Source organism: Eleutherodactylus coqui, chromosome 4 (genome assembly GCF_035609145.1).
Source record: "Eleutherodactylus coqui strain aEleCoq1 chromosome 4, aEleCoq1.hap1, whole genome shotgun sequence".
NCBI lineage: Eukaryota > Metazoa > Chordata > Amphibia > Anura > Eleutherodactylidae > Eleutherodactylus > Eleutherodactylus coqui.
The window spans coordinates 134,428,569-134,500,657 of NC_089840.1; the positions used below are offsets into that span (position 1 = coordinate 134,428,569).

At 45.0% G+C, this 72,089-nt stretch overlaps 2 protein-coding genes across 16 annotated transcripts in view; both read right to left on the reverse strand.

Moving 5' to 3' along the window:
- Positions 1 to 9,879: 9,879 nt before the first annotated feature.
- On the reverse strand, positions 9,880 to 34,917 carry GOLT1A (golgi transport 1A). Its single transcript, XM_066598670.1, has 5 exons — positions 34,893 to 34,917; positions 32,398 to 32,489; positions 32,132 to 32,310; positions 13,423 to 13,486; positions 9,880 to 9,921 (listed from the first exon to the last, which is right to left on the reverse strand). Exons 1-5 carry the CDS (start codon positions 34,915 to 34,917, stop codon positions 9,880 to 9,882), a joined length of 402 nt encoding a protein of 133 aa, XP_066454767.1.
- Positions 34,918 to 61,496: 26,579 nt separating this feature from the next.
- The window catches only part of PLEKHA6 (pleckstrin homology domain containing A6), a 164,185-nt gene continuing 153,592 nt past the window's right edge, over positions 61,497 to 72,089 (reverse strand). For all 15 annotated transcript variants that reach the window (XM_066600132.1, XM_066600133.1, XM_066600134.1 and 12 more), the window contains 4 exons: positions 72,042 to 72,089; positions 70,622 to 70,764; positions 67,530 to 67,686; positions 61,497 to 66,262 (listed from right to left, as the gene is read on the reverse strand). The exon at positions 72,042 to 72,089 is cut by the window's right edge and continues 86 nt beyond it. In XM_066600132.1, coding sequence (XP_066456229.1) covers positions 67,538 to 67,686; positions 70,622 to 70,764; positions 72,042 to 72,089 — 340 coding nt within the window. In that variant the 3' untranslated portion in view covers positions 61,497 to 66,262; positions 67,530 to 67,537. The remainder of the gene's footprint in view (positions 66,263 to 67,529; positions 67,687 to 70,621; positions 70,765 to 72,041) is intronic.

The following is a 72,089-nucleotide window of genomic DNA, read 5'->3' on the forward strand; positions in this document are numbered from 1 at the left end:
TTTAAAGAAGGGCAACTAAACTAATACATGGAATGACGGGACTGGAATACCCAGAGAGGCTATCCAAATTGGGACTATTTACTCTTGAAAAAAGAAGGTTAAGAGGCGACCAAATAACCATGTATAAGTACATGAGGGGACAACACATGGATCTCTCCCGCGATCTGTTTACACCAAGGACCACGACGGTAACAAGAGGACACCCGCTATGATTGGAGGAAAGTAGGTTTCATCACCAACATAGAAGGGGATTCTTTACTGTAAGAGCAGTTAGACTGTGGAACTCTCTACCGGAAGAAGTGGTGATGGCAAAATCCATAGAGGAGTTTAAAAGGGGACTTGATGTCTTTCTGGAGAAGAAGGATATTACAGGATATAAATATTAGGTTAAGTGTCAATCCTGGTATATAGGCAGGTAGGAACTATTAGGGGTTGATCCAGGGAACAGTCTGATTGCCATTAGGGAGTCAGGAAGGAATTTTTTCCCCAAAAGGGCTAATTGGTTTCTGGCCTTGGGGTTTTTTGCCTTCCTCTGGATCAACACAGGAGGATAGACAGGCTGGACTAGATGGACATTGTCTTCATTCAGCCTTACATACTATGTTACTATGTTACTATGCTCCTCAGAATGTGTCATTGTAATGGAGTGAGGAGGCTGGGAGGAAGGAGGAGCAGCAGCCAGAGGATTCAGAGTTGTAGCAGTGGACGGCGCAGAATTCTGGGTGGTCGATAGATTGCTGGATGCACTTTCTGCCATCCATGACAGGACCTGCTCACACTGCTCATTTTCTAATAAAGGTCTACCGCATGGACCCATTAATTGTGAGATGAATGTGGGGACGCCAGAAACGTGCCTCTCTCCTAATCCCGCACCTGGATCAGGAGTTCGGCCTGTGCCCACACCCTGACGTGGGCCTCCGCGTCCTCGGCCGCGTCCACGTCCTCTAGGCCTACCGCTAGCCCTCAGCATGCTGTATTACCAGTAGTGCAGAAACAGAACGCTGTAATTAAATGTCCCGCTTATTGGCCTGTGGTTGGAGGCTGACTTCCCTTACGGAACGCACAGCAGAGTCAGGAAACAATTTTGCGCACGCCTCTAGTGAGACATAGGTGCGTATGACTGAGCTAGTGGAATTCACAGCGCAGAAGCAGTCAAGTGGCCAAAGGCCAGTAGTAGGCCTTAAGTATTTTGCTTCTATTTTTTTAAAATGCTGAGCTGATACAGCAGACAGATACTGTAGGCAGCGTATAATATTATATAGACTCTTTCCCTCTGGCGGGATGACGGCGATCATGTAACAGAGACAGCAGATCCAGGAAACAATTTTGCGCAAGCCTGCTGTAACGCTTAGCTGCGTATTAATTAGGACTACTACCCCCAGCAGATAGATACTGTAGGCAGCGTATAATATTATGTATACTGTTTCTCTCTGGCGGGATGACGGCGCTGATGTAACAGAGACAGCAGATCCAGGAAACAATTTTGCGCAAGCCTGCTGTAACGCTTAGCTGCGTATTAATTAGGACTACTACCCCCAGCAGACACACAGTAAACTGAAGACGGTCACAGGCAGCCCAAATATAGTATTTTTCCCCAATTTTTTGGAAAAAGCCCACTGCCTATGTAGCCTGAATATCTCTTTCCCTGCCTCACCAGTACTGGCCCTATACTCTGTACAATGACTGCAGACTGCGGACGCAATGCTCTGCACGCCCGATATACAAAAAAAAAAATTGTGCAACACTGCTAAAAGCAGCCTCAACAGTACTGCACACGGTCAGATGTGGCCCTAAGAAGGACCGTTGGGGTTCTTGAAGCCTAAAATAACTCCTAACGCTCTTCCTATAGCAGCTCCGGCACCAGCAGCACTTTCCCTGATCTCTGTCAGCATGCATCTGTGGCGAGCCGCGGGAGGGGCCGATTTATATACTCGGGTGACACCTGATCTCGCCAGCCACTCACTGCAGGGGGGTGGTATAGGGCTTGAACGTCGCAGGGGGAAGTTGTATTGCCTTCCCTGTCTTTCTATTGCCCAGAAAAGCGCGCTAACGTCTCAGAGATGAAAGTGAAAGTAACTCGAATATCGCGTGGTGCTCGTCTCGAGTAACGAGCATCTCGAACACGCTAATACTCGAACGAGTATCAAGCTCGGACGAGTACGTTCGCTCATCTCTAGTAAACACCCAACGCCCATTGTGCATATACACAGCACAAATGCATAAGCCCAATTTTAGATCTCACTCACACAAGCAGATTGTGGCTGCGTATTACGTGCGCACTATGCAGTGCTAAAACCGTATTGATTTAAATTGGGCCATTTAGACCAGTGTCTTTCACACACGTGTATTACGAGTGTGAAAAAAACGCAGCATTTCCTATTTTGGTGCATAATACTCATGTAATACGGAACCTTAGGGCTTCTTCAGGTGGGCAAATGGGTAAATACTAGAGATGAGCGAGCGTACTCGGAAAAGCACTACTCGCTCAAGTAATTTGCTTTATCCGAGTATCGCTGTGCTCGGGTCTGAAGATTCGGGTGCCGGCACGGAGCGGGGAGCTGCAGGGGAGAGCGGGGAGGAACGGAGGTAAGATCTCTCTCTCCCTCTCTCCCGCCCGCTCTCCCCTGCTCCCCGCTGCGACTCACCTGTCAGCCGCAGCGGCACCTGAATCTTCAGACCCGAGCACAGCGATACTCGTATAAAGCACATTACTCGAGCGAGTAGTGCTTTTCCGAGTATGCTCGCTCATCTCTAGTAAATACACCACGTAGCATATTTGCTCATGAACCTGTCAAAAGTCTTTTTTTTAACATTCAAACTTCGAGCTATTGCGCACGAAAAAAAAAAAATCTGAAAGATAAGGCAGGACCTATCTTTTCCCGAACGTATAAAAAACTACGTGCAGGAAAGATAGGGCAAGTACTGTTTAACTCCTTAGTGACGAAGCCTGTTTGCGCCTTAGTGATGGAGCCACATTTTGAAAATCTGACGTGTCACTTAACATAGCATAATTCCGTAAAGGCTTTACATATCCAAGTGATTCTGAGATTGTTTTTTCGCCACATGTTGTACTTCATATAGATGGTGAAAATAGACTAATAGAATTTATGAATATTTATTAAAAGTGCCAATATTGGGAAAATTTTGAAAAAATTTTCATTTTTTGACATTTTCAACTGTAATTACGCAAATATGTGCAAACATACTGTACAAATTTTTGCTAAGGTATATATTTCCATCAGTTTACTTTATTCTGGATGCACATTTGAAAAACTTTCGTGTTTTTTTAACCATTTAGGAGATGTACAAATTTAACATTAATTTTCAGCATTTTGAGGAACACTTTGTTTTCCTGCACCAAGTCCAGATTGCAAAGGCCCATAGGTGTCAGAATGATAGATACCCCCCAAATGCCCCCATTTTAAAAACTACACTCCTTAATGTATTCACTGAGGGGGGCAGGAGTATTTTGACTGCACAGTTTTTTTCAGGAGTTAATCCAATTTAGAAGAGAAAAAAAAAATTCACATTTTTGCAAATATGTCATTTTAAAGACATATTTTTTTTCTATAGTGCACATGAGAATAAGGAGTGACACCCCAAAATGGATACCCCTGTTTGTCCTGTTTTCAGAAACATACCCATTGTGGCCCTAATCTTATGTTTGTATGCACAATGGGGCCCAAAATGAAAGGAGTAGTCGGTGGCTTTCAGAGCAGAAATTTTCCTTGAAGGCCTTTTAGGCCCCATTGCTCACTTGTAGAGCTCTTGAGCGGCCAAAACCATAGGGGACCCCTACAAATGACCCCATTTTGAAAACTAGACCCCTTAACAAATTTATCTAGGGGTGTACTGACCATTTTGACCACACAGTTTTTGAATAAATTCAAGCAAAGCAGAAGGAAAAAATTGTGATTTTTGTTTTTTCAGCAATTCTGTAATTTTAAAAATAGCTTTTTTTCTTAAGCACACACATGAATGAAGACTTGCACCCCAAGATAGATACCCCTGTTTCTCCCATGTTCAGAAACATACCCATTGTGGCCCTAATTTTATGTCTCGATACACAACGTGCAGAAATTTTCCTTGAAGGCCTTATAGACCCCATAGCACACTTGTAGAGCTCTTGAGCAGCCAAAACCATTGAGGACTCCCACAAATGACCCCATTGTGAAAACTAGACCCCTTAACAAATTCATGTAGGGGTGTCCTGCATATTTTGAGCCCATGGTTTTTAAATGAATTCAAGCAAAGCACAAGGAAAAAAAATCACTTTCTTTGGCAATTGTGTCCTTGTAATAAAAGGTTTTTTTGGACAGCACACATATGAATGAAGACTTGCACCCCAAAATGGATACCCCTGTTTGTCCCGTGTTCAGAAACATACCCATTGTAGCCCCAATCTGCTTACTGGACACATGGTGAAGCTTGTAATGGAGAGAACACCCATTGGATTTCAGGGCACAACTGAATAAATTCCAGGCCTCATTGCTCACTTGTAGAATCATTAAACTGCCAAAAGCAAAGAGAACCTCCACAAATGACCCCATTTTGAAAACTAGACCCCTTAACGAATTCATCTAGGGGTGTACTGTGTATTTTGACTCCACAATTTTTGAATGAATTTGAGTAAAGCAGAAGGAACAAAATCAGAATTTTCATTTTTTAGCTAATTGTGTTATTTTAATAGAAAGGTTTTTTGTACAGCACACACATGAATGACGACTTGCACCCCAAAATGGATACCCCCGTTTGTTCCGTGTTCAGAAACATAGCCTAAGTGCCCCTAGTCTTATCTCTGGATACACAACGGGGACCAAAATGAAAGGAGTAGTCGGTGGCTTTCAGAACATAACTTTTGCTTGAAGGCTTTTTGGCCCCATAGCACACTGGTAGAGCCCTTGAGCGGCCAAAACCATAGAGGAACCCCATAAATGGCCCCATTTTGAAAACTAAACCCCTTAACGAATTCATCTAGGGGTATACTGAGTTTTCTGACTTCACTTTTTTTGCATAAATTATTATAATGCAAGTGAAAAATAAATAAAATTTTTATTTTTTGTCATAAATTTGTCATTTTCATGACAGTTTTCTTTGTTTTAAGCAGGGAAAACTGGAGAGACGTCACCCAAATTTTATAGCACTAGTTCTTCTGTGTTCAGCAATACCCCCATTATAGCCCCAATCTGCATACAGGACACATTGCTAGGCCTATAATGGAGGGACCACCTATTGGATTTCTGGGCGCAGCAAAAATAAAAATGACTCCCTAAGAAGAATACTTCCCCCCACCCCCTTCCTTTTGACATTTCTGGACAATATGTTCTAGGACGGCATCAGTGATAAATAAATTAAAAAAATAAAATTAATAATTTAAAACGGTATGGTATGTTTCGAAGCAGGGGTCATTATAAAGGCCTGGGTGGGATGGGCACATGGGGTAATAAAATTGTGTATCACGACACTTTTGTTTAGGGTATTTTTTACTGGCAGTTTCAGGCATGGGATGCAAAAAATGGCGCATCCTGAGGTGCGGTGGTCTCAAATAACAGGTGTTCAATAAGCTGCTCCCAGAACTGGAGGAAGCTCAGCTTGCCCCCGAATGATTTATAAATAACGTGCGCGTTATACGTAGCGATCTGTATCAGGTAGATCGCTACTTTCTTATACCAGGCTCTCGTCTTGTGCTTGACGAGATATGGCTGTAGAGCCTGGTCGGATAACTCGACGCCCCCCCATAAATTTATTATAGTCTGTGACACAGACGGGTTTTATTTTCTGCGTTGCAGCCCCCCTCTCCCTTACTGCAACGCAGGCGTCTGTGTGCACGGTTGACAACATGTACACTTCTTTTTTGTCATGCCATTTTACGGCAAGCAAGGGGTCGTTTGCCAGCGCGTAAGACGCTCCTTTGTCTACACGTCTGGACACCAGGGATTGTGGGAATCCCACCTTATTTTTGCGCACCGTTCCGCAGGCACCTGTGTCTGCGTCATGTAATGCCTTATAAAGGGGGATACTGGTGTAGTAATTATCCGTATAAATGCGGTACCCTTTGTTTAAAAATGGACCCACAAGCTCCCACACGATTTTTCCACTTATGCCGATATTTTCGGGACAGTTGGGGGGATTTAGATGCCGGTCTCTGCCCTCGTAAATAAAAAATTGGATGTATATCCTGTCGCGCTTTCACAAATTTTATAAAGCTTGACGCCATATCTAGCGCGTTTGGAGGGAATAAATTGGTGAAAGGATAGACGGCCCTTAAACTCATGAGCGACTCGTCCACGGCCAAATTTTTGTCTGGGGTATAAATGTTTTTAAAGGAATATTCTAATAAAATAATAAGGGGCCTCAACTTGCACAATCGGTCGTACTCGGGGTCATTTCTGGGGAGAATTTGTGCGTTATCGGCGAGGTGAAAAAATCGCATGGTATTTTCAAATTGCTGGCAGGGCATTACAGACGCAAACACAGGTGTCACGTAAACGGCGCTAGCGGACCAGTAAAACCGTATGGACGATTTTTTAACAAGTCCCATTAAAATGAAAATTCCCAGGAATTTTTTTTAATCCTGAGATATTTATGGGGATCCACGTCCTAGAATACAACGACGTGGGGTGCGCGGTAATGTACTGTCCGGTGTAGGTGTTCGTCTGCTGGACAATAAGTTCAGTTGTAGTACCACTACCAGAATTGGAAGCGAAGAGCAGCGCGTACGCTTGCTCAGCGCTGTAGCACCTACGCTCCATTTTAGAATTTTTTTTTAATGGTGGTAGACAAAATGAAAAAAACGGACGTGGGTATACTGGGGTAATTAGGGTATGAGGGGCGGTGATGACGGGGTGATGAGGTAGACAAAATGAAACAAAAATGTAATTTCCCTCCACAAAATATTTTAAAAAAGGGTGTGCGTATAGCTGGGTAATTAGGGTACGAGGGGCGGTGATGATGGGATGACAATAGGGTTTTTTCTGTTTTTTCACTGTATATATCAGACACGTTTTTTTGCTGCTATCTCTCTCCTGTCACAAATCTCTCTCAGTGACAGGAGTGAGATACTCTGGACTAACTGTGTCCGATATTTATTAAACAAATGACATGGATGGCTGTGATAGGTGTATACTTTGGTCCCTGCAAGTTACTATGCCAAAGGCAACTTTGGCATTAGATTCTACTGCGCATGCGCCGCCATTTTGGCAGCGCATGCGCAGTTTGGCCGTTATTATCGGCACTTTTGGGGGCTTTGGGGACTTTTGGGGACTATTTTCATCTCCCCTCATGGATCTGATCTGTGAGAGGAGATGAAACTTTACTGTGCATCTTTTTTACATACTTTTTCCCATGGATAGCGGCGATCACGGAAGCAGGGACCGCTCCCTGCAGGTTGCCGGGAGACGGGAAATTTAAACTTCCCGGGCGATGATGGCATCTGCGCATGCGCCGCCATTTTTCTCCTGGCGCGCATGGGCAGAATACGGCAGAGGGTCCGTAACATCGCCGGGGACAGCTGGGGACCTAGGTGAGTAGTTTCAGCGCCCCTCATGGTTGCGATCCATGAGTGGAGCTGAAACTCCATCTTTTTTTAACTTTTTATTTACTTTATTGCGATCGGCGCTATTCATTGGATAGCGCCGATCGCATTGCCGGGGGGACTGCCCGCAGCCCAGGATGACAGCTCCATGCTGTCGGCTACCTGCGGGCACCGACAGCATGGAGTTGTCACATCCAGAGCCTGAGGGGCTTTAATCCAAAGAGGATGCATGTTTCTACGCCCTCTAGGATTAAAGCCCACTTAGGCAGGACGTAAAAAGGCAATGGGTCCGTCACTAAGGGGTTAAGCCCTTATAGTCTATGGGTGCATAAAATGCGCAGCCAAAATACGCTTGTGTGAGTGAGCTTTACGGCTTAGGCACGTGGGCGTGATTTGGTCTGTTATGCAGCTATGATAATCACGGCCACTGATTTTGATGGTTTTGTTTTCGCTAGCGGTATTCTTGTCCGGTAATAGTATGAGCGGGAAAAGATCGCACTTGCCCTACATATAGTAGTAACTACGTGCAGGAACGATTGGGCAGGACCCTTCTTCTCGCAGTTTTCTTCAAACTCCTGCGCTATGGCACAGAGTTTGAACAGCCCGAGAAGAAAAAAAAAACATGCATGCGCAACTATGCTCCGTAGCAGTAAGCGTAATTGCACATACGGACGTCTGTTTTTTCCCTTATTGTTACTTTTCAAATTTGATGAATAAAAAGTTGCAAAAAACACTTTAAATGGGTTGTCCCGCGCCGAAACATTTTTTTTTTTTTTCAATAGGCCCCCCGTTCGGCGCGAGACAAACCCAATGCATGTGTTAAAAAAAAAAAGTTTAGTACTTACCCGAATCTCCGCGCTGCGGCGACTTCTTCCTTACCTTAGCAAGATGGCCGCCGGGATCTTCACCCACGATGCACCGCGGGTCTTCTCCCATGGTGCACCGTGGGCTCTGTGCGGTCCATTGCCGATTCCAGCCTCCTGATTGGCTGGAATCGGCACACGTGACGGGGCGGAGCTACGAGGACCAGCTCTCCGGCACGAGCGGCCCCATTCACCAGGGAGAAGACCGGACTGCGCAAACGCATCTAATCGGGCGATTAGACGCTGAAATTAGAGGGCACCATGGAGACGAGGACGCTAGCAATGGAACAGGTAAGTGAATAACTTCTGTATGGCTCATAATTAATGCACGATGTATATTACAAAGTGCATTAATATGGCCATACAGAAGTGTATAACCCCACTTTCTTTCGCGGGACAACCCCTTTAAGTACGGCTTCTGACGAGCGTATGCACAAATACACACGTTTAAGTGCAACGTACTTGGGTAGTGAACAAGGTGGATTTGTGCACATATTGACGCATTGTACTGTAGTCTTTATGCACACAGGGCCTGTTTACACGTGCGTGCAACACATCCTTGCAAATATATCTGTCTAAGAGCGACTTCAGATGATCATATGCGCAACACGGATTTTGATACTTACGGGTGCATAGTGCTGTATTTTTGCGCAGACAGGGACTGTTCACATGCATGCAAAATACCCCCACCCTGATTCAAAAGGCTATTTAGCCTAATAAGGTGTGTTCTGTTTTTTTGGAATTGCGCAGCGTATTTCGCTTTTGCGCACCACCCATAAACTTCTATGCGGGCCTTTGCTGTGCAATACACAGAAAGAGAGAACAGGTCCTTTTTTTAACACGCGAGGAATGCGCATGCGAAAAAACACATCAATGAGAAGAAACTAATTGACATCAATGGGTTCTATTCTTGCGCATTGCACGCGTAAAATATATGCACGCAAAAACTTGCACAAATACGGTCGTCTGAAGTTGCCCTGAAGGAGCCCTTAGGCAAAAACTGATTTTCAGCCAAAGTCATCCGAATCGGTTAGATGTTTGATTGGAATATCACGTTGTCGGTGTCGTCACTGCCAGCAGGTTGACTGTTCACATGGAGGTGTTGTCACTGTCATTCGGTGGTTCTGTAAAGCCTACCAGTAAGGCCTGAACAAAAGATGACAGGTAATGGCACAATAAGCAGAAGTTAACTGCAATGAGAAGTATTGTCTTTACCCCATGGGCAAAAAGTTTAGGAATAATTGAGGCAGATGGCTCTCTCCAGGGAGATACGGAGAATGCCTTTTCGGCACAGAGAAGGGATGTGCAGAATCATTTCACAATGATAGAAGTTTAAAGTTTTATTTTCATATTAAATACTACATTGTAAACCAGAGTTCTTGACATACGGCTGAGATACGGACAGCATAGAAACTGCAGTTAGAAAACAGCAATTTGGAAGCTTGAAGTTGTGTGCTTTGATTTGCGTTCGTCTTATGACAGTTATACCATCGCTGTATCACCGCCTGACAGGCTCTGAAAAAGCTGAAAAATACATAAATGAGTTATAATGTAACTCAAACTAAGAACATCTTCTAAGTTGGTTTTATCTAAAACAATTACAAGGGGTTGCCTTAAATATTGAAACACTGTATGAAATGCATGAGATTTTAATCATTAGCACTAACATGATTTATTACCCCTGCTTGTCTGAGAGCAGGGGTAAATTTGTTTTTACTTCACCTCTTGCCCTGCTCTGGGTGGTTTTAGGAGCCGGCTGGTCACAGCAGCTGAGTGGCTCAAACCCCTGATCAATAGAACCTCATTGCTCGGGCAGATGTTCAATTCTACCCGGCTGCATCTGCGTCATACTACCTCCACTTAAGCAATGCCGGATTATAAATTATATTTCAATAAGACATGTAGAGACCGATTTTAAGGCATGCATTTTGTACGGTGTTTCCATATCTTCACCCACCCCCTGTATATATACATTGTAATAAACATGACATTAGATCTGTTGCAATCTGTTAGCAGCTGATGAGCTGATGAAGTATGATATAGTGTTGTTGGCCAATACTGAACTGTTTTCTAATACACTGCAGGGAAATACATAATTATCAGTAAGTTACCTAGTACTTGAGTCAATTAAAAAAAAATGTTTTTGATATTTATCTTTTTTCATGCTACTATCTATATAAAGAAAAACTTGAAACAGTGTAATTTTCCCAGTGGCCACTTAACAATAGGCTAACAAGTTCTTTTACTTTTCGACTTGTGCTGAACACATTGGGGGCGATAGTCAGCAGTCACCTCATTATCATAAAAGGGCAGAATTACAATGATAGGTAATACCATATATACTCGAGTATTAGCCGACGTGAGTATAAGCCGAGTCAATAAGTTTTACCACAAAAAAATGGTAAAACGTATTGACTCAAGTATAAGCCTAGCTATACTCAAATATATACTAGGTAAAAAAAAATGCAATACTCACCTCCCAGACGGCGTCTGTGTCCCCGGCGCGATGATCTCCCCCATGGTGAGGCAAACTGCTTCAGACTTCTCCCCGGCTCGGTTTTGAATCGGTATGAGGAAGCGCTGTGATTGGATAGAGCGCCAGCCAATCATAGCCGGCGCTCGATAAACTGATCACAGCCATTCAGTGATGTCATTCACTAAAGGGCTGTAAATGATCAAGAAATCTGAAGCAGATTGCCACACCGCCAGGGAGAGCATTGTGCCGGGGACACAGACACTCGCTGGCAGGTGAGTATTGCGGGGTTTTCTTGTTTACCTCACTCGAGTATAAGCCGAGGGGGGCTTTTTCAGCACAAAAGAATGTGTATATATTTGAGTATATACGGTACCACTATTGCAGATGAAACAGAATCACATAGTTTTGCTACACCCTCTGCGCAGTGACAGAGCACGCCCCGAATATTCTCCCATATAAAGGCATTTGTACATGGGCTGATAAATTGTTTTCATTCCTGCAGCCAGCGGGAATCTGAACAATTCATTCAGTGTAAATGCTGCCCCAATGGAAGAGCGAAGAAGAATTCGTTTGCTTCTTGTTCATTGTTCAGTTTATGAATGCAGAAAATGGAACGATAGATCAGTCCGTGTAAACAGGCAGTATCACTTAAGAATCACTGCCTATTTTCTGTGAACGGAGGCTAGCAGTCTAGAATGATCCCCGGCCACTCTACCTCTGTGAACTCAGCAAAGCTCTTTCCTTTGTGAAAGCAGAGCAAGATTATCGCTGAAACAACCTGTCATGCATCTGTACCCAACAGGTCTTCCCGTGTAGAAGGGCCCTAAGTCAATGAGTTGGTTTCTGACAGAAGTTTCCAGGTCCCTGATGTAAAACAAATCTTTATACAACATTAGTGTTGGGGAAAATTGCCTGTCCAGCAACAGTGCATCCACAACCAGACTTGGCGCTGGCTACTCTGGCTAGTTGATGCTGGAGACCACAGTTCTTCACCCTTTAACCCTTGATTAAGGCATCCAGTCTTCGCTATTACAAATCCGCAGGTTGCGTTCCCAGAGTAGCTGCTGATTGGTGGAACAAACAAGCCTGGGGTCAATACTGGTAAATCAGAGTACATCAAGGCCAAAAGTTAAAAATTACAGTCAGAGTCAGGAATAAAGCAGGGTCAGATACCCAGATGACTACAGGAACTGGAATATTAGGTAAATGCAAGATCAAAATCACACACATCAGTCAATATCACAGAAATATGGCACACCAGACTGATGAACTATAACTAGAAGAGGTAATCCACACAAAGAAGTTAAAATGGTTGTCCGGTGGTATTATTTTTTTTTACTACAGACTGGCACATGTTTTTCAGTTTATTATATAGTACATTAAATGGTACTATTGGAAAATACAACTCATCTTGCAAAAAGCAAAGTATCACAGAGCTAAAGCAATGGAAGGAAAGGAAGAAGAAAAACAAAAATGGCTTCGTCCTCACAGGGTTAAAGGTGTTTTCTGGAAAAAATACTATTGATGACCTATTCTCAGACAGCTCCATAATTGCACAGGAGTAGGAGCGGAAGCAGTGGAAGTCTCTGCTCCAACACCTTTGTAATTGCTTGTACCTGCAAGTGCAGCTCTCATTGAAATCAAGGAATCTTAAAAATATGTTTAACCCCTTAACTCCACAGAGCATACATTAACGTCCAGGGTGTGCAGGGTTTCTATGGAGCAAGATTGTAAGCCAATCCCGCTTTATACAAGGCAGCTGCCAGCTGTCTCTAATAGCAGATACCTGCCCACAACAGCTACAATCAGGGCTAAAAAGAACCCCAAACAATGCCAGAATTGCGCATTTTTGGCCATGTGGTCTCCAAGAAGAAAAGCAATCAAAAAGTTGTATATACTCCAAAACAATACCAATAGAAATTACAGGACATCCCGCAAAAAAGTGAGCCCTCGCACAATTATATCAAAGGAAAAATAAAAAGGTTTGGCGGTCAGAAGAAAGCAGCAGAAAAAAAAATTTCTTTCGACAAAAGTATTTTTTTCTAAAGCAGTACAGCAAAAAAAAACTATATAAATTTAGCATTGTCGTAATTTTACTGACCCATAGAATAAAGTTGTCACGTCATTTTGGCCGCAATGTGATGACGTAGAATCAAGGCTCCCCCCAAAGACGGCAGAATAGTTTTATTTTCCATTTCACTCCACTTAGTCATTTTCAAAAGTTTTCAGGAAATGATGTGGTCCATTGGATGGTACCAATGAAAAATACAACTCATCCCGCAAAAAAACATGCTGTGCTAAGTGAACAGAAAAATAAGAAAGTTATGATTTTTTGAAAGTGAGGAAGAAAAACTGAAAATAAAAAGGGAAAATAAAAGGGCCGCGTCCTTACGGAGTTAACATAATAGTAGGTATGACCAATGAGAAGAGTCGCCTACATAGAAAATTTACCTTTCAGGTTGTAATTTTCTTCTAATCTATTTATTTCTTTGGCTTTCAAAAATCAGAAACAATCTTAATTATGAAATCCTATCATGTAAAGAGGTTACCTTGGTGAGAAAAGGAATATTGGCCAGCGATCCAAGGAATCCAAACACTAATGGGAAGAATCCTCTGTTTAAAAAAACACCAAAGGAATCGTGAATTAGTACACGGTAACATAATTATGTTAGGCTGTAGAGAGACAATGTCCATCTACTTCAGACTGTTTCCACCCCCAACCCCCTTATTTGATCCAGAGGAAGGCAAACAAACCCCAATGTGGCAGAAGCCAATTAGCCCATTTTGGGGGAAAAATTCATAATGGTAGTCAGAATAATCCCGTGATCAACGTTTTGAAAGTACCTACCTGACTCCAAGACCCGAAGCAACAGTCCCGCTGGTTATTTAATGTCTATATCCTGTAATATCACAGCACTCTAGAAAGACATCTAGTCCTCTCTTAAACTCCTCTATGGATTTTGCCATCACCACGTCCTCAGGCAGAGAGTTCCACAGTCTCACTGTTCTCACAGGAAAGAACCCCTTTCTATGTTGGTGATGTAATCTTTGATCCTCTAGATGTAGAGGATGCCCTCTTGTTACCGTCACAGTCTTGGGTATAAACAGATCATGGGAGAGATCCTTGTATTGTCCCCTAATGTATTTATACATAGTTATTTGGTCGCCCCTTAACCGTCTTTTTTCCAGGGCGAACAATACCAATTTTGATAGCCTCTCTGGGTTTTCCAGTCCTCTCAGTCCATTTATTAATTTAGTTGCCCTTCTTTGTACCCTCTCAAACACTGCAATGCCTTTTCTAAGCACAGGTGTCCGGAACTGTACACAATATTCCATGTGGGGCTTGACAAGTGCCTTATATAGTGGAAGAATAATGTTCCCATCCCTCGCCCCTATGCCTTTTTTAATGCACCCCAAGACTTTATTTGCTTTTGCAGCAGCTGACTGTCATTGATTGCTCCAGTTAAGTCCACAGTCAACTAGTACCCCCAGGTCTTTTTCTATATCATTTTTCCCTAGCAGTACCCCATTTAGTGTATATTGGTGACATCCATTCCTCCTGCCCATGTGCATAACCTTACATTTATTAATATTGAACTTAATTTGCCATTTTTCTACTCAAGCCCCCAACTCATCTAGGTCCATTTGCAGCCGTACATTGTCCTCCCTTGTATTAATTATCTTGTATAGTTTTGTATCATCTGCAAATACTGATATTTTACTGTGCAGTCCCTGTGTCAGGTCAGCTGGAAATGAATTATATTGTGGTCACTATTTCCCAAGTGTCCCTCAACCTGCACCTCCGTGATTCTGTCCGGTTTGTTAGATAATAATAAGTCCAAGACGGCCCTCCCTTTAGTTGGCTCCCATACAAGGTGGGTAAGATAGTTATCTTTAATTGTTTTCAAGAACTTATCACCCTTGTGAGATTCACAGGTTTTGTCTTCCCAGATTATATCTGGATAGTTAGTCTACCATAATAATTACGGTTTGTGGTTTGACACCTTTTCTATTTGCGTTATTAATAAGTTTTCAGTTTCTTCTTTTATTTTGGTGGCCTATAGAAAACCCCTATCAGGATTTTGGTATTTTTTCCTGTCTGTATTTCTACCCACAGAAATTCCACGTGTTCATCTCCTACACCTATATCTTCTTGTAGCCTTAGCATTTAGTAAGATTTAACATACAGACATACAAGAGATTGTAACCCTGCAAATTCACCACCCAATCACACTTATCATCAAGCCATGTTTCCATTATTCCTTCTATGTCGTACTTTTCACCCACTTTACTGATCAGACGTCTTGCATTCATTACCATAAAATGTATAGGGGTTGCTGTTATTCTTTATATTCATTATGCTACTTGTGGTACTATAAGCTGTTCTTTTAGCTCTAACTGTACTAACCTTACCTCCTGCTCGACTCCTTCAACTTTCTAGCCATCTTCTCCCCCAGCACAGCTGCACCCTCCCCATTGAGATGCAGTCTGTCCCTACTGCAGAGCTTGTAGCCGACAGCAAAGTCAGCCCAGTTCTCCAGGGACCCAAAGCCCTTCTTCCTACACCAACTCTGCAGCCACTTGTTTACCTCCCTAATCTCCTGCTGCCTTTCTGGTGTGGGTCATAGTACAGGTAGTATTTCAGAGAAAACTACCTTGAAGGTCCTTTCCCTAAGCTTGGATCCTAGGTCCCTGAAATCGTTTTTGAGGGTCCTCCATTGACCACTAACTTTGTCATTGGTGCCAATGTGCACCATGACTGCTGGATCCTCTCCAGCCCCTCCCAGTAATCTGTCAACTCGATCTGAGATTTGTCAAACTTGAGCACCAGGAAGGCAACACACGTTTGATGATCCCGGTCTTTGTGGCAGATTGCCCTGTCTGTCCCTCTTATAATTCAGTCTGCTACCACTAGGACCTGTCTAACCTGCCCTGGGCTCCCCTTCCTCTTCTTACTAGAGCAGTTACCTCCCTGGCATTCAGAGGGCATGTCGTGCTGCAGCAGTGTTGACCCTGTAATGGCATCCCCTTCATTTAACATTTAACTTTGCAAACTAATTGGAGTGTGCCAGTTCAGAACTAGCCTCCCTAGATCTCTTCGCTCTACACCTCCTTCTATCTGTCACCCAGCTAGCTGCCTGCTCCCCCTGCTCTTCCGTATTACCATCCGCCCCCACCTGTACCCCAGTGAGTGCCTGCTTAGTGAGCAGCAACCTCCTTTCCATATTGTCAATGGATCTCAGTGTTGCCAGTCGCTCATTTAGATCCAGGATTTGGGCTGCCAAATGTGTGACATACATGCATCTTGCACAACAGTATGCACCCTTGACCGACTGATGAAGGACCGCATACTGGACGGCATTGTCAAGTGTGATGCACATTCTTGTAGGAATCTACAAATTTACTCACAGAAGTAATGAGAATCAGCTAGATCACACTCCTCACATGCCTCTGCCCGTTCACAACCACTCACATGCCTCTGCCTGATCACAACCACTTCCGTGCCTCTGCCCGTTTGCAGCCACTCACATGCCTCTGCACTGGACTTCATTTGCCCAGCTGCACGTACTATATATAAAACAATGGAAACTTTGTTTCATAGTTTCCTTCTGAAGAATAGTTAGCATCTGAACCTCTAATGTTACTAATATCAGCACAAAATAATGAACTCCCTGTGGAGATTAGTGAACCCTCTCACCTCATTCTTCGGTCTATACAACATAATGTCATTACAAGAACATTACAAGTAGAGATGAGTGAGCATACTCGGTAAGGCGATTTACTCGAGAGAGCATCGCCTTTTTCGAGTACCTGCTGGCTCATCCCTGAAGATTCTCTCTCTCTCCCTTCCGATCCCCTCGGCAACTCCCGCTCACCCCCACGGCCTCCCCGAATCTTCAGGGATCAGCCAGCAGGTACTCGAAAAAGGCGATGGTCTCTTGAGCAAATCGCCTTACTGAGTATGCTCGATTATCTCTAATTACAAGTCATAAAAGTGGTGAAAGGGGCGTGGCCTGGCCATGGTAGGGAGCAGCAGCAGTCTCTCAGGGCTCCTGATACTGGAGGCGCCAGCAGCCTGTAACGCAGCCACATACCTAACCAGGAGACCATAATGGAAAGCAGCAAGAAGGGAAGACCCCAGCGGCGACTAGTAACTCATTCCCGGACCTCCATGGGCCGGGGCTTGGAGTCCTTTCTGCTCAGCGGGCGATCGGAGGCAGCTCACCCGGCGCCAGCGCCAGCACATCCACACGGCAAAAAGCAGCCCCTGCCGGAGAAGCTACAGCGGAGGAGGGGACTCAGCGCAGTAACGGAGGTACATTAAGGGAGACAGGGGGGAGACTGCAGATATGTCTGAACCCCCCCACGAGCTCCCTGGGGAGGCAAATGAACCACAAGAGGGGACAGGGTCCTCCAACACTATGAGGAGGCTGTCCCCACCGGCCCATGCTGCCTCACAAAATGGCGACCGTGACCCACAGCATCCCCCCCTCTGGGCGACCAGCTCTAGGCCCCCCAGCCCTGAGTTTATAAATGGAGGACTGCCCCCCACCTTGGGCAAAGGAACGGGTGCCGATTACATAAAAACAACAATAGGTGGCAGATACAAAGAGGTGGAATCCCAGCTCCAGATGGAGGCACGGGCCTCTGATGGCTCAGGAGGACTGTCTCCAATAGCCCCCCAAGTCGCAGGGGCTGAAAATGCGAGCCCTACCCTGCCCCCGTGCGAAGAGGTATCAGCCTGTAATACGAGTGCGGAGCTAGAACGCAGACACGCCGTACCCTCCCCCCATAGAGATGGCGACAGCACCATATGGGAGGCACAGGCACTGAATGCAAACAGGACAACCTCAAATACGGCCATAACAGGAAACAGAAGCCCAGAGTCAATACAGAGTGTGAAGATCACAGCGGATAGCCCTCTTATTTCTAACATATCTCCCCTACGCCAAGAGAGACATGATTATATGATATCTGAGTTTCGGGAGCTGTGCGCCCAGCTTCAATCCATCCCTACTAGAGAGGATATGGAGGCCTATGTCTCGCGTCTAGAATCAGCATACAAGACCGAGATCTGTTCTGTTCGCCAAGAGGTGCACCACCTTGGAGAGAGAGTGTCAACAACTGAGGGCAATGTTGCTTCCCTCGACAATAGAGTAGAGAGCCATGAAAGTGCCCTGGCCGCAGTATCTCACCAACTACACTTCCTTATGGACTCTCTTGATGATATAGAGAACAGGGGCCGCAGGAACACCATCCGCATTAGGGGCCTCCCCGAAGAGATCGAGTCTACTAGAATAGAGAGGACTGTGCGTAACATCTTCAATGACCTACGGGAGGCTCCACCTGATGCCCCATTGCAAATGGACAGATGCTACAGAGCCCTTGGTCCACGATCCGAGGACCCTAATAGACCATGGGACATAATATGCAGAGTGCACAAATTTCAGCTGAAAGAAACCATAATGAGAGGGGCCCATGAACGACGAGACATACAGTTTGAGGGGACACGGCTCCAGATACTGCCGGACTTGTCCAGATTTACACTGGCTAAACGAGGAGCTTTGCACCCCTTATTAGAGGAACTTTGCCGCCGAGACATCGCATACAATTGGGGGTTTCCCTTTCGCCTTCAGGTCCGCCATAGAGGAGGGGTGAGAGAGTTGAGACACCCGGAAGAACTACCGGCCTTTTGTGAGGCACTTAATATCCCGATCCCTGACATCTTGGGATGGCCAACTCTACCCTCGTTGCCCAGATATGAACACCCTCAACAGCCATACAGGGGTCCCAAAAGGAGAAGAAGACGCCGAGGAAGACAAGACAGAGCACGTTCACCACCTGACCCCCGGCATGGCTGATCCAGACCTCAGGGACTCTACTCGCACGCATTAATGCCTTACAAAGTTAAAAACCTGCTAACAATTTGATCCTGTTGAAATTTAACTAATGGTTTCCCAAAATGTTGCATAACGAATAATGTTGCCGTGTTGCGGGCTGGGGGCGCCTTCCAAGGTGGTCTCTCCGCCGGTGAAAAAGAGCGTCCCTGATTGGGGGGCCCAGGATCGACCTTAGGTCTTCCTACGGGCAGTTATTAGTCTGTTTCCTCCCCCATTGTTTCAGCATTGTTTTTTCTCTACATTTTGTGACCTTTTGGGGGCGCAGGCGTCTCCCCCCACTGGCAGGAGGGGGGGAAGCGGGTGCGACCCAACTGCCAAGCAGTCCTAGTAACGTTGAGGGAGCTGCTGGCACCGTGGTTCTAGAATTAGAACTAAGTACTAGTGTTCAAATTTTCAGTTGTCTATTTTTCCTTTTTTTCCTCTCTGCTACTCCTCTCCTCTCCATCCCTTTCATTTTTTCCCCCCTCCTTTTTCTCCTCCTCTCGCCTCTTCCCCCCTCCCTGCTGATCAAGACCGGTGGAGCCGTAATCTTTGGGTACCGTTCGCCCCCCACTGTCCGAGCCCGTTCACTAAATATATCGCTGGGTCCCACTTCTTCCGTTCTGCTGTTCTTAAAGCTGAGTACGATCAACAACCATGACCAAACTGAATTTTTGTTCCCTAAATGTTAGAGGCCTCAACGTAGCACAAAAAAGAAGTCAAATTCTATATCAAATGCATAAACTAAAATCACATGTTTTATTTCTACAGGAGATGCACTTCCGTACAGGACATGTCCCGACTATGAGGGACAGACGTTTTGTGGCATGATATCACAGCACGAACCCCACCACCAAATCGAGAGGAGTCTCAGTAGCAGTACATAAAACAGTTCCGCACGAGGTCCTGGACACAGAAATAGACCCAGAGGGCCGTTTTGTCTTCCTGAAGACCCGTATGTGGGGTAAGCTCTTTACCCTTGCAGCGTGGTACCTTCCCAATCGGAGTCCTGCTCAAGCGTGTAGAACTATACTGAATAAACTAGCAGACTTTGCAGAGGGAGCGGTAGTGCTGGGGGTCGACTTTAACTTCCCACTAGACCCTGAACGAGATAGCTCATCAGGGCGAGCTTCAGTTTCAGCATTACAGCTTCGCAGGTTCCATGGGGCCCTTAGACAACTCTAGCTAGTGGACGTCTGGCAGGTGACTCACCCCACAGATCGAGACTACTCATATTTCTCTCCAGCGCATCAGTCCCATAGCCGCATAGACCTCATAATAGTAAGCCACCATGCTTTGGCCTGGGAACCAGAGGCCTCAATTGGGTCAGCACTCTGGTCAGCCCATGCCCCGGTCCTTCTCTCCTTATCATTCCCAGGTATCCTGGAGAGACCATGGTCATGGAGGCTGAACGACAACCTACTGAAAGACTCACTGTGCTGCAGAGATATACATAGCACTATTGATCTAAACCGATCCAATGGGAAACACTTAAGTGCATCCTAAGGGGGGTTATCATCAAACATGGGGCACGCCTGAAACGGGAAAAAGCGACAAAAATAATATTCTTGTTAGACAAAATAGCGAACCTAGAAAAAGTGTTCCACCAATCTAGAAATCCATCCATACAGAATGAACTACTGAACGCTGGAGAAGAACTGAGACTTCTCTTAGACCAAAAATATCTGCGATTCAGGGATAGGTTGAAAAGATACTCCTACAAGCACGCTAATAAGTGCGGTCGCTCATTGGCGCGATTCCTTCAGAACAAAACTAATACCGCATATGTCCCTTACATAGTAGATGATACAGGTCAAAAGAAACATGACCCCAGGGAAATAACAGAAGCCTTCAGGGCCTATTATCATGACCTGTATAACATACAGGGCCAGTTGGTTGATATGACTCCCGCGGGCTGGAAAGCTAAGATAGAAGCTTACATACAAAAAACAGCCCTCCCGGGTATATCAGGAGAAATCAAGGAGACCCTAGATTCTGAATTTACAGCAGAAGAAATTAGTGCAACTATAAAGGCCTCACTGTCCGAAAAGGGCCCCTGGCCCAGATGGGTTTACTCCCCGGTTCTTCAAACAATTTCGAGAAATCCTTACCCCAATCCTACTAGAGACGTTCAATCAGATTTCACCCTCCTCAGTCACTCATGACACACATCACAGTTCTTCCCAAACCGGGAAAGGATGCTGGTGTGTGCTCCAGTTACTGCCTAATTTCACTTCTTAACCTAGATGTTAAGTTTTCTTCCAAGGTGCTAGCGGGCAGATTGGCTCCCATACACCCATCACAGATCCATAATGATCAAGTGGGATTTATAAAAGGTCGAGAGGCTAGGGACAATACTAACAAGACCCTCCTCCTGATAAGCCAAGCCCATCGCCTGATGCAGCCATTCTGTCTCCTTTCAGTGGACGCCGAGAAGGCTTTTGATTGTGTTAGCTGGGAATTCCTAAGTGCCTCACTGACTCAACTGGGCCTGGGTCCCCGTTTTCTGAACTGGACACTGGCACTATATGGGAACCCATACATATTTGGAACGGGACGAGACAAGAATGCCCTCTGTCCCCTCTTCTATACTCTGCGGAATAATCCAGATATACGCGGTGTGCAGGTTGGGAGTCAGACTTGTAAGACGGCTCTCTACGCAGACGACCTGCTGCTGTTTGTATCTCAACCACGCACCACATTCCCAGCAATTCTATAAGAATTTGCTTATTTCGGCCATCGGTAACTTTAAGGTTAACTTACATAAAACTGAAGCGATGAATATTTCACTTCCCCCCAGTGAAGTAGCCCACCTCGCGGACCAATTCAATTTTAAATGGCATGCATCGTCCATCCAATATCTGGGAGTGCAAATAGCAGCAGACGTCTCGTCGTTATTCCACCTTAATTATGTCACCCTACTGGAAAGAGTGACGAAGGAATTAAAGGGGTATGCTACAAAACAAGTTGGTTTGGGCGAATACATGTACTAAAAATGGATGTGACACCAAATTTCCTTTATCTCTTTCAGATCCTACCAATTAAACTACCAGCCCAATACTTTAAACAAATTCATCAAGTATTTCGCAGATTTGTATGGAGAGCGAGATGCAGCCATATTAGCTGCAGAACCATGTCACGTCATAAATCCAGAGGCGGAGTGGGTCTCCCAGACCTTAAAATATACTACTCGGCGGCGGTTCTCACCATGCTGATAGACTGGCATCACCACGCAGCCTCAAAGCAGTGGGTGGGAATGGAAGCAGCATTGATATGGCCTCACCTGCGTCTATTGCCATGGATTAGGAGGGAGGACAGACCTGCGTCCCTGGCCCATACCCCAATGACACTAAACTGCTTAGAGGAATGGGACAGATGGACATCCAGAGGAGATGTGACGCTCCGCAAGGGAGCCTTAACTCCGATATTTCATAATCCCGCATTTCCACTGGGGTGTGAGAGACTAAAATTTTTGGGATGGCGAGAGGAGGAAGATACAAGTTGCTGTCAGATTATGGGCTCTGGGGACCTCCCATCTTTTAATGACTTGCAGGCATCCCAACCTGGGCAGAAACTACTGTGGATGGAATACCTGCAACTGTCCTCATTTTGGAGGGTGTCTGGTGTCTGGTGGGAGTTGTAGTGCATCACTATTGCACAGCTAGCCCTTTTTGAAACCTTCCGTATAATTTTTTCTGGCTGCAGTTTGTGTTACAATACCGCTCTCAGCGTCAAACTGTACGCCAATAATTCCATAATTTTTTACACTGGTCTGTGTCTGCAGTGAACTTAACGCACAGCGTACGGCGACAGCCACTGATAGAGGGAAAGTCATATACACACTATATAGCCTGTATTCTTTTTCAAAAAGAAAAAAAAAAGCTCCATCGTTGGGCTACCTCTGACCGTCTGAAATTTACTGGGTGTCTGGTGGGAGTGTAGTGCATCACTATTGCACAGCTAGGCCTGTTTGCAGCCTTCCGTATAATTTTTTTCTGGCTGCAGTTTGCATTACAATACCGCTCTCAGCCTCAAACTGTACGCCAATAATTCCATAATTTTTTACACCGGTCTGTGTCTGCAGTGTACTTAATGCACAGCGTACGGCCACAGCCACTGATAGAGGGAAACTCATATACACACTATATGGCCTGTATTCTTTTTTTTTTTAAAGAAAGCTCCATTGTTGGGCTACCTCTGACCGTCTGAAATTTACAGGGTGTCTGGTGGGAGTTGTAGTGCATCACTATTGCACAGCTAGGCCTGTTTGCAGCCTTCCGTATAATTTGTTTCTGCCTGGAGTTAGCGTTACAATACCGCTGTCAGCGGGAAACTGTACGCAAATAATTCCATAATTATTTACACCGCTCTATGTCTGCTCTATTCGTAATCCACCATGCTGAGGGGTAGGGGTCGAGGACGTGGATGTGGCGCAGGCGAGGACACAAAGGTCCAAGTGAGGGTGTGGGCAAAGGCCGAGTTCCTGGTCCAGGTGAATCACAGCCGGCTGCTGCGGGATTAGGAGAGAGGCAAGTTTCTGGGGTCCCCAGCTTCATATCACAATTTATGGGTCCACGTGGTAGACCTTTATTACAAACAGAGCAGTGTGAGCAGGTCCTGTCGTGGATGGCAGAAAATGCATCCAGCAATGTATCGACCACCCAGTCTTCTACACAGTCCACTGCTGCAACTCTGAATCCTCTGGAGGGGGAAGAGACTGCAGAGGGTACCCATGCTGCTTGCCTCTCATCTGTTCAGCGTGTATGGGCTGTGGAGGAGGAGGATCCTGAAAGTCATCTTGCTAGCGAGGACAGCCATGTCTTGCGTACTGGCACCCTGGCACACATGGCTGACTTCATGTTAGGCTGCCTTTCTCATGACCCTCACGTTAGATGCTTTCTGGCCAACATGGATTACTGGGTGTACACTCTTCTCAACCCACGGTACAAGGAGAACCCTTCCAATCTCATTCCAGAAGAGGAAAGGGGTACGAGAGTGATGCAATACCACAGGGCCCTGCTGGACAAAGTAATGCTAAACTTCCCATCTGACAGTGCTAGCGGCAGAAGGCGCAGTTCCGAGGGCCAAGTAGCAGGGGAGGTGCGGAGATCAGGTAGCATGTTCAGCGCAGCAGGGGAACACTCTCCAAGGCCTTTGCCAGATTTATGGCTCCCCAGCAAGACTGCGTCACCACTCCCCAGACAAGGCTGAGTCGGAGGGAGCACTGTAAAAGATGGTGAGGGAGTACGTAGCCGATCGTACCACCATCCTCCGTGATGCCTCTGCTCCATACAACTATTGGGTGTCAAAGCTGGACCCGTGGCACGAACTTGCGCTGTATGCCCTGGAGGTGCTGGCTTGCCCTGCCACTAGCGTCTTGTCAGAGAGGGTGTTTAGTGCAGCTGGGGGAATCATCACGGATAAGCGTACCCACCTGTCAACTGCCAGTGCCGACATGCTTACACTCATAAAGATGAACAAAGCCTGGATTTCTCTTCTCCACCGGCGGAGAGCAGCGGAACTTAGAGATTCTTTTCGCTGCCACTGCAGATAAAAGCACTCTTCTCTATCACCGGAAAAATGGGGCATTTAGCTTTGCCAATCTGTCTCAGATTTTAGTCCTCCTCCTGCTACTCCTCCTCCAGAAACAACATGTCATCGTGCTGAACTGCCAATTTTTCTGTGGCCCAAAAGGCTCATCTAACAATGTTTTTACAATTTTTAAAAGTTTCAAAAGTATTGATACTTTAACATGAACCAATTTTTTTCACAGGGCTGCCACCAGGCTCCGCTACAAATTAAGCAACAGCGAGCTGCATCTTTCACTTGTACTCTTGGTACACAAATTTTTCGGGCCCACGCCTACACTCTTATCCAACTAATTTTTGCGGCCTTCGCCTACACTCATGGTACCCCATTGTTTCAGAGGTTGGCCTATACTATTACTACAGAAATTTTACTGGGGTCTGCCTGCCTACACTTCTGCTACAAGATTGTTACTGGGGTCTGCCTATACTTCTGCCACATAAATGTTACAGTGGTCTGCCTATATTGCTGCTACAAAAATGTTACAGGGGTTTGCCTATACTTCTGCCACATAAATGTTACAGGGGTCTGCCTATACTGCTGCTACAAAAATGTTACTGGGGTCTGCCTATACTTCTGCCACATAAATGTTACAGGGGTCTGCCTATACTGCTGCTACATAAATGTTACAGGGGTCTGCCTATATTGCTGCTACAAAAATGTTACAGGGGTTTGCCTATACTTCTGCCACATAAATGTTACAGGGGTCTGCCTATACTGCTGCTACAAAAATGTTACTGGGGTCTGCCTATACTTCTGCCACATAAATGTTACAGGGGTCTGCCTATACTGCTGCTACATAAAAGTTACAGGGGTCTGCGTATACTGCTGCCACCTAAATGTTACAGGCCTCTGCCTATACTTTTGCTACAAGAATGTTACAGGGGTCTGCCTATACTTCTGCCACATAAATGTTACAGGGGTCTGCCTATACTGCTGCCACATAAATGTTACAGGGGTCTGCCTATACTTCTGCCACGTAAATGTTACAGGGGTCTGCCCATACTGCTGCTACAGAAATGTTACAGGGGTCTACCTATAGTGCTGCCACGTAAATGTTACAGGGGTCTGCCTATACTGCTGCTACAGAAATGTTACAGGGGTCTGCCCATACTTCTACTACAGAAATGCTACTGGGGTCTGCCTATACTTCTACTACAGAAATGGTGCTGGGGTCTGCCTATACTGCTGCCATGTAAATGTTACAGGGGTCTGCCTATACGTCTACTACAGAAATGTTACTGGGGTCTGCCTATACTTCTACTACAGAAATGGTGCTGGGGTCTGCCTATACTTCTACTACAGAAATGGTGCTGGGGTCTGCCTATACTGCTGCTACAGAAATGAAACTGGGGTCTGCCTATACTGCTGCTACATAAATGTTACTGGGGTCTGCCTATACTTCTGCCACGTAAATGTTACAGGGGTCTGCCTATACTGCTGCTACATAAATGTTACTGGGGTCTGCCTATACTGCTGCCACTTAAATGTTACAGGGGTCTGCCTATACTTCTACTACAGAAATGGTACTGGGGTCTGCCTATACTCCTGCTACCGAAATGTTAAAGGCGTCTGCCTATACTCCTGCTACAGAAATGGTACTGGGGTCTGCCTATACTCCTGCTACCGAAATGTTACAGGGGTCTGCCTATACCCCGGCTACCATAATGTTACAGGGGTCTGCCTATACTTCTGGTACAGAAATGGTACTGGGGTCTGCCTATACTACTGCAACTGAAATGTTACTGGGGTCTGCTTATACCTTTTTTACTGGAATGTTACAGGGGTCTGTTTATACTATGGGTGCACACAGACTTCCCATCGCAGTGCTTTACCTATCTGGCCCAAAAATACTCACTGACTAGGGCATGGATTGTGGGCCAATATGTATTTTCTCTCGTGTTACCACAGTTATCTGAGAAACTCGTTTGAGCCACAGAAGAGGAGCGTTACTGCCTTAATGAGACGTTCACAGCTGTACTAGCATCGGAGTCCGCTCTATGCCCACGATTGCTGAGGGTTTGTGCAGAGGCCTATGTCCTCGGCGCAGTGAAAATCTGCCATGTTTGGGCACTCTGATTTCTTTACTGTATGTGTACCGTCTTTAAGTTCCTTGGACCCACCCATGGTGTGGGTGCACACAGACTTCCCATAGCGGTGTTTTACCTGTCCGGCACAAATACACTGACTGACTTGGGTAGGGTGTAAAGTGCAGATGGCTTTCGCCTTGCGGTGTCGATTGAGCTATCCGACACCAACACAGAATGAATAGTGTGAGGGGACCCGGATTGCCCATTGCTATGTAACTCGCAGCACCTTGGGTACCACAGTGTGTTTGCTGGAACTGAGACGGACCAAGGGCCCGCTCACATACTTCCCACACAGGCTACAGCGGCTTCTGGTCATGGTTTCTTGGCATTGTAAGGCCACCTTCTCCTGCTTGGGGTCAGGGGATCAGCACTGGGCATCATGTATTTGTTCTTGTGTTACCACAGTTATCTGATACACTGGTTTGGGCCAAAGAAGAGGAGCGTTACTGCATTAATGAGACGTTCAATGCTGTACTAGCATCGAAGTCCGCTTCATGCCCGCGATTGCTGAGGGTGTGGGCTGAGGCCTATGTCCCGGGGGAACTGCAACTGCGCCAGGTTGGGCCTGTGGAACCTTTTCCTGGCTAATCCAGTCTTTGGAGCGGTGAAAGAAAACGTAACTGATTTACTGAGACCTTCGCAGCTGAACTAGCATCGAAGTCCGCTTCATGCCCGCGATTGCTGAGGGTTTGTGCAGAGGCCTATGTCCTTGGCGCAGTGAAAGTCTTCCATGTTTGGGCACTCTAATTTCTTCATGGTTCATGTCTTTGGTCGCCTAGGACCCACCTATGCTGTGGGTGCACACAGACTTCCCATTGCGGTGATTTACCTGTTTGGCACAAAGACACTGACTGACTTGGGTAGGGGGCAGAGTCCAGATGGCTTTCCCCCTGTGGTGCCGATTGAGCTATCTGACCCCAACACAGAATGAATCGTGTGTGGGCACATGGATTCCCCATTACTATGCAACTCGCGGCACCTTGGGTCACACAAGATGGAGGCTGGGAACGAGCTTGACCCTGGGCCCGCTCACGTGAAGATCGAACGTCAATTTCTCTTCAATTCTCAACAGCATTGTGGGCTATCGCCCACCCCTTTCGAAGAGGGTCGCTGCCTGAACCATGCCAACCCTCTGCAATGTGTGCCTCTGGTTCCTTCTCATCGCAGACACACTTGGAAATAGACATGAGGGTGGTGTAGCTATGAAGCGAGCGTGTGGCATGAGGGCAGCTGAAGGCTGGGCAGGGAAACTTTTGTGTGCGCTGTGGATGCAGGGTCGTGCGGGGGGTTGGGCAGCATGTAACCCTGGAGAAGAGGCAGCGGTGTGACTCCCAGGCAGTGATTGTCCTTGGTTGCAGGTAGTGTGGTGCTTTGCTAAGGTGTGCATTGCTAATGAGGGTTTGTCCAAAGTAAAAATTGTTAGGGGGGAGCAGACTCTTGCCCCTATTGTGGCTTAATAGTGGGACCTGGGAACCTGAGATGCAGCCCTGCATGCTGCCCCTGCCCTGCCCTATCCGTTTCTGTGGTGTTTCTATGGATTTCGGATGTTTTCTGGTTTTTCACAAGTGAAGACCTATCCAGAGCATCGGTCATATACAAAAATGCTTGAGTCGCCCATTGACTTCAATGGGGTTCGTTACTTGAAACGAGCTCTCGAGCATCGCGAAAAGTTCGACTCGAGCAACGAGCACCTGAGCATTTTGATGCTCGCTCATCTCTACTGGAGACGCATCATAGACACAACAGAGTGGCGAAATGTGGGGTGAGCCTGGTAGGGCTTCTCTCCCCCCGGCCCGAGCGGAGTCTCCTATCCCTGAGATTTCTTCTTCCTCTCTCTTCCCTTACTCCCCAATTCTTCTAGTTTTTTTTCCTACCCTTTCTTATTTTCTTAATGTTGGTTATTATTTTGTGTTGTGGTAGGTTCAAACAGTTGAGAGCTGAATCGCTTAAGTAGGTACAAGAGAACAACAGATGAAAGGGACCTAAGGTCATGCTTTACTTGTCAGGTTTTAACAATTTTTGTTTATTGACGACCACCCTTAGGGGGCCACAAGAGAACCCTAGATAATGGTACGTTTAACCACACTACTGTTACTCATATCTAATTCTCAAGCCTAGACCCTGCGCCGTCCGACACAAAGCAGATGCCTTCTTTTCTCTTATTTGTAAATATGTTATGTATGTGATTAATATACAAAATTCAATAAAACGTATTAAAGGGGTTGTCCCGAGGCAGCAAGTGGGTCTATACACTTCTGCATGGCCATAATAATGCACTTTGTAATGTACATTGTGCATTAATTATGAGCCATACAGAAGTTATAAAAAGTTTTATACTTACCTGCTCCGTTGCTGGCGTCCTCGTCTCCATGGTGCCGACTAATTTTCGCCCTCCGATGGCCAAATTAGCCGCGCTTGCGCAGTCCGGGTCTTCTTCTTTTCTGAATGGGGCTCCGTGTAGCTCCGTGTAGCTCCGCCCCGTCACGTGCCGATTCCAGCCAATCAGGAGGCTGGAATCGGCAATGGACCGCACAGAAGCCCTGCGGTCCATGGAGACAGAGGATCCCGGCGGCCATCTTCAGCAGGTGAGTATGAAGACGCCGGACCGCCGGGATTCAGGTAAGCGCTGTGCGGGTTGTTTTTTTAACCCCTGCAGCGGGGTTGTCTCGCGCCGAACGGGGGGGGGGGGTTTAAAAAAAAAAAAAACCCGTTTCGGCGCGGGACAACCCCTTTAAACATAAGGGTGCCTACCCACTTGCGATTTTTTTTCCTGTGATGTTTTGCGTTTTTTCTCAAGAGCAATTAGTATAGAATGTGTTCTTGTCCATCTGGGTTTTTTTTTCCGTTTCGTGGGGTTTTTTCACATAGGAACTGTCAGTTGCATATGTCTCCTTATTTTTCTCTTAATGCACCCATGATTGTCAATGGAGGGCTGCAAAAAGCACCGCGAAAAATGCGCAGAAAATGCGCGAAAATCGGCAACGCAAGTGGGTAGGCGCCCTTAAAGTGGTGAAAGTGCTACGTACTATACAGTACTTTAATCCAGTTTTCCAAAGTTTGCCTCTACTCAGCAGCTGGGTGGTTACTTACATATATGAATGTATAGATATGCAATATAGCCCAACACAGTAGTAGCCATACAATGAGAGGAAAGGTATCAGTGGCATACAATTGTGAAAGCACCAAAATAAGAAATGGATCAACTATTCTACAGAACGAACTACAGCAATTACTTAGTAACATAGTAAGAGTGTAAGTCTGCATGCACACAGGCAGGTCGGATTCTGCATGCAAAATCCTGCAGCAAAATCCGGCCCGGGCAGCAGCGGCAACCGCATGTACTTGGTCTTTTTCGATTCATCTGTACTGCGGATGGTCCGCACGGCTTGCTGTTGGACATGTGCAGTTCAGACTTTTTTTTTAATTTATGCTTTTCCTGTATCATCGCTTAATGAGGACACAGAAAATCTGCGACCTTTCTGCAATGTCAATTGCAGAAGAGCCGCGGATCAGACGGCTTCCATTGACTTCAATGGAAGCCGTCCGCGTGAAATCCGAGCAGAAATAGAGCATGCAGTGATTTTAACTTTTAAGCAGATAATCACAATTGATTTCCGCTCTTGTACAGGAAAAACCGTTTTACCATTGCATGCTATGGACAGTATTTGCTGCGGAATCCAGAGGTGGACGCTCGCTTCAGATTCCGCAATGTGAATCCGCTTGTGTGCAGGGGGCTTTAGGCCGAGAAAACGCATGTCTATCCAGTTCAGCCTATTATCCTCCAATGTTGATCCAGAGGAAGGCAAAAACCTCAATGAGGTTGAAGCCAATTTTCCCCATTTAAGGGAAAAACTTCCTTACTGACTACAATTTGGCAAGCAGAATAATTGACCCTTCTGAGGTAATCAGTGATATAACATATATTGCATTGCTGAAGAAAGACGTCCAGGCCCCTCTTATATTCTTTTAGTGAGTTCACCATCAAAACGTACTCAGGCAGAGAGTTCCATACTCTTACTGCTCTTACAGTAAAGAACCCCCTTCTATATCGGTGTAGAAACCTTTTTTTTTTCTCTAGACGTAAAGAGCGCCCCCTTGTTACAGTCACGGTCCTGGGTATAAATAGATGATGGGAGAGATCTCTGTACTTCCCTGATATATCTATACATAGTTATTATAGCGCCCCCTTGTTACAGTCCTGGGTATGAACAGATGATGGGAGAGATCTCTGTATTGACCCCTGATATATCTATACATAGTTAGTAGAGTTCCCCCTTGTTACAGTTCAGGGTATAAATAGATGATGGGAAAGATCTCTGTATTGTCCTTTGATATATTTATACATATATCAGGGGACAATACAATTATTAATGCTACTAACCTCATAGTACTGCACATTAGTAGCGTCAGTCATGGGAGTGTGCATTAACTGCCTCTTACTATTGTTATACCCACAGTAGTGGGTATTAAAGGACTCTCCGAAAACCCTAGGCTTTGACACAACAATGCGTCTCTAATAAAGCAGGGGCCAAAAATTCCAGCAGAAGACTATCCTATTTGGCATTGTAGTTTCAGTCACTTGCCTCTAGGATCTATTTCTTGTAGGTTGATTCACAAATAACCTATTAGACCTTATTAGTGATGGGTTCTGCAGGTACAATGATACCAGCAAAGTGGATGTGTGCTTGAGCTGTAAAGACAGGGGGTGGGTCCTCAGAATAATTTTCCTCAGAATAATTTTCACACAAGGACTCAAGGAAATTTTGTCCAGCAGTGATGTCAATTAAAGGGTTTTACCAGCCAAATACCGGATAGGTCAGCAATAGCTGATCGCTGGGAATCCGCTGCTTGGGATCTCTGGCAATCACCTGATCGCCCGGCCCACTGTCAGTGCATTTGGGTTGGAGCAGTAAGTCTAATAGGTGGCTTTGTGTCCACTGAAATCAATGAAAGTGAAGCCATCTATAACACTTCTGGCTCCAGATTGGGGTTGGAACTGGAAGTGTAATAGGCGACTTCGCTCACATTGGTTTCAGCGGGAAAGGAGCCACCTATTAGACTTTCTGCTCTGACTCCAATAACAGCATCCAGCCCAACTGTACTGACAGTTGGTATCCAGGGATCCAGTGCTGTGATTCCTGGCAATATTGATGACCTATCCTGAGCATAGGTTATCAATACTATTTGCTTGGAAAACCATTTTAATAACGCAAAACTCAAAGTAGAACCCATTAATTATAGCAACCTCACATTAGTGCCACCTTCATAGTGGTGCTCCTAGTGTCAGCCATTCAACACACTCATCTGTTTCCTGCTTCTCTACTGCTCTACTTCCCTGCACACAGGTTACAGAGGAGCCGTCCCATTAACCGCTGCAACACACCAATTGCTAAACTCACCATAGCCTAATCCGTCAGCTAAGTGGTCCAAGTATCTAATTGGCAATTTACATTTTGCAATGAAGGGAATTATTTTTTATAGAAGTTACAATTCCCATCACAGTAAAATAATTGACCAATCCTCTTTGTAACGGGGGAGTTTTACTCCACTGTATACCTGCCATATATTTTACACTAAATTCTTTAGCATGGATGATTACAATGTACAAGTACACTGAATATAGGAAAAGACCTCTGGTACACCAGTGTCTGTTACATCAATGTTATACATTGTAGGCGTAGATACTTTTAATGTATATTTACCTGAAAAGACTGATGAAGCCATAGAACTCACACAGCATTCCTATTATTGGCCATCGGCAAAGGACCAGCAGAGCTCCTCCTAGAAAGAAGGAGCTGCCCTTTAGCTTGTGTCGCTGGAAGAAGAAACTGAATGTCCGTCTGAGGCCTATAATCAATGCAAGGCCCGACAGGAACAAAATCTATAAGTTAAACATAGACAAATTTTTTAAGTGACTTTCTTCAGTCCGTTGTTGCAGGCGAATGAGGGATCTATAGAGAATACTTACATTTCCAAAAGCTAAGAGAACACTGTCAAAATAAAGTAATATGCCGAATATTAGAAAGAAAATTCCAAATCCAGCCAAACCGGCTCCAAGCTCTGCAAGAGGAATGACAAAAACAAATTCATGGAGTAATCAGAATAATGTCACAGTATGTGCTCCCTTTATTAATGGATTCATATTACTTGATGAATTCCAGAGGCAGAAGGACTTTACTTCACAATAAAATAAAGTAATACCCTACATTCTCCTCTCCCTCCAACCTATTGTAGTAATGCAGTACTGTCAATGGCCACTAGCGGAGCTCTGTGAAAGTTTATATGACAGAGAGATTTATAGGTGATCAAAGTGGCTCATGAGTGCCCCCAGAGGCCATGATAACTAGCAACAATGATAGTGAATTATGTGATGCATATGCTGTTACCAAGATTAACCCAATGGGTACCATTGGAATAAGTGTTTTGTGTGAAAGCGATGTGGTTACTAATAGTAACCGGCTTGTTCCTGCACCTACAAGTGATATAAAGGTGTGTACGATGAGTGTTGCTGAACAATGGCATTTGGAAAATGAGCAGAGTGGTGTTGTTGTTGCAGTACTTGCTGGGGTTACAAGTGAGATGGCTGACAAAGTTTACCCTGAAACGGCTGGAGTGTAATGAAAAATTGTTGCTAGTTGACAAGACTGGGTATGTAGCTGCTGAGGAACAGCAGCTAACTTAAAGGGGTTTTGAAGGCAGTGCTGGCTGTCATTAGCGGGATACACCAGGGTCAGAGTGAAAGCCACTGCGCCGACCCATGTAGTGGCTGGCATTTGTAATTGCAGGCATAGCTCTCATTTAAATAAATGGGAACTGCACTTGTAATTGCAGGCTGAGGTTCCATTGAGTTCAATGAGAGTTGTGCCTGCAATTACTAACGCGGGCAAATGCATGGTTGTTGGAGCAGTCGCTTCTGCTCTAACTCTAATGTATCATGGTAATAACAGTCGGCGCTGTCTGGAAAACTCCTTTACGTTACCAGATTGAACAGAGAATGGGTGTTGAGGGTGGTGTTGAGTCAAGTGACCTCAAAGGTACCTGCTGATCTGTCGTCTACTGTTGCTAAAGTAGCAATTCTCTAGGAGAGATAAATGAGAAATGATGAAGAGTTGTGTATTAATGTAGAAGTCACATGTAAAGAGGCTACTGTAGTTACTGGCAAACCAAGGAGTGGTGCGGTCGGTTCAGTTACTTGTGAAACTGATGTTGTTGCTAGTAACAACCACAAATGTCTACTATGTTGAAGTGTAACAAATGTGGTGTAATGAAAAAGAAAAATAAATAAATAAATTAAAAAAATAAATAAAAGGAGTTTTCCCACCTCAAAAGTAATGTTGATGAGGTACCCTGTTTCCCTGAAAAAAAGACATAGCATGATTTTCCAGAATTTTTGAGGATGCAAAATGATTTTTTAGGCTTTTTGAGGATGCTTGAAATATAAGCCCTACTCCAAAATTAAGCCCTGCTAACAGTTAATTTAAAAAGTCAATTTAAATAGTGTCCAGACAGCTATACATGTAAAAAAGTTAAACCTTTTCGAACAAAAATTAATATAAGACACTGTCTTATTTTGGGGGAAACACGGTAGTAAAGGGAAGACAAGAGTTCGAGGAAGAGTTTGTAAACATGTATGCTGAAAAATAAATGAGCCTGAAGGCCGATGGCAAAGCAGGAGAGAAATGTTGCTCTGCAAAGGAAGAATATCAGCAGAGGATGCTAGAAGAAGAAAGCAAGGTAAGAGGGCTTGAGGAAGAAGCCATTGGGCTGTGGGCTTGCGTAGAAGAAGTCATGAGACACAAGCATTACAAAAATACATGGTTAGTGGGGTCCTGTTCAGAGGTGAAAATAGAAAAGGCTGGGCCACATAAAATTGTATACTGCCACTCCACCCCCATTTAGTAATAAGCAGTTATCACCTTTTCACTAGATAGGTGATAACTGCTATACTGGTGGGGGTCTGACTGCTAGGAACCCCACCGAGCACATGCTTACATGCTTGGGTTGAGGCAAATATATTTTTACTGACCGCTATTGCATATCTATGATCAGCGTGAGAGCAAATCATACAGGGTGCTCTACTTTATAATATGCATTTTGTTACACAACAGCTCCAAAGAGATTTCTGATTAAATTATATGACATTATTTAGGCAGATACAAGCGCAGAACGTATCTAACATCTCTGATTGGATGTGTCTTCGGAGTATATGTTTAAAAAGTGCACATTGTTGGTGGTTCACAGAATCTTTACTGAACGTCTATGTCAGACCAGAATACTGTATGTGTTGTGATCTTATGTGAAACTTCAAGAAGGAACACATCAGCTGGCAATAATGAGATCGGAGCCGTGAAAGAGTAGCAAGAGGAAAGAGGAGACATCACAGTATGCTCATAGACATGCATACACACAGCTTTACATTTTCTCTCAGTCGAATGAAAGCAGAGTTTAAAAACATTAACTCACTCTGTATTTCGCTGATCATTGTCATTCAATATGTGTGTAGTAGCGTCTTGCTTTGCACTTCCTAGTTTACGTGTTCTATCCCAAATGACCCTTGGAATATGAAGAAATCAATTGGAATTAACTCTGTGAGCAGCAAAGGCAGTGATCTACCGTAACTAGAGTGTTACATAACATTGTGTCAGAATTCTACTACACCACTCTATCACTTAGAGCTCTTTCACATCAGCGTTTGAGCTCCTTTAGGGCTTTCCATTTCTCTGTTCCGTTTTTGGAACAGAGTAAATGAAGCTAGGTTATTTTCACATCTCCGTTCAGAGGTTTTTTTCCAGATCCGGAACAACATGCTGGAAGAAAAAATTGTGCATGTGCAGCGTCTGAGGAGCAGGCCCACAGCCGAGGAGATGGCGGGGTAGATAAAGACTTTGTCACGAGTGGCTCTATCATCTCCTCCCTGAGGGAAGCTCGGGACCCAACCACGTTACTGCTGTGGGAGGTCACAGGGAACGGCAAATGAAAATTACCTTGAGTCTCTTTTGTCACTCGTGACACCACCATTCCGTTCTCTGTGGTGCACCTGGATGTTGTAATGAAAGAGTCCACACACAGAGTAACTTTTCATGCACAAACCGGGAACGGTTGGTATTGTCCGTTTACTTCAACTTCAGAACAGTTCCAACAAACACCAGGGTACTGACACAAATTACCCTCTTAGAAGGTGATGTGACAGGGAGGACTTCTCGGGATGATTCCGGACAATCCACAGGCTAGTTATCTGTGACATCCCGCTCCCGGCGACTTTCTTTCTCTCGCTCTCTAACTCTGTATCAGTCCACACTCACGCTTCTCGTGCCATACTCCTGCCAGACAACGATTCCTCTCCTCACTCAGTGCTCAGAAGCAGCACCAGTACATCCCAGATGGAATAATTCCAGGTCCCATAACAGGGAATCGCTCGACCTCTTCCATGCTTCCACGCACAGACCGACCAGGCAGTGTCTGTGTGCGTGCTCACTTCTTGCTTCCTAACTTGCAGACCTACTTCCATCCCCCTTGCAAACACATGTATAAAACACAGTGACATGAAATACAATAAGATACATTTCTCAGACATAACCAAGACGTTAACCCATTCAGTGCTGCCAACAGAGTAGGAAAGTAGAACTCCGAATGCAGATGTGAATGTACCCTAATTCTGGCACATCACTTCACAAAACAGTGCTTGACATCGAAGTACAAAGGTAGCCTCAATGACTGCAGCTAAACCTCTTCCATGCCATACCGGACCACCTAATACTCTGACAAACTAAATAACAGGATGGAGTAAAATGATCTTGGAGTCCAAACACTGCTCTGGAACACCACTATAGAGGTTTGTCAAGGACTAGAAAATAACATGTCTGTCCTTTTGGGCTTTCTTTGTCTGGAATTGTAGTTCATCTCCATTCACTTGTAAACAGATGAGATGCAATACCAGACACAGCCCATTGACAGCATCAGCACCGTGTTTGAAAAAAAAAAAAGCAGACCCTTTTTTCTAGTCCTGGACAAACCCCTTTAAGTATTTTGTTATGTGAATTCATATATTCAAGCAGTAACATGGCAGAACATACAGGTAATAATGTAAGCCTAAGAAGTATAGTAACCCTAAGGCTGAGGCTGCAGCACAGGGAGAAATCTATCCAGACTGTGCTGCTAGGACCTTTGTGCCTCAAGCCTATCAGGAACTAGGGGTGTGAGAGGGGCATTCCTTCTGTCAAACCCCTAGCTTCCGGTGGCGTCAAGGTACAATAATACCTATTTTCTCATGCTCTCAAAAGTCAATTTATTGGGGTGTGGCTTGGAGAGGCACCGAGACGGCAGCAATTCCTTAGGCTCCGCTCGGATCCAGGCACTTTCAGCGATCCACAGCATAATTGGAGGCGGAAAATCGCTATAAACAGCAGAGACATCACCAGGAGGACATGTCAGCAAGAAGAAGAGGTCTGAAACCGGCACCGGCAAAGCTGGAGACCTTCTTTGCGGCGCGCGGTCCGTCCCCAGCAATGGCTGCTCAGGGGAGCGCGCCGGAAGCTCGCAAAGACCGGGAGCGGGAGACTGAAAGCCGAATGTCACTGAAAGAGACAGCGGCTAAAAAAAGATCAGGAAGCCCTGCCGAGACGTCCGGAGACTCCCAGCTCCACACGACTCCTCCGACTAACCAGAAAGAAAGGTCAGTGAATGGGGGGAAGAGCGCTAATAAGGGGTCCCCTGCATCTAAGATGGCGCTGAGCACGCTGTCAGGCACAATAAGCTCCCCCGCAAGTAGCCCAAACAATCAGGGACAGAAAAGGTCTCAGTCTGCAGGCATTGATACCGGGACTGTTAGCCCCCATGAGACAGCGGAGGTTAGTGTAATGGAAAGTTATGCTGCAACGGCCACAGATCCTCTGTTAATCACAGATATACCAAAAGACCCAGAGGTCAGGGCAGTGAACGAGGAGAGGAACACGGCCAACACCCTGCTAACATCCAAAATGGCGCCGACCGCGCTGCCCCGTCCAGCAAAATCCCCCACATGCAGCCCAGAGAAACAGAGGCAGAAGATGTCCCAGGATGCAAAAAACGATTCAGAATCTGAGCTTCCTTATGAGAGGGACGATGATAATGACTTAAACAATCTCACTGCATCAAATAAGCCGGTGACCGAGCTGTATATAAAAGAGATAATGCTGGCACTTAGAAACAGTATACAAGCGGACATATCTACGCTAACATCCACAGTAAACTCCTCCATCCGGGACATTAACAAAAAAATAGAGAAACACGAGAAAAAACTGGAGGAAGTGGTGGGTTCGCACAACTCATTGATAGACTCCCATTACGAACTAGAGGAAAAAGTCAATAAATTACAACTCAAACTATCCGACTTAGAAGATAGAAATCGACGTAACAACGTCAAAATAAGAGGGATACCGGAAAATGTTCCTAATGCAGAAATCATGAATTATATCAAGCGATTTATGCAGAACTTGCTCCCTAACATACCATTGACAGAATTCAAGATAGACAGAGCACACAGGCTGCCGCGTCCAAAGTTTCTTAAAGAGGAATACCCCAGAGACGTGATAGCGCGAATTCATTACTATACCACAAAGGAAGCGCTAATGCACGCGACAAGAACACGACAACCTCTGCCAAATCCATACGCTGACCTGCGAATATTTGCCGACTTATCGCAATCCACTCTGGAAGCAAGGAGAGGTTTCGCAGCAATTACCGCCTCCCTAAGGAAAGCTAACATCCAATACAAATGGGGATTTCCTACGAAAATTATCGCCACAAGGGATGGGAGAATACACGTCCTCCACGACCCTAAAGCTGCGGAAGAAATATTAACCTCCTGGGGAATTACACCGCAAGCTCCAACCTACGCAAATGCTAACACAGATAAAGACAGACGCCAACAAAGCGCCAGCCGAAGGTCTCCACCCCCGAAATGACCAGAAAACCCCGTCTCCAATTGGATACAAAACACCGTCTTATGAAGTGCCTGCTCGAGATAGCTGAACATTTCTCCCCCACCGAAAAATGCAAGTTCTAACTTGCCGTGTATTTGTTAGTCCTATCCCCAGCAACTGGACTCTCACGCCAGTCACCTCTTCTCGTGATGGCAACATACACAAAGAGGACTTTGTTTGGTTCCCTTTCCTTTGTTACTTTGTTTCCACAGGCACTCAAGCATCACAAGCTCTCCCAGGTCTCCATCTTCGCCGCCTTCAACCATCCGTATGGCGGTGAAAATACTATCGATCAACGCTAACGGACTGAATTCACCATTCAAGAGACGGTCTGCATGGAAAGAGGCAACTATGCAAAATGTTGATATTCTGTGTATTCAGGAAACACATTTATTGGAAGTAGATAAAGATAGAATATCCCACAGATTGTTCCCGCAAACTATATTTGCCTGTGCTCCTAGGAAACAAGCGGGGGTAATGGTAGCATTTCGTGACAGAACTCCATTCACAACCAACAAACAGATAAGCGACCCGAAGGGACGCTACTTAATTTTAGTGGGGTCTCTTAACAACACAAAAATCACTATAGTCAACACATATGTAACAAACAAAAAACAAATTAATTTTCTCAACAAACTAAAGAAAAAAATCAACCAGGTAGCAGAGGGCCCAATAATGATCAACGGGGATTTCAATCTGGTCCCCGATAGAGATTTGGACACTACAAACACAAACCTCAAAAGAAACGCCACCCTAGGGGATTGGCTTTACAGGAATGCGTTCTATGACACATTTCGATGCTCCAACGCCTCTGCAAGGGAATTCTCACACTACTCGAATAGACATAGGTCTTTCTCACGCATAGACTTGTGTCTAGTTGAGAGGAGACTCTTGGCATCACTACAAAAAGCAGAGATTGGGACGGCCTCCTGGTCTGACCACGCCCCTATTATAACAACATTGAGTGTGGGAGGCCTTGAAACACCGACTAAATCTTGGCGTAATAATACTTACTTAATGAACATTCCTAGATATAGGGAAAAAATTCAAGAAGCACTAATAGAATACTTTAAATTCAACGCTATCCCACAAACAGACCCAGTAATGGTGTGGGCCGCCCACAAAGCATTTATGAGAGGCATCTTGATTAAAATGGGCTCCAAATATAAAAAAGAAAAAACCAAAAAAGTAGATGAAATTCTAATCCAAATACAACAAAAAGAATCCCTACTAAAAAACTCTCCAGACCAAAACATACACGCCGAATTACATAAATTGAGACTGGCCTTACGGAAAACATTACTGGGGGATTTCGATAGGGAAATTACTGCTCAACGAGCGGATAGCTACTCAGCAATCAATAGGCCATTCAAATGGATGGCAAATCTGGTCAAAAGAAAAACAGTAAAAGCAAAAATTCCATATATTTGGAATTTTCAGGATAAAAAACAAAAGCTATCAAACCCCCAACACATTGCAGACAACTTCTGCTCCTTCTACAGTAAACTTTACAATCTGAATAATGACCCCCACCCTACACAACCAGATAAGGCGTCAATAAAAGCATTCTTACAAAGAGCCACCCTGCCGAGGCTTACTCCCCTGCAAATGAACCTTTTAGATGCTCCATTCTCAACAGCGGAGATAATCGACACCATAGCAACCCTAAAAAACCAAAAAGCCCCTGGACCGGATGGATATTCAGCAGAATACTACAAAAACTTCCTACCCTACTTATCTACCCACATCACCAATGCATTTAACGCGATTAAAGCAAAAGGCCAATTTCCACAAGAGATGCTGCAGGCTACAATTGTAGTCCTGCCAAAACCGGGAAAGGATCCAAACACACCAACCAACTTCCGTTCCATCTCATTACTTAACTCTGATGTTAAGATCTACGCCAAGACACTGGCCCGCAGAATGATAGATATACTCCCAGACTTAATACACTCCGACCAACTGGGGTTTGTGAAAGGGAGACAGGCCTCGGACGGCACTCGGAAAATCCTGAACCTGATACACTCAGTGGAAACATCCAAATTACCATCAATAATGCTAGCCCTGGACGCCGAAAAGGCATTTGATAGGGTCCACTGGGAGTATATCTTCGAGACAATGAGAAAGTTTGGCTTCGGGGAGGCTACGATAGGTGCCGTCCGGGCCCTGTATGCGGCCCCTACGGCTACTGTTTTGGTGGATGGTACCCTGTCTGTGCCGCTATCAATTTCGAATGGCACAAGACAGGGTTGTCCATTATCTCCTATTCTGTACGTGTTGGCTATAGAGCCACTAGCAGAACTAATCCGTGCCTCCCCTGAAATAAAAGGAATCCCAATAAAACATAGACAATACAAAATAGGTCTATTTGCAGACGACGTCATTCTGACGCTGACACGCCCTTTAGAATCACTGAGAGAGGCCTGCAACATAATTAATCAATTTAGCAATATTTCTTTATACAAGCTAAACGTAGATAAGTCCCTTGTTCTTGGAATGGGAACCTCTGTAAATCTAGAAAAAGCAATAAGGGCGGAATTTCCCTTCAAGTGGAAAAAGAATGGCATACCTTATTTGGGAATAACATTGACACCATCTCTTAAAAACATAGAACAAGAGAATTTTCCAAAACTATTTAACTCAATTCAGCAGGAAATAGATCACCTTTCAAGCTTAAAACTGTCATGGATGGGTAAGATAACATCATATAAAATGAAAATTCTCCCAATAGTCCTGTATCACTTCAGGGCCCTACCGCTACCTATCACTAGACAAACAGTAAATAAATTTCAAAAACAACTAAACAACTTCATATGGAGCGAAAAGAAACCACGTCTAGCCCTATCAATATTGGCGCTTCACAGGAAAAATGGAGGAGTGGGGGTACCCAACCTAAAGGCATATTATGAAGCCAACATATTAAATCAATCTAGACAATTAATTATGTCCAATAATACAGTGGGATGGCCAAATATAGAAAAAAGCTTTATAAGCGATCTACCTGGTCGGGCACTGATACTGGCTGCTGCAGTAGACAGTTTGACATTTCCAAACAGCATAGACACTCAACTCAAACACACCCCCCCTACATTACGGGCTGCGGTTCATACATGGAAGGAACTCACAAAAAAAACAAGCACAGGCGACAAAATGGAGCAACCCCTCATACCTATTGAGGCACTTAATCTTTTCTTACCAAACTGCGACATGAAAACATGGAGCGGCAAAGGAGTTAGATACGTAAATGACTTGATTCGCAAGGGACGAATCAAAAACTTCACAGAAATAAGTTCCATGTATGACCTGCAACAGAATGAAAAATTCACATATCTTCGAATATGCTCTCTCCTAAAAGAAAAACCAATACACAAAGTAAGGATCCCGGAAACAATCATAAAGAAAGTCTGTATAGAACCGCCCATACATAAATCTGAGGCAAGAACTTACTACGACATACTAACCAACAATAAAACAATGTCAAAAAAATCATATATGTCGAGCTGGGATATTGAACTCAGGGAGAAAATGCCTCTGGATCAATGGTCCACTCCAAATACATTAATGTCGAAATCCACTATGGGACTTAACATTATGGAAGTCCAGACTAAAATTAATTTAAGATGGTACTTTACTCCTTCACTCTTATACAATAGATCGAACCTGGGAGACGGCCTGTGTTGGAGAGGTTGCGGCCAAAAAGGCACATTAACACACATTTTCTGGTCGTGTCCATCTTTGAAAAGGTACTGGGAAAGTATAACCAATTTTCTGCATAGCATTTTGAAATGTCACATACCCAATAAGGCCAAAATATTCATGTTGCTGATGGACCTAGAACAGTTTCCTAAGCAAACAAGATACCTATTGGCCCACTCCCTAATGACTGCCAAATCCATTGTTGCAAGACACTGGAAAAACCCCTTATCGCCAGAGTTCGAAGAATTTAAGAGCCGCATGGACGAACAATACATATTTGAAAAATGGTTGGCGTATAGAAATAAAAACACCAAAAAATTCAATGAAACTTGGGATATATGGAGACAAACCTCGTGAAGCAAATAATAATAAGAGATGGATGATTAGATGCGGGTAGCCTAGTTGTGGAACTGTTCTAATGTTGTTAGCCTTGTTTCTCCTTCTAAATACATGCGCATTACAAGTTGTTGTAGAACTGTATAAGATACGCTAAGTGAAAAATACAGAGTAAAGCATATGAGCGTAGATTAACCCTAATATAATAAAGATGAACAAAACCCTTGCCATTCAACAACCTGATTAGCACAAAGCGCATACTATTTCATTTTCATGTTGTGTTTGCAGTGTGTAGATAAGTTGCAGAATGTTGATGGTATCCATATCAACCAAATTATTACAAATAGCACAGTTTATATTTGACAGAATACATAAGCTGATTATGCACCAGATTATCACACTGTTATGTATCAATGACTTGTTTGTTTGTCAAAATCAATAAAAAAATTCAATGTTAAAAAAAAAAAAAAAAAAAGTCAATTTATTTTTATAATCTATAGTAATTTATCCTATTATAAATGTAATATGCTACTGTAGAAATGTTCAGTCTAGATATGCCACCGTGTGCATGAAATCGTGTGTATGGTGTGCCTGATTTATGTGTATGACTAGAGGTCTCTTGTGTTCCCCATTTCGCATCTCAGTGTTAGCAGCCCGTTTAGTCTGTCCCAGTGGGCGGGGCCTTCTTTTCACCTTTCCTCAATCACGGACAGCGGCAGTGACTTAAACTACTGACTGTGCCATTGATTTCTACTTGCTTCAGGTATAGTGATGGTCATTCCGCTCATCTCTTGTCACTTTTTCCTGCCAGTTGCCCTTTCTAATTTATGTGGTGGTCACAGTGTGTTTCATCTTCAATAGAGAAAGTGATGGTCATTCCACTTATCTCAGTTCTTTAGTCTTTGGAGAGAAGAGTCATGAATGTGCTCCATAGCAATACTAGTGTCCCTGAATTCTGTTCAGCCTAGTAGAATTTCTAAATGTACTTGCAAGTCATATTCCTTAAATGCTGTCATAAACAAAAAGCCATACACAGAAATTACACTTCTTGTAGTCTCAGTACACCTGGAGTGGGTTGATCCTTCACATAGGTAACCAGGGGTAAGAGATGTGTTTATAGGTTTAGCCTTGCACACTCCATGATTGCGCAGAGGCCTCTCAGGTGAATTGGAAGTCACACACTGAAGATGACTCGACACCAGATTCATACACTCTGTATAGGAGGCACGGGGGTCGTCTTATTTTTAAGTAGGGGGAACTGTATTGACCCAGTACATGCTTTCCTGGCCCCCTCCATAATGTTATACATGTATGTTTTATGTAGATGCTCTGTGCAAAACTGTCTTGTCATTCTGTTATGTGTATTGCACAGCTGCAGCAAGTGAGAGGTTAATGTCTGCAAAGTGTGAGCTGACTGTCTGGTAAATGTAACAATTCTATCCTGTCACATGGTATGAGTGAGCATCTATTAATGTGAGTGATTGAGAGCAGGAAAGGAGTTCCATGTCTTCTGGAATCATAGTCAGGAGGTCCAGCTGCATGGGGGCACCCTCAGCCTTTATGTACTGAAGCATGGAAGAGGAGGATAAATTTCCTGAGCGCAAGGATCAGCATGAGCAGTAACTGAGCCCCAGAGAGAGAGAGAGAAAGTGAGCCAGCCTTAAAGGGGTTGTCCCGAGCCAAAACCGCAAAATTTTAAATCTGCACATTCCCCCAGTCACCCCCCGGCATAAAGCAGCCCTTTAAACCGTTTAAAAACCGCTTCCTACTTACTGTTGAGATGAAATAATAACTTATAAAGTTCAGCAGCTAAGATGGCGCCTGTGTTGTCCCGTCCCACGGTGCATCGTGCTTCCAGGAGGCCTTCATGCGCTCCAGCAGCAGCGGCGTTCTGGCTCTGCCCCCTTGTACGCGTCATCACGTAGCTCCGCCCCCGTCACATGTGCCGATTCCAGCCAATCAGGAGGCTGGAATCGGCACATGTGACGGGGGCGGAGCTACGCGATGACGCGTACAAGAGGGCGGAGCCAGAATGCCGGCTCGTGCCGGAGCGAAGAGATGGCAAAAGACTAGAGATGAGCGAACGTACTCGTCCGAGCTTGATATTCGTGCGAATATTAGGGTGTTCGGGATGCTCGTTACTCTTAACGAGTACCACGCGATGTTCGGGTTACTTTCACTTTCATCTCTGAGACGTTAGCGCGCTTTTCTGGCCAATTGAAAGACAGGGAAGGCATTACAACTTCCCCCTGTGACGTTCAAGCCCTATACCACCCCCCTGCTGTGAGTGGCTGGGGAGATCAGATGTCACCCGAGTATAAAAGTCGGCCCCTCCCGCGGCTTGCCTCAGATGCCTTGTGAGTTAGCTGAGGGACAGTGCTGCTGGTGCCGGAGCTGCTGTAGGGAGAGTGTTAGTAGTGAGTGTAGGCTTCAAGAACCCCAACGGTCCTTCTTAGGGCCACATCTACCTGTGTGCAGGCTGCTGTTAGCAGTGGATATATTTTTTTTTCTCTCAAAATCGGCTGTGCAGAGCATTGCACCCTGCATTAGGGACAGAAGTGGTGGTTAGGCAGGGAGAGTGTTAGGAGTGAGTGTAGGCTTCAAGAACCCCAACGGTCCTTTCTAGAGCCACATTTAACCGTGTGGAGTACTGTGCAGGCTGCTGTTAGCTGTGTTGCATTTTTTTTTTTTTCCTCAAAATCGGCTGTGCAGAGCATTGCACCCTGCATTGATACTACAGGGACAGAATTGTGTAGGCAGGGCCAGAAGACATATATTATTGATTGAATATAGTCAGTGGGCCTTTTCTTTAAAAAAAAAGGGAAAAAAGTATATTTGGCCTGCCTCTGTCAGTCCTCAGGGCTCTGGGTACGTGTGTGCTGCGCGGAGAACGTAAAAAAATCAGACGCAGCCAGCTACGTTTTACAGCAGGCTTGCGCCACTTTCTTTCCTGCCTGTGAAATTCCTTGCTCTGCTCTAGTTAATAACTCTGCAACACTAAAGTTCTGTGACACATTTGCAGGGGCACAACACAGTTATTATTCATTGAATAGACGGAGTGGGCCTTTCCTTTTAAAAAAAGTGAAAAAATTATATTTGGCCTGCCTCTGTCAGTCCTAAGGGCTCTGGGTACGTGTGTGCTGCGTGGAGAACGTAAAAATAATCAGACGCAGCCAGCTACGGTTGACTGCAGGCTTGCGCCAATTTCTTTCCTGCCTGGGAAATACCTGCTCTGCCATAGTTAATAACTCTGCAACACTAAAGTTCTGTGACACATTTGCAGGGGCACAACACAGTTATTATTCATTGAATAGACGCAGTGGGCCTTTCCTTTTAAAAAAAAGTGAAAAAAGTATATTTGGCCTGCCTCTGACACTCCTCAGGGCTCTGGGTACGTGTGTGCTGCGCGGAGAACGTAAAAAAATCAGACGCAGCCAGCTACGTTTTACAGCAGGCTTGCGCCACTTTCTTTCCTGCCTGTGAAATTCCTTGCTCTGCTCTAGTTAATAACTCTGCAACACTAAAGTTCTGTGACACATTTGCAGGGGCACAACACAGTTATTATTCATTGAATAGACGGAGTGGGCCTTTCCTTTTAAAAAAAGTGAAAAAATTATATTTGGCCTGCCTCTGTCAGTCCTAAGGGCTCTGGGTACGTGTGTGCTGCGTGGAGAACGTAAAAATAATCAGACGCAGCCAGCTACGGTTGACTGCAGGCTTGCGCCAATTTCTTTCCTGCCTGGGAAATACCTGCTCTGCTCTAGTTAATAACTCTGCAACACTAAAGTTCTGTGACACATTTGCAGGGGCACAACACAGTTATTATTCATTGAATAGACGCAGTGGGCCTTTCCTTTTAAAAAAAAAGTGAAAAAAGTATATTTGGCCTGCCTCGGACACTCCTCAGGGCTCTGGGTACGCGTGTGCTGTGCGGAGAACATTTTACAGCAGGCTTGCGCTACTTTCTTTCCTGCCTGTGAAATTCCTTGCTATGCTGTAGTTAATAACTCTGCAACCCTGCAGTTCTGTGACACATTTGCAGGGCCAGAAGACATATATTATTGATTGAATATACGCAGTGGGCGTTTTCTTTACCAAAAAAAGGGAAACATTCAATTTGGCCTGCCTCTGACAGTCCTCAGCGTTCTGGGTACGTGTGTGGTGGGTGCAGAACGTAAACAGAAATCATACGCAGCCAGCTACGTTTAGCAGCAGGCTTGCGCCAATTTCTTTCCTGCCTGGGAAATCAAATCACTGGTAATACACCATGCTGAGGGGTAGGGGTAGGCCTATAGGACGTGGACGCGGGCGAGGACGCGGAGGCCCAAGTCAGGGTGTGGGCACAGGCCGAGCCAGTGCGGTGGCCAGGGGTAGAGGCAGGGCCAGACCGAATAATCCACCAACTGTTTCCCAAAGCGCCCCCTCGCGCCATGCCACCCTGCAGAGGTCAAGGTGCTCTACGGTGTGGCAGTTTTTCACAGAGACGCCTGACAACCGACGAACAGTGGTGTGCAACCTTTGTCGCGCCAAGATCAGCTGGGGAGGCACCACCAAAGCATGCGCAGGCATATGATGGCCAAGCACCCCACAAGGTGGGACGAAGGCCGTTCACCGCCTCCGGTTTGCACCACTGCCTCTCCCCCTGTGCCCCACCTGCCACTGAGATCCAACCCCCATCTGAGGACACAGGCACTACCGTCTCCTGGCCTGCACCCACACCCTCACCTCCGCTGTCCTCGGCCCCATCCAGCAATGTCTCTCAGTGTAGCGTCCAGACGTCGCTAGCGCCACAGTTTGAGCGCAAGTGCAAGTACGACGCCACGCACCCGCACGCTCAAGCGTTAAACGTGCACATTGCAAAATTGATCAGCCTAGAGATGCTGCCGTATAGGCTTGTGGAAACGGAGGCTTTCAAAAGCATGATGGCGGCGGCGGCCCCGCGCTACTCGGTTCCCAGTCGCCACTACTTTTCCCGATGTGCCGTCCCAGGCCTGCACGACCACGTCTCCCGCAACATTGTACGCGCCCTCACCAACGCGGTTACTGTCAAGGTCCACTTAACAACAGACACGTGGACAAGCACAGGCGGGCAGGGCCACTATATCTCCCTGACGGCACATTGGGTGAATTTAGTGGAGGCTGGTACAGAGTCAGAGCCTGGGACCGCTCACGTCCTACCCACCCCCCGAATTGCGTGCCCCAGCTCGGTGGTGGTATCTGCGGGGGTGTATGCTTCCTCCACTAAACCACCCTCCTCCTCCTCCTATGCAACCTCTGTCTCGCAATCAAGATGTGTCAGCAGCAGCACATCACCAGCAGTCGGTGTCACGCGGCGTGGCAGCACAGCGGTGGGCAAGCGTCAGCAGGCCGTGCTGAAACTACTCAGCTTAGGAGATAAGAGGCACACGGCCCACGAACTGCTGCAGGGTCTGACAGAGCAGACCGACCGCTGGCTTGCGCCGCTGAGCCTCCAACCGGGCATGGTCATGTGTGACAACGGCCGTAAGCTGGTGGCAGCTCTGCAGCTTGGCAGCCTCACGCACGTGCCATGCCTGGCCCATGTGTTTAATTTGGTGGTTCAGCGCTTTCTGAAAAGCTACCCCCACTTGTCATACCTGCTCGGAAAGGTGCGCCAGCTCTGCGCACATTTTCGCAAATCACACACGGACGCTGCCACCCTGCGGACCCTGCAACATCGGTTTAATCTGCCAGTGCACCGACTGCTGTGCGACGTGCCCACACAGTGGAACTCTACGCTCCACATGTTGGCCAGACTCTATGAGCAGCGTAGAGCTATAGTGGAATACCAACTCCAACTTGCGCGGCGCAGTGGGAGTCAGCCTCCTCAATTATTTACAGAAGAGTGGGCCTGGTTGGCAGCCATCTGCCAGGTCCTTGGAAAATTTGAGGAGTCTACCCAGATGGTGAGCGGCGATGCTGCAATCATTAGCGTCACCATTCCTCTGCTATGCATCTTGAGAAGTTCCCTGCAAAGCATAAAGGCAGACGCTTTGCGCTCGGAAACAGAGCCGGGGGAAGACAGTATGTCGCTGGATAGTCAGAGCACCCTCCTGTCTATATCTCAGCGCGTTCAGGAGGAGGAGGAGGAGCATGAGGAGGATGAGGAGGAGGGGGAAGAGACAGCTTGGCCCACTGCTGACGGTACCCATGCTGCTTGCCTGTCATCCTTTCAGCGTGTATGGCCTGAGGAGGAGGAGGAGGATCCTGAAAGTGATCTTCCTAGTGAAGACAGCCATGTGTTGCGTACAGGTACCCTGGCACACATGGCTGACTTCATGTTAGGATGCCTTTCTCGTGACCCTCGCGTTACACGCATTCTGGCCACTACGGATTACTGGGTGTACACACTGCTCGATCCACGGTATAAGGAGAGCCTTTGCACTCTCATTCCCGAAGAGGAAAGGGGTTCGAGAATGATGCTATACCACAGGGCGCTGGTGGACAAACTGATGGTAAACTTCCCATCCGACAGCACTAGTGGCAGAAGGCGCAGTTCCGAGGGCCAGGTAGCAGGGGAGGCGCAGAGATCAGGCAGCATGTACAGCGCAGGCAGGGGAACATTCTCCAAGGCCTTTGCCAGCTTTATGGCTCCCCAGCAAGACTGTGTCACCGGTCCCCAGTCAAGGCTGAGTTGGCGGGAGCACTGTAAAAGGATGGTGAGGGAGTACGTAGCCGATTGCAGCACCGTCCTCCGTGACGCCTCTGCCACCTACAACTACTGGGTGTCGAAGCTGGACACGTGGCCTGAACTCGCGCTGTATGCCCTGGAGGTGCTTGCTTGTCCTGCGGCTAGCGTCTTGTCAGAGAGTGTGTTTAGTGTGGCTGGGGGAATCATCACGGATAAGCGTACCCGCCTGTCAACCGACAGTGCCGACAGGCTTACACTCATCAAGATGAACAAAGCCTGGATTTCCCCAGACTTCTCTTCTCCACCAGCGGACAGCAACGATACCTAAGCAATACGTAGGCTGCACCCGCGGATGGAAGCATCGTTCTCTCTCACCATCCAAAACGCGGACATTTCTGCTTCATCAATCTGTGTATAATATTCCTCCTCCTCCTCCTGCTCCTCCTCCTGAAACCTCACGTAATGACGCCGAACGGGCAATTTTTCTTAGGGCCACGAGGCTCACTCATATAATTTTTCTTAAAAATTTTTATACGTTTCAATGCTCTTAAAAGCGTTGAAACTTTAACTTGAACCAATTTTTCGTTAAACTGGGCTGCCTCCAGGCCTAGTTACCACTTAAGCCACATTAACCAAAGCGATTAATGGGTTTCACCTGCCCTCTTGGTTGGCCATGGCCAATTTTTCTGATGTACATTAGTACTGTTGATACAGCAATTTTTGTGGGCCCTCGCCTACAGTGTAATCAAATTAATTTTTAGCCCACCTGCATTACAGCTGACGTTACATCCGCTGTGTTGGGCAATGCAATGGGATATTTTTATGTACCGACGGTGGCTTCCTGGCACCCACCCATGCTGTGGGTCCACAGAGAATTATAAATGCATCTGTTTCCACTTCTAAAGAACCCCAATCTGACTGGGGCATGCAGTGTGGGCCGAAGCCCACCTGCATTAAGCACGACATTACTACCTCAGCTGTGTTGGGCAATGCAATGGGATATTTTTATGTACCGCCGGTGGGTTCCAGGGAGCCACCCATGCTGTGGGTCCACAGGGACTTGTAAATGCATCTGTTTCCACTTCTAAAGAACCCCAGTCTGACTGGGGCATGCAGTGTGGGCCGAAGCCCACCTGCATTAAGCACGACATTACTACCTCAGCTGTGTTGGGCAATGCAATGGGATATTTTTATGTACCGCCGGTGGGTTCCAGGGAGCCACCCATGCTGTCGGTCCACAGGGACTTCACAATAGGGAGTTGTACCTGCCTGTGTCTATGAATTAAAAAACGCGGTCTGACTGGGGCATGCAGACACCTTGACAGAATGAATAGTGTGTGGCACATAGGTTCCCCATTGCTATGCCCACGTGTGCAGCTCCTGATGGCGGTGGCACAGGATTATATTTCTCATTGCTTCTGTACAGCATTGTGGGCTATCGCCCCGCCCCTTTTAAAGAGGGTCGCTGCCTAGCCGTGCCAACCCTCTGCAGTGTGTGCCTGCGGTTCCTCGTCATGACAGACGCACTTATAAATAGACATGACGGTGGTGTGGCATGAGGGCAGCTGAAGGCTGCGCAGGGACACTTTGGTGTGCGCTGTGGGGGGGGGGGGGGTTGGTCAGCATGTAACCCAGGAGAAGTGGCAGCGGAGTGTCATGCAGGCAGTGATTGTGCTTTGTTGGAGGTAGTGTGGTGCTTAGCTAAGGTATGCATTGCTAATGAGGGCTTTTCAGAAGTAAAAGTTGTTGGGAGGGGGGGGGGGCCACTCTTGCCGGTATTGTGGCTTAATAGTGGGACCTGTGAACTTGAGATGCAGCCCAACATGTAGCCCCTCGCCTGCCCTATCCGTTGCTGTGTCGTTCCCATCACTTTCTTGAATTGCCCAGATTTTCACACATGAAAACCTTAGCGAGCATCGGCGAAATACAAAAATGCTCGGGTCGCCCATTGACTTCAATGGGGTTCGTTACTCGAAACGAACCCTTGAGCATCGCGATAATTTCGTCCCGAGTAACGAGCACCCGAGCATTTTGGTGCTCGCTCATCTCTACAAAAGACCCTTCTGCGCAAGCGCGTCTAATCAGGAGATTAGACGCTGAAATTAGATGGCACAATGGAGACGGGGAAGCTAGCAACGGAACAGGTAAGTGAATAACTTCTGTATGGCTCATATTTAATGCACGATGTACATTACAAAGTGCATTAATATGGCCATACGGAAGTGCATAACCCCACTTGCTTTCACGGGACAACCCCTTTAAGTCTTTACTACACAAGGCCCAGTGCAGAGGTACTCTTCTTTTTTTCAATTGCTCACACTCCAGCGTCCTGAAGCCTGGTCCTGCGGAGTGGAGGTACTCGTCTACATTTGTCACACACACAGGTGTCCTGAAGTCTGGGATCAATGTGTGAAGGTACTCGTCTTCAATGTTGTCTGTATATATTCCTAATTCTACCTGCATGTGTAATACTTTCTGTTTTGCCTTGTACCATTGGAGCAGTTATCAAGTAAAGTTATTTCCAGGCTCTGACCATGATACGGACCTGAGGTACTCTATCATTGTCTGTGGCTCCGCCGCCGATGTTCATGCCAGTGGGTGCCTGAACGGTAGCATCACCCGTGACAACCACTTCACCTTTCCTAGTGTTTATCTGGCATCCCCATGCCGGGGGTATCCAGAAGAGGCCCAGCGCTACCCTGGCCTTGGCTGCGTGCATCCCTCCTGGGGCGAGTGTGGTAAGTGCCGCCGTAACAAGTCAGCATCTTGCCCTATGGGGCGCTGCACTGTTATACTTTCATGATTAAGGCTGCTAACGATTGGAACTCGGAAAAAGTGACAGCTGGCCTTTTATCTATAATATGTCAGCATAACATGATGCTATTAGAGGTTGACATAGCAAGGACACATTCCCCAGATGGTGACTTCAGTCATCCATAGCAGGTTTTTAAAGTAATGTTCTGCTTTGTATAATGAAAAAGTTATACAATTTTTCCAATATACTTAGTCAATTGTCAATATTTTCAAGAGTTTGGCCGCCTGCACACGAGCGTTCCGGATTCCGCTAGCGGATTTTCACGCGCGTATGGTACCTAAATGTGCTTGCGGATAGGTGCGGATGCGTGAAAAATCACGCGCGGATATACGCGGATGTGTTGCGGAAAAAAACGAGCAGAAAAACCAGCAGACACCCCTTATTGTAAACCCAACCCCTAGAGAACTGCCCATTCCTTGGAAAACAGCTTAAAAACCAACACCCAGACTCTGTTTTGTCCCTCTTGCTCGTGCGAGCACCGTTAAATTATTCTGGCAACATGCTTTCACCCGGTGAGCAGATGTCTTTGTGGGCATGGTTGATCCATGTAACTTTTTTCAGGCGCTTCTCCAGCGTGACTTTATTTCAGTCACTGCAAAAAAATTCACAAGAGGAATTCATTACTACAGATTTTGCATTCTTACATCCTGCATTGGCAAGAAATACTACCTATCTCCCTCTACAAATTTGCCTGTGAAGCTCTGCTGTGTGTTGGGACGCCTTCTACCATGCCTACTTCCTGTAGTCATAGCAACCAGTGACTCCATCCGCAGCTGCACTGCGGATGTACTGCGTGAAAAAACGCACCCATTCACTTGTATTGGAGGCTTCACGCGCAGAATCCGACCCAAATTAGAACAGGTCGCAGATTTTTTCATGCGCGTGAAAAAACGCGATACAAATCCGTCCATCTGGGGACAACTGCGGATCCTCATAGGAGTATATTGGCTGCGATCTGGGGCAGATAATGTGCCTAAAATAACGCGCTGGAAATTCCGTTCGTGTGCAGGCACCCTTTTGCTGAAGTTTTCTGCGCAGATTTCACCCCTTACAATGTAGAGATTCACAGTCAATGTGAAATGTACAGTCAAATTCTTGACTACATGATGGACATCTGGTTGTTTTTGTGTCTTTGAAAAATGACAGAAACAAATGGAAACCATTACAAAGTTTGAACCATTGGTCTTCAAAGTGGTTTAGTTTGAATATTGTGTTTGGTTTTTCAAACCCAACCCTGCGATAGAAAGGCTCTGTGTAGACCAAATGGTGTGTGAACCTGCCCTTACACAGGTGAGTAGTTGAAGGATGAAAATTTGGATAAAATAGCAAAATCTGCTCTTGTATTAGTAAAAATGCTAAATAAATACCAAGCAGTTTATTTTAACCATCGCCTTTTCATAAAAAAAGGAAATAATTATTTAGCATTTCTTTTGTTTGTTCTCAGTGTAGCCTATCCGCACTTTGTGAAGAAGAATAATAATGGTTATGATAGCCTGACAAGTCCTCTTATGGCTTAACAACCCAGCGTAATACAATTTAGACTTCATCCTATTAAGTGCATGAGGCATCTATTGACAGTGAAGAACACACAAGTTAAACACAAGGCCGTCAGACGGAATCTGGCCTGCTACCTCATTTTATGTGGCTCGCCAGACAGGCGTTCCACTCACCCAGCCTATGGTTCCGGTCTGGCGGTGGCAGTGCAGAGTCTGTGACCACTGATGTCTTCCCCCTGGCATTGGTATGCATCGTCCGGTAAGGTATTTGCACTATAAACATACTTTCCATGGTTGGCATGTTAATCAATACAATAAAGTGGTGATTTAAACTTATGTTTCTCTGTCAAATTATTCTAAATCTTGATAAACTATGGTCAGGGGCCAACAATCGCACAGCCAAAGACATAGTAGGAGAAGAAACTTAGTGGAAAGTTATATGCATATTGAAGGAAAGATATGAACAAAGGCAAACAGAGGGGTGGGAAGAATTAATGAGGGGGGTGGGTGTAGGAGGGGGGATAAGTGCCCGTGGCGGAAAGGAGACCTAGCATTCAATTCCACAAAACAGCAGATAGCCATTATAGACTGATCTACGATGCAACAATAGTATACCCGTTTGGAGCCAAATTTCGAATTTAGACAACCGACAAGATAGCAACCAAGCCGTCCAAGTAGATTAAATTTTGTGAGTTTGTTTTCATCATTTGCATTAAGTTCCTCCATATGAATTATCTGGTCCAGGGTTTCCAGGAGGAACCTTATTTTTGATGGAGGGACAGGGGATTTCCAAAGTTTTGGATTAATCTGGCACATGGCCATTAGAAAAAATCTGATGGGGTCTTTTTTGATTGCCAACAAGGGTCCTGGAATCATGGAAATTAGGACTGCTTCTGGGGAAAGAGTAATTGCATCTTTATATACTGTGTTGTATAGATTGATAATCTCTTGCCATAACGGAAAAATCAGCGGTCAAGACCATCATATATACAGGAAACTGCCTCATCCCCGTGAGCATCTCCAACAGGTGTCCTGGGTCTGGGGGTATATCTTGGCCATTCACGTTGGTGTCATATAGCACTGAGTCAGTAATTTGTAATTGATCTCCTGGTACTTAGAGCAAATTTAGAGAGCGTGAGTTAAAGAAAAAGCTTTAGATCATAAATCCTCTGGGAAGGAATTTCTCAACTTTCTCTCCCAGTTTCCCCTACATGTCATTACTCATCTCCATCGCTAAAAGAAGGCAATATAGGATCGACATTCAAGCCAAGATGGGCGTAGTTGAGGTGCACAAAAATTCAAACTGGGAGAGAGGGGAAAGGAAAATAGATAAGGGTCCCATTGAACGGACAAAGTGGCTAATTTGCATATACTGAAATCGTGTCTAGGAGTCCCCTCAGGAAAGGTGAAATTATCAGGGTTTGGCAGTCTGGGAAGGATTTTCTCAACTTTCTCTCCCAGTTTCCCCTACATGTCACTGTGTCATTACTCATCTCCTTTGCTAAAAGAAGGCGATATAGGATCGACATTCAAGCCAAGATGGGCATAGTTATGGTGCACAAATGTTCAAACTGGGAGAGAGGGGAAAGGAGAATAGATAAGGGTCCCATTGAGCGGACAAAGTGGCTAATTTGCATATACTGAAACCATGCTCCGGTCCATGAGCACCCCTTTCCCATCAACTCCTGAACTGGGCAAATGCCCAAAGGTAAGACTGCGTCCCTAACCCTTTGGGACCTGTCAAAAGGGGCGGGCCTCCCATAAAAGAAGCTAAGTCAGATTTCCCCAACAGGGGGATGAGGGGACCTGGTCAGGACAAGAACCTCATGCGAGTAGCGAAGGCATTCCAAGTGTCTAGGAGTCCCCTCAGGAAAGGTGATATTATCGGGGTTTGGCAGCTCGCTATGGGTGAGAGCCAGAAAGAACCAAGAATCTGATTTTGAGCTCTCTCGTGTTCTAGCCCCACTCAGAGTTTAGTAGATCAGTTATGAAGACTATCTAGAACGCAATAGCATCTAGTTGCCTTATGGTATAAAGGAAAGTGTGGAAGATCCATTCTCCTATTTTCTTTGTGGCATAAAAGTGTCTTAAATTTTACCCTAGGTCTTGATTCCCCCCAAACATAATCCTGGGACATCTGTCAGATCCAAGAAAAGTAAGCTTTGGGGAGTCTTAGGGGTAAGGTCTGAAATTAGGGAGATAATCCATTTTCAGGGTGTAATTCTACCAAACCAGGAGATGGTAAGAGGGACTCCATCATTAGGACATATAGGAATGGTGATAAGAGACAGCCTTATCTTGTGCCGTTATTAATTTTCAGGGGGAGAGAAAGGGCCCCATTTACTCTTACGCAAGCCATCAAGTTATGATATAAAGCCATAATCCAGCTCAAAAATCTAGGACCTAAGCCAATCTTTCACAGGGTCACTTCCTGGAACCCCCAGTAAAACCTGTCAAAAGCTTTTTGGGGCGTCCACTGTCAACATGCCCAAGGGAGCAACCGATTGACAATCCTGCAAAATCAGGACCGGTGACATATAGATAACATGCACTATAGGACCGTATTGTTCCAGTGTATTTTTCCCCCTGACCTCTGAGCTTTTGCCTGTAACTACTGCCATGAATGATACCTGTAACTACCTGTTTACTCTAAGTAAAGTTTACTGGGTCTCAACCATTCCTGAGGTCCCGAGGAACAATACACAAGTCTCTGCGTTTATTACTCCGCCTCATAGAATAACGGTGTGGGAACGGTGGCGTCACGACATGATATATATATATATATATATATATATATATATATTTATTTACTTCCACAAACATTCCGCCTCGTGTTACCACTCGGCTACATCGTGACAAGGACTAGGCCTCCGGCCATACACAAGTGCAGTGTTTTATCTTCCCGTGACATTATTACAACCTTTGGCATCCTACATATATATATACCAAGTCTACTGCATCATCCCGCTCTCCCTGCTCGTTGCAGGGTTTGGCATCCCATGAACAGGATCTGACCTGATGTGCCTAACGAAGTTAATGGACTGCTATACAAATTTCAGTGGGGCAACCCAAGATGGTGCCCATTACATCTTTATGCTCTCCTCTGTGACTCACTCCCGCCAAGTAACTCCCGCCAAAGTTGCTTGGCGCCAAACTGACAACGCTCTGGCCTGGCGCAAAGTAGGGGGGGGAACTACCCCTGCTTCACGGACTTGCTGGTGCCCTAAGTGGGAGGAGCTAACTGCGGCTGCAGACTCCTGGGCCCAAAGCATTATTAGCCGGAAAGCAAAAGACATGTCTGCAGCTATGGATGCAAACAGCCAAGTGATCTGTGGGGTGCCGGCGGGTTACTCACCACCTGAACGCCGCTACTATTGGGGTGATGAACCAAACCTCCTAAAGCTTATGAAAGACATCACACCGGGACTGCCACCTAAAAGGAAATTCATCCCTCCGGGGACGCTACAGCCGTGTGGACTACAGAAGACACCCAAGCCTGTGGAGGCCACGTTACTGCTGGCCATCCCGTCCACAGATCCACAAAAACCCAGGCGAGTGCCGCTACTGTGGCCACAAGGGAGGGAAGAGCCACCACTCCCGCGAATAGTGGTTCACAAAGATAACCGGCTGGCTCGTGCACTGATACCCCTACTGTTGCATCCCCTGATACGGGATTTTGAGGACCTGGGGGTTAAAGTACACTTTAGTGCCAGAGAGCATCTACTCTGGAAAGAGTTAAGGCCACCGCTGACTGGACCTCCAGAAGTACAGATACCAGCCACACCGTTCAAGAAGGGGCAGAGACGGCGCCGTGATCCTCAGTGGCGTGCATGGGGATCACTTTGTGATTTGTTTGCCATCTCCCTCAGGCTGGTCTACAGAGTCTGAGACTAGGGAGATTTACGTTTCCCAAACGTTCAGGAAGTCTGAGGCTAGATTTGACTTTTAAAGAACTCTTTATCTAAGAGATGCTGCTCTATTTTCTTATTATTCATGTTTTTCATATTTTTCTTGTTTCAGATATGCAAAAGACTCTAACACACCAGAGACTGCAACATAAAAAATTTTCTGCAAAGTTCCATAACAGTTATGCAACATTTCGTAATGTTTAGGTAAATGTGCTGGTGGAATAAAAGTAAAAGGCGTATACAGTTTAAAAGTCTAATTGATTATGCTCTCTCTCTTAAAGTCACCTTTTTCTTAAAGTGAATTTTTTATGCTTAAAGTCAATTTTTTCTTGCTTCAAGTTTATGTTATATGCTTAAAGTCATTGCATTTTCATGCTTGATTAATTTAGTATAATATAGTCAATTCAATGCTAATTTTATGCAACTCCAAGTACAGTCACCGTTTGTATGAGACTGCGTGTATGGAATGATAGTGCAATGTGTATGATTAGAGGTTTCTTGTGTACCCCTTAGTCCATTCTTCTGTGTTTGCAGCCCGTCAACCTGTCTCAGGGAACGGGGCCTTCGTACCACTTTTTCAGTCACAGGCAATGATATAGACTGAAGCAACTGACTGTTCTGATGATTTTTTCTCTTTTTCCAGGCTACTGCCTGTGTTCTTTGTCTTTCAGTACCTCTTCTAATTTTTGCTGTAGGTCACACAGTGTTTCATTCTCTTAAAGGGACAGTGATGGTCGTTCCCCTGATCTCATTTTTCACTTGTCTTTGGAGCAAAGAGTTATGCATGACGCAACATAGCAATACCTGTAGTTTTGGATTCTGTCCACCATGGTACATTTTTCACAAGTAATTGCAAGTCACTTTCTTACACGCTGTCATAAACCCAAAGTCTTACACAAAAATGACTATTCCTTTAGTCACTGGTACATTGGGGGTGGGTTAAGCCTTATATATAGGTAATTAGAGGATGGAATTGTGTTAACATGTTTCATCTTACACACTCTGCGACTGCGCAGAACCTTTTCCAGTGATAGTGAAGTAATACAATTAAGATGGCACGTCTCCGGATTTGTACACTCTGTTTTAGAGGCACCGGGTGCGGCTTATTTTTAAGTAGGGGGGAACTGTAGTGTTCCAGAACAACATCCTGGTCCCCTCTATAAATGTCATACATGTTCTGCCTCATGTGGATGAACTGTGCAAAACTGTCATGTTAATTTTCTGTATGTATGTTGCACAGCTGCGGCGTCTGAAGGATTAACTCTCTTAAAAACCATTGCCTGTCAGCTCTGCTGCTGAATGTATCTATTCTTACTGTGTCATGTGGTACAAGTGAGGTTATAAAAGTGAGTGTCTGAGAGCGGGAAGAGGTCCATCTTCATTTCCATCTTCACGGGGAGAGTGCTAACACAGAACCACATGGAATCACCTTTAGCTTGAAGATGGAGGAAGAGGAATGATTACCCATAGCGCATGGAGGGTGGATGTAACAGGAGTGAGTACGTTCCAGAGAGATAGAGCACAACAAAACTCAGTCCACTAAAACAGGCACTCATTCACAGTACAGGCATTATTTTTACTGTGTGGCCGTCCGCCATTAGGATCACCACACAGAGGTACCTGATTGTGACACCCACGTGGATGATGTGCGGGGTGCATCTAGGCTAAGCCTTTTCTTCAGTGATTGCCTGCCAGAGTGTATGTGGAGAGACCCCTACCTTTTACCTCCTCCGGAATATACTAAATGTCCAGGATCGGTGACATAAAGATAACGTGGACTATAGGGCCGTATTGTTCCTGTGTGATTTTCCTCCCAACCTCTGAACTTTTGCTTGTAACTGCTGCTGTGAATGATACCTGTTTATTCAAGTTTATCTAAGTAAAGTTTACCGGGTCTCAATCGTTCCCGGGGTACGATACACAAGTCTTTGTGTTTATTACTCTGCTGTATAGAATAACGGTGTGGGAACAGTGGCGTCACAACGTGATATATATATATATTTACTTCCACAAACATTCCCCCTCGTGTTACCACTCAGGTACACCGTAACAAGGACTAGGCCTCCGGCTATACACAAGTCCAGTGTTTCATCTCCCTGTGACTTTATTACAACCTTTGGCATCCCATATATATATATACATATATATATATATATATATATATATATATATATATATATATACCAAGTCTACTGCATCATCCCCCTCCCGCTCCCTGCTGCACTGGGCTCCCTATATGGAAAAGAAAGGCCTTATGGGCCCCCTAAGGCTCCTGGGCGCAACTGCATCCCCTATAATTACACCAGTGAGTATGGATGGTATTTCAGCAATTGCAATCACTCACCAGTTACATGTCTCTTCCTCCTGTCCCTCCTCTCTCCAGACTTCTATAGGCAGAATGAGCCATTTCCCTCCACCATTTTCTGTTCTCTGTTTTGTTATCTCTGGTACTTGGGATGGCCATAACTTGACAACAGGCAGTGGACAGCAAATTAGAAGGAAGGATGACCCATAGTAGCCAGCACTTTGAAGTGCTTTTTTAGCACATAAAAAAACTTCATTTCAGGTAAAGTGATTTGCACTTTTCCTAGCTATCATATTGTCTATCTTATAAGCACAATATGTTTAAGGGTGCCTACTCCCTAGCGATATTTTTGCTAGCGATGCGAGAGCGAGTGCCTCGCAGTGCAGAGAAAACTTTGTGATATCGCCCATTGTTTTCAATGGGGCCGGCGGCAGCAGCACCAGCCTCATTGAAAACATATGGAGTACATCATGGACTTCTACCACAGCTGTCACAGAAGTGATGCTATCCCATTGCTTTTAATGAGGTCAACACTGCTGCCGCCCCATTGAAAGCAGTGGGTTGCAGGCGGCCCCGCAGAGATGTTTTTTGGGGAAGGGTTTGAAATATAAGCCCTTCCTTGAAAATTATCCCTGGCGGTAAAAAAAGTAAAAAATTATACTTACCTAGAAGAGCCATCCGGCTCTTCTCTCCAGCATGGCAGTCTTCTTCTGTATTCTGGAGGCCCCAGAAAGCGCTGGTCTCATTGGCTGAACGCTCAGCCAATCACAGGCAGCGCTCAGCCCCGTCCCGCAAACGGTCGGAGGGGAGGAGAGAAGAGGGAGGGAGTTTAGCATTCATGCTGCTAAACTCCCTCTCACCTCCCTTCTCCAGCCACTGTCATTGGCTGCCATAGGAGTCTTTGCAGTGCTTGACGTATTCCTGCCGGAAAGAGAGTTCCAGGACTATCTTTTCAGCCCGACGTTTTCACGCCCTAGCCGATATACGCTGCCCTTCTGATGGTTTACAATGCATCAGTGCACAGGGGCATATCTCCGCAGCGTAAAAGCGCCCGGTTGGGCACTTCTACGTCGGCAGCTGCAGGAAAAGGGAGGTGATAGGGAGTTTAGCAGCGTGAGTCCTTTCCATGCCTTGCCGCTGTTTGCAATGGGAGGGTGTGGAGCTAATCCCCTCCCCTATCCCTCCCATTACAAATAGTGGCAAGGGGCAGGAGCTAAACACACTAGCTCCCGCCCCGTCCCACCTCCTCCCCTTGCAGAGAGCTGACAAGGGAAGGGAAGGGAAGGGCCATCTCCCCTCGCCCGATGGTGTATAGCCTGCCCCATGCAACACACGGTGGCATATATTGTCCGGCCGTGAAAACGGCCAGCCGATATAAGCTATTGTGATGAAGCCCTTAGTTTGTAAACTCTAATTTTACTTGTTTATTAATTTCCTAATTGTAAAGTGCTGCTGAATATGTTGAAGCTGTATAAATGAAGCTTATTATTATTACGTCATATTGTGATGTTCACATTTTTTATGTGTGCAGGATTTCATGAGAGGCGCAAACTCGGGAACTTTGCTGGTATTTTCAGAGATGGATGCCTCCACAGATATTGGAAATGCTGCGGATTTTCTGTGTGGATGGGGGGAAATCCACATTGGATTACAGTAACAGGCGTGTGGTAAGACAAATCTTATTCCCATGCTGCTGAGTTTTTTCTACACGGAAAATCACCTTTAATGCTGATTGTTAAATTCACGGCATGTCAATTTCTGTTGTAAATCTAGACTGAGGATTCTCATCCCTTCCAATGTACATGGGTGAAATCTGCAGTGAAATAGAGTGGCAATATCCATCAGGCCAGCCTAAAGATGCAGAAGAGTGCGACCAGTTTTGTAGCAATAAATACAAACACATTAAACATTACAGATTTTTTGTTTTATTTTCTAGTACTAGTAAAGTCAGTAACATAGACAAACCTAAAGCAGATTATGACATGGAAAATAGAGTGCAAAAATAAAATCCATGAATACTGAGTCACCCAATCTGTTCTCATCATTATCATTACCAGCAAAGTATACATTATGCTCCACACTAACAGGGTCAACGGTTCAAAATATTACATACATGATTTTGCTGTATTCATTCTACAATAACCCTTCCACTGAACTACTGAGACAGACTGATTTCCCTTTATGTTGTGTATACCGCTATCTACTTGCATCCATTATTGCATGACATAGTATTATGTATGAGCACGAGGCACAGGTACTTTACAAAAGGGGAGATGTTTCCTTGGTTGTATGATTAAGCAGGAGACAGCTGTTTGTGGAATAGAATGCCGTTTTAGGGACGTTTCACACGGGATTAAATATTCCGCTACAGCATTGCAAAATACGTCGTCTCTAAATTCTGCACTGCTAACTGCGGATTTTGATGTGGAATTGATGGCAGGATTCGGCCATTTTCAATTCTGCACCAAAAGCCATGCAGAGGGCATAATGCACAACGCTCTTCCGGAATATTCCGTCCTGTGTAAAAGGTCCCTTGATATTCTGCTGAATTCATAATATACACTGAATGCGGTGGCTTAGAGATGCCACTTAGTCTTCATATTTAGGCCACATTCTCCTGGCTTCCATCCCATAAAGCTCCATCTCTGCATTAACACATTCTACAACGAATTCTTTTTCCTTTTTATAGGAGACTTAAAGACATTTGACCATTTTAAGCTTAAGGGTAGATATCACTATCTGAGGCTTTGTATATTGTCACCATTCACATTCCTGGTGTGAGACTATTTTATATAAAGGAAAACTCCAGTCAAAATGGAAAAAAAATCATTAATTAATCGAATCCACATTAGCACAAAAATAGCATTTTCCTTTTTTATGCTATTCTTGACACTTTTTGAAAAGTGAGCAGACTTAAAGGAACGAGGTCTCCGCCGCTCGACAAATTTACTATATATATGCATCTTATATTCTCGTGCGTATTGTGCACAAACATAGTACATATATGCGATTTTCAGTGCAGATTTTACCCTTTGCAATGAAAAAGGTGAAATTAGGGGCAAATTCACAGCATTTCTGTGCCAAAACTGGCTACAAAAATCACATTTGTTACAATTTTCCTGTTGTAGAATTTCTGCAGATTAAGAGCGCCTTGCCAGTAGCGAGAAACCGTGCGAAATTTGTGCATCTCGCAACGCACAAATATGAAACCCATTCTTTTGAATGGGTTCATTCACATTTACAATGTTTTCCTGCATGGCACTGCAGCATGTCAGTTATTTTTGCGATATCACCCATTTGTAGCAATGGAGCCGGGGGCTGGAGTGCCGGCTCCATTGAAAACAATGAGAGAACATCGCGATCCCCTGCAGTGGCCATGATAGCTGCAGCAGGGGATTCCTTCAGGCCCGCAGTGTTGCGAAGCTGTCGCATCCAGGGGTTTCCACATGTTTCCAAGGGGATTGGCGGAAGCAGCGGCGGCCCCAATAAAAGCAGTGGGAGAACATTGTGATCTTCTGCTGCAGCTGTCACAGCTGCGGCGGAGATGAAGGAAAACCTCGCTGGGATCCGAGGCTGTTTCCCATGTGAAAACGTCTCGCATCAAGGGGATTTCAGAAGGATTGCACGATATCGCCCTTGCCAGTGTAAAGGAGCCCCAAGATCTCTTTCACACAAGCGTTATTTTAACGCAGAGTAGGCGTGTAAAAAAAAATCATGTCTAAAAGAACCCATGGATTCCTATGGGTTCTTTTAGACGAACGACTTTTTGATGCTCCTAAAAAGAATTGCGAGTCAAAAGATAGTTCTCAGCGTCAAAGGATAGGACTTGTCCTATCTTTTGACAGCACAACACAGGAGGCTCCTTTGGGATTCATTGCGAGCCGGCCAGCAATGATAGGTGCCTCTAGTGAGGCATTTCAAGTCATTTAAAAGATGTTTCACCATCCGAGGGATTTGCACTTCAAGATGTCAGAGCCAGCCATGAAAAATCACAAAAAATAGCCTATGACTATTCTTCGTTCACGCGATTTTAAGCTCGAATCGGTGCGATTGTTTAGCCTGGCTATCGGAGCGATAAAATTACATTCATTTGAAAGGGTCCTAAGGGTGACTTCACAGGGGTGTATTGCAAAATATACTTGCTCATACACAACTTTTTGCACAAAGAATGAGTGTCACCTCACCCTTATTTAAATGGCAATTAAGTCAAACGAGGTGCCAGTGTTCCCGATAATGGCCCTTTATGGGCCTCTTTGGTGCGCATATGTGCACAACATAGAGCAGGACCCAATCCACATCATGTGGCTGTAGCTTTACAGTGTAGTGTCCAGGGAATGTCAGTCATATATTAATTCCCTCTCCCTACACGAGGCAGATGGCAGTTGCAGACATTATGCACCAGGTATGTTCAATAGGAAAACTTTAGGGTCCCCGTACATGATGTGCCCAAGCTGTGGATAGCACATGCAATTTACTGCTAATTTTATATGCCATTGTTTGTAGTTGCAAGTATAAATGCAACCAGGCAATTAGCAGTTGCATGGGTGCACTGTCTGCTGCTGTGGCATACCATGTATGGGCATTCTTAGAAAAGGTAAGAAATGCTGATAATGTGTCCCAACTAGAATAGAAAATATCAAGACTGAGACATCTTTATTTACCAATTTTCAGTTTTAATCATTACAAAAAAGGTTGAGAGGAGACCTAATAGCTGTCTACAAATATCTGAAGGGCTGTCACAGTGCAGAGGGATCAGCCCTATTCTCATTTGTACAAGGAAAGACTAGAAGCAATGGGATGAAACTGAAAGGGAGGAGACACAGATTAGATACTAGACAGTGAGGGTGATCCATGAGTGGAACAGGTTACCACGGGAGGTGTTGAGTTCTCCTTCAATAGAAGTGTTCAAACAGAGGCTGGACAGGCATCTGTCTGAGATGACTTAGTGAATCCTGCACTGAGCAGGGGGTTGGACCAGATGACCCTGGAGGTCCCTTCCAACTCTACCATTCTATGATTCTAAATGTTCTGTAGGGAATCATCATTGTAAAAATGACACAAAGACTGGAGTTTTCCTTTAATATGGTATATGTCATAAGCAGCCTCCAAAACTCACACACATTTCGTCATGTACAAATGACTATTTTTGAAGGCCACAGCTGAAATTTTCAATATAACATTTTCAATTAAAAATCCTTTTAACAACATTTCCCTTCTAGGCCACAACAAACCTTTGGGCATATATATATACAATGCGTTCATGACAAAAACACGGCGCTAAAACCTGCATATACAAGACTCGTCTATATTTACAAAACTATTCCACACATTCAAGTTCGTTCTTCAACTATTCTGGTAGGATTTGTTTTCATCACCCGTAGGAATAAACTATACAATCAGAAGTTGACTAGATGCTTCCATTTGGTATTAGTTATACATCTGAAACAACGTACCAGTATAACGAAGAGGCTCATATTAAAAAGGGCTCCCTTGTAATGGGGGTTTAGTATGAACACGCAGATTGGTATACGTCCAATAATAGGTGAACATACAAAAAAAGTACTGTACTATTCGAATCCTGATAGCCACCAAGTGTCCAGCACCATAGCAGAGCAATGTCATAGGAACCCAGATTCCATTTTTTCGACCTTCTCTATGTTGACGTGTTACACGCTGTACAAATTCAAGGGTTATATGAAAAGAACAAGAGGATATTTTGCAAAGGCCTATACATTTTTGTCTAGCACAAGTGCCATAGATACATTTTACTCAATTTCAACAGCTTTGTTTTTTAATTTCAGTTACAGTGCTTCAGCTAAATGTATTTATTACACATCGGCTACAATTAAAAAACCAGTCCACCGACTCCATGAGGCATTTAGTTGTGACGCAATGAGTTATTTCAATCCACTCGATGCCTGGTGACTTGACTCCTAAAATAATATATGGCCCATAGGTGTGCAGCTTTTAGAGCCTAAATGACCAATATGTCTCATAATTATATACATACAATAAATATTCTTTATCATAAAGTAAAATATATATAGCTATATATAGAGAACGATATGTTTTGTACACTATGCAAAAATGACTGTGGCAGGTTACTGGTTCTCCTGGCACGATATATACATAGAATATAGCTGGAGGGCTATGGGAATGCTATTCAGAAGTGGTTATTGCTTTACAAAGAAAATGCAGCTCAAGCATGGAGGGACGCTGCTGCAGCTTTCATTGTTATACATGAGCAATAGATAAGCCATAGTCACTTGTATCATACAGATCAGTCATTTGGTAGATGAGTTAGGCGCCCCAGTCCTTCACAAGTAACATCCTGTGGAGCTATAGTGACCACCGTGACAACAGTAATATATTCTTCTAGTAGAACGACTTGGTGATTCTCATGCAGATTCTTAGATATGTCCTTGGATATATCAGAATATTCTGCAGTGCTTTCCGTATACCAAATAGCCATAAGATTGGTAAAAAGCAGGCACTGCTTTCCCATGAATGCTGCAATATGTCTTCCATTCCAGGATCCTCTCTTCACTGCAGGTTCCATTGGGTGCCGAGAACCGAGGTGAAATCTTCTGGCATCAGGTGGGAGCAGCATAAGGAGTGCCTATATTACAGCTAGGCTCTGTGCAACCTCGCAGCTGCGGCTGCCTGAGCTGGATGAGAACAAAGACAAAGAATTTGAACTTTAAGTACTAAATATTAAAGTTAGTGATTTGATGAGAAAGACAGGGAAAATAGGGACAGGAGAAATTGTACAAAAACAGAGAAAGGAAGGAGAGCTGAATGCAAAGGACAGCTAATCGGAGAGGGTAAGAGAGGTAAAGAACGACAGAGAGAAGAAATTGACAGAGGAAAGCAATCGGCGTGTAGGGAAACGTTCACAGGCTATTTCTTCAGATGCATCTCATGTTTATACAGTGTAGTAATATTATACCATTTTTTCGCTTATTATATGGATTCCTATAAACATATGATGAAAGTTAGCCAGTAGGCTTCATTTACAAAGGCAGTCTAAGGCCGGATTCACATAAGTGTATGCGTATTAACGCGCTCATTTGTGCTGCCTTTTTCTAAATGATCGTTGCATATTTTACTGCTCAAGTACGTTTTTACTGTACTATTTGCTTGTACAAATTATGTGCATTTGTGCGCACAAAAAAACATACAGCGATGCCATCGGGCCAATTAGTGTAATGAGCTCAATGTGTTCTCTTTCCCTGTGCAAATGCGCAGGAAAGTAGACTATGCTGCATATTTCTTTGCGTGACCGAAATGCGTACGCAAAATACAAGCATGTGAACGGACCCATTGAAATCAATGAGTTCTATTCTCTGCGTCCTCGGCGGAGGACTTTTTAAATTTTTTATTATCCGGCCCCCGCTTTAATAGAAGACACTTGCAATAAGTGATTGCCTTGAAATCACCTACAAATGAGGTTGTCTTTTGCAAGATCTTTGAGGCCCCCTAATTGTGTTAAAACCTAGGCCTAATGGAGAATCTTCTGGTGATCCAGTCTTTCCTTTCTTTTAAAAGTGGCGCTGATATATTCTTTGTTGCTATACAATGATTGTAAGTCCCCATATCAGTTTTTCTTCTTACATTAATGCCATCGTTAGAAATGTATACCACGTCTACTCTGTGCAGAATGACCAGAAAGCATCACTTGGCATAAGACAATTTCGCAGAATTGCTATCCAACTCACTTTTCTATCGGATATCTTGCATCCATCCAAATAGTAGATTTTACACGTGTGCTATCCTCCAAGATAAACCAGCCTAACACATTCATGTATACATTTCCAACCTATGTGTTGATCTCCATAATTATAAATTCTAATTTCTGTTCCCTTGCAAAAACGGTTTCAGCTATGTTGTTTAATAGCGATCATAGTCACATATGAAGGGGAAGTAACTTCTTACACTGTGGCTCAGACACACATGATGTTCGCCCCGTATTCCCCAGCGCTGTCACTGCTGTTGCTGCCGTCCCCTAGAGCCGTGCGCTCAGGAGAGGAGGGGAGGGTCTGAGGAGTTGGGGACGTGGGAGACGTAGGGGGGCTCGGGGTGGCACACATAGCTGGAAACAGAAAATGAGAATGAGATGATGCAGCAAGCATGAAGGGGTTAATGTGTGTATGTGTGCTTTATGTTAGGAAATAGGAAAAAACGGATATTTGGCATCTGATTCTCTTTTTCGTACAAAACCTAACAGAATAAGATGCCAAAACTACAGATAGTGAAGATATTACAGTCTCATTACTGGAGAGTAACAAACTTCCAGCACACTTGTACAATATTTTGTCATTTGGACATTTAGCTTTCCTCTGCTGCCATGCTCGTGTCGGCTAATAGGTTATAGGAAGGTATATAAATAATAAGAGGGACCTGTCTAATGCTGGGCTCCCACGAGCGTGTTGGTATAGCGTATTCCGAATACACTGTACCAATCTCCCATAGGCGGCCCTGTTGCCATTCACACGAATTGCACAAGATATGTGAGCAAGAAAAATCACCCAATGTTCCAACTTGGCAATTATTACATGTGCATATACGCCAAGATGGCATGCAGCAAATACACAGCGTCATTGTGTACTTGCTGCGCGCCGCGCACATGTCCCTCGTGGACGACACGCAGTGAGATACCCTCGTGTGAGCTTGGTCTAAGGAAAAGCATAATGTGATACAATACGACACTTGATTAAACAGTAATATTATATGATGGCTCTCGGATGTTTCTTCCGCCTACTTTTATGTTAACCAAATACTAACGATAACCTTGTATAATTTATTAACCCATTAGTGACGGAGCTATTTTGCTTTTTTCCCCATTTTCCTTTTTTCCTCCCCCCTTTTAAAAAATCATAACTCTTTTATTTATCCATCGACGTCGCAGTATGAGGGCTTGTTTTTTGTGGGACGAGTTGTATTTTTGAATGGTGCTATTTAATGTACCATATAATGTACTGAAAAACTTTAAAAAAGTGGAGAGAAATCGAAAAAAAATGACATTCCGCTATCTTTCGGTGTGTCCTGTTTCTACGACGCACAAACTGCAACAAAAATGACATGATAGCTTTATTCTATGGGTCAGTACGATTACTACGATACCAAACTTATATAGTTTTTTCTTTGCTGTACTACTTGTATTTTCTGTCTATTTTCTGCGCACAATAACTTTTTTTTGGCGACATAGTTGTGTGAGTGCTCATTTAGTACGGTATGTCCTGACATTTCCGTTGGTACCATTTTTGTATACAAACAACTTTTTGATCGCTTTTTATTACATTTTTTCTGGCTTCCTTTCTTTTTTTTTCAGACGGCGTTCACCGCGCAGGGTAAATAAAGTCTTACTTTGCTATATCGGACTTTTACGGACGCAGCGATACCAAACATGTATTTTTGCTTTATTATTTAAATTCTTTTATTGCAAATATGTGAAAAGGGTTTTTTTTTTTAACTTTTATAACTTTTTTTTTTTTAATAATTAGTAAAACTTAATTTTTTATTTTTTTACACTTTCTTTCAGTCTCCAGGGGGGACCACAACCAGCGATGCTTTGATCGCTCCTGCAGTATGACGTAATGCTATAGCATTACGTCATACTGATTTTTGACAGGCAGTCTTATCAAGCCACCCCACGAGGATGGAGTCAGTCTCTTAAGGCAGCCCTGGAGCCTTTCAGAAGGCCCCTGGCTGCCATGACACCTGCACGGCTTCCCTGATCTCACCGCGGGGGGGGGGGGGGGGGGGGCGTACGGGACCCCAAACATTGTTCAGGGGATTTAAATGACAGTGGCATTTAAAGGGTTAACAGCTGCGATTGACCATACAGCTGACGCCCACACTGCATGGAGGGAGATAGCGGCGCTATCTTCCTCCATACACGTCCTGCAATGGCAGGACGTAAAAACACTATTGGGCTGTCATTAAGGGGTTAATAAATCCGCTCCTTAATATGAATACAAAGCAAAGATTCCATCGATCCCTGCATTAAAGGGGTTGTCTAATGAAAAGAACTTCTCTTCTAATCGAGAAGTATCTATACGCTAGGGTCCTAACAAATGGGCCACCCAGCGAGAATGGGGTCCCAAATGACTAGAGCGGTGGTCACATGTGCACACTACCACTCCATTCATTTAAGTGGGACTGCTGGAAATAGCAGAGTCACTAAAATGAATGTAGTGTGCATGTTAGACCACCTCATTCAGGGAAATCCAGGTTCTCATGATTCATGGGAGTCTCAGTTGTCGGACTCCAACTTTGAGATACTTATTCCCTCTCGCAAGTTCTTTTAGGGAGTTCGACCTCCATCACTCCTACAAATCTGATATTTTTAGTTTTGTGCATTGATGCTACGTAATAAAAGTGCAGTAAGATAACGCAAGCAGCATATTGATGAAGCTGAAATATTTCAGCAATGTTATGAGCTGCACGCTCAAGGGTTTGAGCCATTCTATAGAGAAATTACAGCTAAAGTTAGTGCAGCTGATACCAGAGGGTCCCCTCATCCCCTCTGTTCCCGACAGTTAATGAGGCCATGTGTATAACAAAAGGAAAGCTAATTTGCTGCTATTTGGAACCGTCTCCAGGTCAGACTAGTGCACAATGCCGGGGCTGTAGAAATAAAAGCCACTGGACTGTGTCACCATCTGAACCTCTCCGTCCATATAACAGGGCTCATTAAATTGGACCGTTACACAAAGCTTGCAGCCGGATACAGAGGTTGGCTTATTAAATTCACATGCAGTACTGAGTAAGTCTAATGCAATGTAGGAATCAGTCCTCACACGTCAATGCGAATGCTATTCATGTCTGCGATTTACCGCTGTATTATTAATCTCTTCGACTCAGTTTTTTTTTTTACGTGAGCAAAAAATGTAGGCGAGTTTCAGTAAAGAAGACTAATCTGTGAATATTTGAACTGCCATCAATGCAGCATGATTGTAATAGATGCGATCTCATGAAGGCTGCGACGGGAGCCGCTGCTTGTGGAAACGGACACGATTGCTTACCAGACAGAAGACGACCGCGACGAGAAGCTTCTGCTGCCAGAGCGCAGGATAACTCAATGCGCTTCTCCTGCTCTTGGAGCTGAGATTCAGGATCTGGAGGCAACTCCATCTCAGAGTCACTCAGTGGAATAACATTTTGCAAACTTACGAACAGACAGAGAAGACATCATTATATAAAAACAGGAAGAAGTATGATGAATATTTAGCCATTACCACATACTTGTCTACATTTAACAATATAATCAGATCCTAGGCTGAGATTACAAATGGCTGACAAGCTGCTATTCCCCTGCTCCCCTGTCAACACACTGGTGGCTACAAATGCAATCTGTGGATTTGTCAGGAATTTTGGTGTGGATTTGCAGTGGATTTCATCCGGCTTTTTTGAAGGGTTGAAATTTGTGGTGAAAATCTGCAAGATACGGCAAAAACAGATGGGCCTCATTTTGTCCCGTTAGGCTGCCATGAGAATCACGGCCGCATAACCAAAGCATTGATTTTAATGGTTTTGTTTTCACTATCGGGATTCCCACTCGTGATTATTAGGTGCAAGAAAAGATAGGACTGGCCCTATGTTTATCGCATGTAGGACCTATCTTCCCGTTTTACCTTGTTCATGCGCGACCACACTCCGTAGCGGTGAGCGAAGTTGCACATACGCCTGCATGAAGAAGCCCATGCATTGACAAGCTGCAGATTTTTTTATGCAGCGTGTGGATGAGATTTCTTAAAATTTTAAAAACTTTGCTGCTACTTTATGAGAGCTTCTTCACACCACCGTATTTGCGCATGTTTTTGCGTGCATAAAACATACTTTCGCAGAACGCAGAGAATAAAACCCATTAGTTTTAATGGATTCATTTCCACGAGCGTAAACAAATAGGACCTGCTCTGGTTTCCAGCGTATTTGCACACTAAGGGCCCCATGAAAGTTTATAGGAGGTGCACAAATACACAAGTGGATGCGGGTGGACTTGAATTATACCGTTCTTCATGTTACCCCCACATTAACTATCTTTTTTTTTGCAAAAGTAAATGCGGAACTTCTTTAATGCCTTGTCCCTTTGTTACAATTGACTTAAAGGATTTGCCCAGCTATAAACTATTGATGGCCTATCCTCAGGATAACCCATCATTAGAAGATCAGTAGGGCTGCATCACCAAGGATGTCTGGTGATTTCTGCCAGAAGCAGACAGCTCCAATGCCACTGCAGTGGCCAGACTTGGTATTACATGCAAAGTTCCCATTCACTTTGATGGGAAAATTGCTTGTAATAGCAAGGTCATCTCAGTGAGATCAGAGCTACTTATATCTTCCCTGGAAGAAGTACATTTTACAGCCATTTTACACAGAGCGTCTATCATTCTATACTTAATCTACTACATATGAATGTATGAGATAAAACTAAATATGTCCAACCTTGATTTGGCGATGAGTGTTTTTATCCGTTCCACCTTCCTCTGCTTC

Excerpts from the sequence above, each read along its gene's own strand:
- GOLT1A (XM_066598670.1), bottom strand. The coding sequence starts at position 34,917 with ATGACAATGATCAGCGAAATACAGA. Across the intron at positions 32,490-34,892 it reads AATGATCAGCGAAATACAGA|AGCTTGGAGCCGGTTTGGCT; the intron begins GTGAGTTAATGT and ends TTCCTCTTGCAG. Across the intron at positions 13,487-32,131 it reads GGCTTCATCAGTCTTTTCAG|AGGATTCTTCCCATTAGTGT; the intron begins GTAAATATACAT and ends TTTTTTAAACAG.